Consider the following 72089-nt stretch of genomic DNA (forward strand, 5'->3'; position numbering starts at 1 on the left):
TTGTTCCTTCATGACGGGAAGCCTGTGGATACTGAAATATCCCTTAGTAAAAATGTGGGGATAGAATTTCATCCCTAGAAGTCATATCAGCTACAGCATCTTGAAGAAATCAATATCTGTAGGATAAACAACTGCTCTCTTTTTATCCACCATGTCAGGGGACACTCCACAGTAGATGGTTGGTGGACTTCAGGAAGAGAGTATTCTTCAGAGTTAGGACTACTAAAAGCATCTGCTGAACAGAGAGTTAAGCACTGCTCTCCAATCCTCCAACCAAACCCAGTACAGAAACCTCTGCAAATACGAGTAAATTGTTCTTGTGGGCTGGGTATTCCATCATTTCAGAAACAGGACAAAGGTGTTGTTTGGACTCTGGTAAACTGAGCTGTGCTGAACACTGTTCAACATAACCACTAGCAACTACCACAGCACATTGTACTATGGTTACATGCAAACTCGAGGCTTGGAAAACAGCCGATTTGTCCATCCCAATATATACTCTGGTCTCTTTCTGATTGAATGGCAAGACCAGAGTTGGATGGGTATCATTCATCCTTGCAACCTCCCTAACCATAAAACGAAAGAGAGACACACCATCCAAGTATTCACAGTACACTCCAGCAGGTCTCCGTGATCTGGACAACTGAATAACTTTCAAGATCACACGTCAGTAACTCCTCAAAATCAGACCTAGTGTTTTCAGTGCAATCCCAGATAAATCAGACCTGCCTTAGCACACATGTCAAAAAAAAAAAGTGAGTTAAGACCAAAAAAAATCTTTGAATTGCTGCTGTCCTCTGATCTTCTTGGAAACTTAGTGGCTGCAAAACTTCACAAGAGTTTCAAGGGGTCTCACATTTCTATTAACATCTGTTAACATCCAGAGGGTCGTCTGAAGCCAAAGGGGGCTTGCCAAGGATCACAGAACTCCAGCAGCATCAGTTTTTCCCAAGTTATGTTATCCATGTACCAGTTTTTTCTAGCTGAGAGTTCCCTCATGCCAGTGAGATCTTCAGATGCTCATTTTAGACTCCTTTAAAACTGTAGTATATTGAAAGAATAGTAGAAAGAAGCTTTCACATAAGTCAGTAAATGGGCATTTACTTTTTAGCAGCTACAACTATATTTTACAGGCTCTGATCCGGCTTTAACAGCATCAGTGTAACTTCTATTTTGGGCTTGTCTTTCTTGCCAAAACTTTTCTTAGTAAAACAGAGTATCTTTTGCATGGTAATTATCCTGCTGTAAAAGCCTAATGGAAATAAAACTGTCATTTTACTGCAAAGTAAACCAGCAAAAACACTAATAGACAAAAGCAGTTTTAGGCTTTCCGTTAAAATCTGTCATTCCTTCTCTCCATCAGTATTTCAGACCAGGGTGGTAGTCAGATGAACAAGGCCCACTTTCCTTCCAGTGAAACAAAGGCTACACTCTAGCTTTGTCTACCTGCTTGTCTCCATAGCTCCTTCTGGGCAAAAATATCTCACACACAACCGTATAACTCCAGCTCCTTCACTGGCACTTCTTGAACAGATTTCCAACAGTCTGAAGCCACCTGGCTCCACTCCTATGCTGCACTGCTTGCTTCTTGTTTTTCCTGTATCTAGACAGCTTTCAGAGTGCACAGGTTTTTTTTTTAAAAAAAGCATCATAACGAGTTACAGAGCTACTCATGCTGTCATTTCAATAAATAACTGAATTTCAATTCAATAATTTTTTTTAAATTTGGAGGTATCCACCAGAATATTGCTTTTGCCCTCAGCTGGTCTGCCAATCAGTCTACTGAATGAACTGGCCAGTTAGTGATTTTACTATATACTAGCTTTGGTATCCCTAAAATCCCAGTCTGTACTAATATACTACGAATGAAACAGTTACACAGAAACTGCTTTTCACAAATTAATCTTTAGAGTCAGATCATGTGAATGAAAAAATGCACCTGAATCCTGTGCTTTCATGGTACTCAGTGAAATAAAAATGGCTCCATAGTGGTGTAAGTGTCCCCATGGACCTAAGTCTTGAGTCGTTCACTTACTTGCTGATTAGTAATATTGAATAACCACAAAAGTTCTCCCTGTAATTTGTATAAAGCACAAAGGATATATGGTGCTTAAAAGAAACCAACAGTCACTTTAGTAACTGTTAAGCATAAGAAGGTTCAATTAGAAATTCAAAATATGTACTTTGATCCAATATTAAAGTATTAATACTTAGTTGTGGTTGTGCTCCAAGATTAGAATATATGACTTCTCAATCACAGAATAACACCTAGTACATTTTGTGGTATTGAAGATAGGGAAGATCTCTTAAGGAGATGGTTATGTCAATGTACTTTCTCAATATCAAAGTAATTAATGTAATTTTCTGTAGATCTTGCAAGTTTGCAAGGTTTTTCTTTTCTGTAGAGAACTGATTCCCTTATGATCAAGTACTTCTGTGAGTAAAACCTGAAGAAACTTTGAGTTTCTTGACTCAATATCCTCAGTTCTCTTATTTTTTTATTTCTGTGCCTGAAGTAGGTTAAGAAAGCTTGTACCTATTACTCTATGTCCTTAAAAAAGACCAGAGGGAGAGGAGTTAACTGGGCTAATGCTACAGACTGGGCCTCTGTGGCAGCAAAGGCCTTCACACACTCAAAGTCTGTAACAGATTAGATGGGATTAGTGTGTTATCTTTCTAATACCTGCACACTGGTGTTTGCCTTCATGGCTTAGATGGTTTCATAGGAGAAATTTTTTAATATTCCAAGCTGGTATAGAGCACTTTTTAACCCAGCAACTTCAGTGGCTGAGGCTGGATCTCATTCTGCATGTTCTTGAATTCCAGCTGTTCCAGGCAGCAGCCAAGCTATCGACATGCTGAGTGGGGTCACTCTTCTCATGGCTGGAACTATAGAAAGCATAGCAGATACTCTATAAATTTCCAGAATAAAGAGCACTTAACAGCCATTTCTCACCTGCAGAAGATGGTGAGACTCTTCCACCCAAACTAGACTGGAAAGGGTTAATTTATGCTTCAGTTGTTGCTATTTCCATATACACAGAACAGTATTCGTGGTGAAGGACAATCCTGCTCAGTGGGTGGAACCAAATCCTGTGAAGAGCTGGGATGACCAACACTGTTTTCCATAGCTTCCTTGTGAAGAAACAGGTTTTCACAGGGCTATGACAGGAGCCTGTGTTCACCCTCAAGCATTTAGAAATGCAAATGAGGTAGGCCATAAAAGACTACATGCGGTTTTCAGCTGTGCTTTGGAAACATACCACTTAATGCGCTAACGGTCCATGGCTAACCAGTTCTCATGGTAAATCAAAAGTTGGTGCTACATTGGAAATGGGCAAGACTAATAAATCCATGCTTTCTTATGGGTAATGAACATAAGTTATTAATGAGTCTAAACTATTAAATTCTGAATTTCGTAGAAAAGATTTCCCAAACCATACTGAGGTCAATGTCAGCAGTTGCACTTGCAAATTGTCACATTGAGTAAGATGTGAAAAGGGCATTATTCAACCATAGCTGGACTTGGTTAAACACAAAGGCAGGTTCAAGAAGTCAGATCAGGGATGGAGAGAAATGGTGCATGATGCCAGGGTGGCAAAGACACTTAATTAGGCCCAAGAGTCTTATCCGCTCTGCACAACTATCAGTAAGGTAACTAGACGCAGGGCATCGACTAAAGCTTTCCTGTCATGTCTAATGGTGGACTGTGATGGAGCTTAAGACAGAGAAGACCAGAAGTGTTTTCCATAAGGTAGGTAACTGCTATGACAGACTGCTCTTTCACACTTTCCAGGGCTTCTCCCTAGGAGACTAAACTTGTCATCTGTTCTAAGGAGGACATATGCCATAACATTTTAATTTCCTGGCCCTATTTGCTAAATGTGCAGGCTGCAGAAGCAGTATTGGTTGATCACCGCTAGGTAATACATGAAATATCCTTTCAGTGAGTGTGGTCCTTGATTTTCCTGTTGTCCCTTTCACTGCTTGTCTGTTGCTTGAATCATAGCCTTTTAGAGGAAGAGACTATTACAACATGCATATAAAACAGTCTGACAAAGCTCAGAGGTTAACACAAGAACTCCAGGGTAATTCAAGACGGTAATAATCAAGAAATGCAAAAAACTGTAATGAATCCATCAGCAGTGTCATGCTGTAAAAGAAAATTATCAGCCCATTTTTCTGGATTGGATGCAGAGGCACAAAGAGATAAGATGTTTATCTGCCCTATACTGAAACCCAAATATATAGTGGAGCTGGGGATGGGTTCAAAATCTTTCTGTACCTGAACAGCTCATCTTTACTTTGGCAGAAACCTAGTCTTTTGAAAACTTACCATTTAATTCTAGGTTAAAACTAGACAAGCTTTTCTAATGAAATATCTGACTGTGTACTCTGAGTGTATCTAACCTCCCTTAGGAAGTGACCATTGACTCTGGCAGACTGTTCTTTCTTCATTCTGTGTTAACGTGCTTTTTAAACGTCACCAAAGATTGCTGTCTCAGGAAATGCTAGTTCCATAAACTGCTCTTCTTTCCGTTTAACACAGGCTCAAGATTTAGTTTGTGTTAACCTGGCAGCTGTCTCCTCTGAAGAGGACTCAAATTCTGTTGCTACTGCTGGGATGGATTTGCCAGCAAGACTCCACGCAGTAAAAATTGTCGTTTTTCCACACCCAACACTCGTATTTTATTTACACAGTATGCAAATTGCAACAGCATGTTAAAAGACCTGCAGGATCACCTTTACAAAAGCATTAGGAGGCACTGCTTAACAACTTTTCTGTGGCTGGAGCAGGTAAAAGGAGTTTTCAAGCTCTGGTTGAAATGCTTATTCCAGTGCCTAACTTGCGTTCGCCGATTATGGAAAGGCAGCAGTGAAATGGAAATCGCAAATCCGGAGTCGCCTCCCAGGCGTGCACGCCGCTGCCGCAGCTAGGGGCTGCCCTGAAAATACCGGGCACTTGCCGGGAGCTCTGCCAGCCCTCCGAGCCCGCTGCCCCCGGGCCCCGCCGGGAGGGACCCCGCCTTCTCACCGGCCTGGCTGGGGGGACCCAACCCAAGGGCTTGGCTCAGCGCCGGCAGCCGAATTGACCCCGAGCGCGGCGGCGGCGGCGGGGGGCTCCCCTGTGCGTTGCCAGAGCCCACCGCGGAGGAGGCCGGAGACCCCCCGCCCCGCCCCGCCCCTGGAGTCGGCTGGGGTCGCTCCTCCCGCTCACTGCCGAGACCCCTGGCATCGGGCGGGAGAAGCCCTCCGCCACCCTCAGCGCCGGGGGCCCGTACCGGGCGCCCCCCGACCCGCATCCGCCGCGGCTCCCCGCGGCCCCCCGCATCCGCCTGCCGCTCCCCCGCGGCGGCCAGCCCGCGGCCCCGCTTCCCTCCTGCACTGGGACGGGGCAGGCTCGCCTTGTTCCTGCCTCCAACTTCCCCTAAGTTTACTCGGGTTTCCCCCTCCCCGCGGGGTCTGCCTGGGCTCCCGGTCCTGCGGGAGGGAGGCAGGGAGGGAGCGAGGGAGGGAGGCAGGGAGGGAGTGAGGGAGGGGAAAGGCGTGTCTTGCCTGGGCTGCCGCTGCCGCCGCCGCTGCTGGAGGCAGATCGGAGATATAAAAGACCTGGCCGGGCGCCTGCCGTGGCTCCAGTCAGTGCGGGCGCTCAGGCTGCGGGGAGCGGGGCGCAGCGGGGCGCGCAGAGGGGCGGGGGACGCGGGGCAGGCGGAGGCAGCGCGGGGCTCGCCGTGGGCAACCCCAATGCGTGGACTATCCGCTGCTGCATTATGCTGGAGCTACAGTTCCGCTGAAGGGAGTTTGGACGCGGCCGGCTGGGCTGGACTGCAGCGCTGCCGTTCCTTATGAAGAAGGCACAAGTGAGTGAGGCCGGGCGGCGGGGGCGAGGAGCGAGGGGCGGCCGGACCCACCTGCCGGCCAGGGCTGGACGGCGGCTCCCCGGCGGGGCAGGTCCGCTGCGGGGCGGGGGGCTGCTGGGGCGGAGGGGGGGAGGCGCAGGTCGGGGGCAGTCGCCGAGCGGGGGGCTCACCTCCGTGAGGGTATTCCGCGGGGGGCGGTGGCTCCCGGGCGACCCGAGAGGTGAGCGGCGCCGGCGGCGGGAGCTGCTGCCGGTGATGAGAGATTTGGGGGAGCGGGGTTCGGGGAGATAGAAATTGCTGCCTGGTCTTGCCCTCGGCGCCCGCGACCCGCGGAAAAGTTGCAGCAAGGGGCCGGATCGGCGGCTGAGCCGTGGGAGGTCTCAGAAGGCGCTTGGAAAAATTGCCTTAATAAATCAGTTGCCTGCGTTACGCTGACGAGCCGAGTGCGAAAACATGAAATAATCGGAGGCAGCAGTGCCGTGGCCGCCGTGCTCAGTGGCTCCATTCAGCCGCTCCAGCCTGCGGGCCGGGGGAGTGTTGCGGGTAGCCCCCGGCATCCCGCCCCTCGCCCTCCCTTAGCCACCGCTGTGGCGGTCCCTGCCTCTATTTCGCCAAGTTCTGTAGCGATTGCAATCTCTGTGCTACGCATTTTTTAAAAGGAAGGATGGGGACAGACACGAGTGGAAAAATCATCTCGCAACAAGAAGCAGCTCAGGGGAACTCTAAAGAGAAAAAGTTTAAGCCTTGACTTTGCAAGGTGCCGGTACCCTCCATCCTGGCTGACCTCAGCGAGAGCCAGGGCTACTCAGAGCCGAGGCTGAGCTCTGAGAGGGAGCAATGCACACGCACACACCGCTGGTCCTGTGCTGGGGCTTTTGCCTTCCCCTCCACTGCTTGGGTAGAAGCGAGATACTTTTTGCCTTCCTCTATTTCTCGGCAATTGCTGGGTCGCCACGGCACCAGTAGCCTGAAGACGCTTCAGCGTACAGTCATTAGAAAAGACATAAAATATGTTTTTTTAAAAAAAGGGGGTGGGAGAGGGCAAAGGACCTGGCTGAAGTTTTTTGGGCAGTTAAATAGTTTTTCAAGAGATGACAGGAATTAGAAATACTCGCTTTCTGAAATAGTTAAATCTCAGCTGGCCAAAGCACTAGAGAATGTACCCATGCTTCAGGAGTTCTAACTTGGAGACTTAATTTTCATGATGCTGAAGTACAGTGAGGTTTTATCTTAAATGATCAGTTCTGTGTTCTAACAGCGTGTATCCATTGCTGTTATTCCCTTTAGATGACTAAAGATGCCTTGCACCTCACAGCTGTTGTTTCAGACCTTATATGCAAACTTGGTCAAATATGCTGAATAGATTATTAGTTGGGAAGGGTCTCTCAAAGTGTGAGAGCCACATTTATGTGTGCTTCGTTCTATGCATTCATTTAATATCAAGGTGGATAGCAATAAAGTAATGAAATGTTATCCTAGCCCACAGAGGCATACATGTAGGGCTGTTTCTTCAGAGAAGAAAAAACTGTTCAGCAAACAAATGAGGATTTATGAGTGCAAGCGGTCAAGTATTTTATTTCATATGAACTGTAAACTTCTAAAACCAACAGAGCACTTCACATGAGCTAGGCAGGAATAATCCCTCTCTCCCAATAAACTGGGAAAGACAGACAGTCTTGGCATTCAGGACCATATGGCTTGACTCAGGGGCTCATGAGCTGTAGCCTGTGGAACAGCTTCTTGTCATGGTGGTGAAGCATCTGTCAGCCTTCAAGCAGTTATGCTTCCTGATTTTTGGAGACAGTGACAGACTCTTAGCTCTCCAAAGGATTGTTTCCTTCATTTTAAGGATTAGCAAACAAATGTGATACCAAACCATTAATAATTCTGAGGGGATCAGAGCAGGAGATAGTTCGAGAAAGGCTTTCCACTAAAACTGTGAAGACTTTTGTGCAAAGAGAGTAAATGAAGTGGATACAAGAAGGAGAAATTAAGGACATTGGGGGACTCAGCACATTAAAGTAAATTTTAATCTTTATGCTCTCCTGTGGCTACTTTTGCCATTGTCTAGACTGGTAACTGGCATAGTAGAAAGAACAGGATTGGGAAGCCAGGAAAGAAGTTAACGTTTCTTATAATAAACTATTCTGCAATAGACGTAGTACAGAAAGTGAGAATCACTACGTCACGGAGCCCTGAAAACACTTAGTAATACCTGGATAGTTGCTAAAATAAATCAGGGATTTTGATGTTTGAGGTAATGTTACACAGGGATAATATATAACTAGTGCAGCTGAAGGAGTAGCTGCATCACATGTCAGTGCAATGAAAGTGCTGAAAGAGAAGAGTCGTGCTGAATGCTAGACTGGAAGTGAGCAGGCTGGCCAGTTTATTTAAATCAGTCTTAAACTGAGAAACCACAAGAACTGCAGAAGCATGTTCCCCAACACTGTCAGTCCTAGAAGGATTGCTTCTGAAACTATACAGTTTGATAAATATATAACATACCAACACCTCCTGGATATTTTTGTTAAGTAATGATGCCTGTAAAAATGTGATTAAACATTTAGGATCCAGGCATACAAATCCTTTTTCAATGGGATTATTTCCATGAATTAATCTTATTGAAGGATTACTTGTATGAGAGGATTTGTATACTTAGTAATTAAAACTATTATCAGGAGTGAGTTTATGTCATTTTGCATGCTAATATTACAACAAATATCACGATTGTCTGGACAGCCTTTTACATTTTGAATAAAACAGGATGAGTGCTGCTAGTGTGATACAATCTTGCAAAAACATATAGCAGATTTCTGATGTGCTTGTTCTTTGATTTTAAGACAATCTAAATAGGATTAAGTTATGAAGAAATATGCTGCAAGGAGTGGTCCACCCAGAGGGCTAGCTCAGAAGGCTGCTGATGTTAGGGCACCACAGATAATTGGTTCAGGTGCCTGATCTTCAGCAGTGGGTTAGATGCACAACGTCTCAGAAACCTTAGTCTTAGATCTGAGGGTCTTAGATCTGAGCTCAGCTTTTTACTTCTGAACATGTGCATTATTGCTGGTAGTTAAATGACCTTTTTAGGTTGTCCTATCTGTAGTATGTTTGTGTCACTGAAGTGGGAGCCTCTGTAGAAATTATTATGGAATAGTAGCTGGGAAAGAAGTAGTACACAAATTGCCTGCTCCAGTCTCATATTAGCAGGCTAAATCAGAAACACAAGGCAGATATCTGATACCTAGGTGCGAGCTTGCAGAGTCATTAGTTTAGGGGAAATAGTGAGCTCTGATCTCCAATCTTTCTTGCTCATTCTGCAAAAAAATTAACACTGGGCACTGGAAGACATCTGGAGCTCACAGTAGGTATAGATCTGCTGCTCATCAGCTAGAAAAAGAGAACGTGGTGGAGCCAGAAAGATGTTGTGCTGTTCACAGTGAGTAATGGACTAAGGTCCTTTCCCTTTTCCCCTGGTTTTGACTCTGCTTAGGGGAGGCGAGTTTGCGAGTACTGCAGCTGGAAAGAACATCCTGGAATAAAGCGTCACATGGAGAATAAACAGCAGATGACCTGGAAGACTCCAGGGCGGGGGAGCATTTTGTAAAGTGCATTTAGTGATATTCTTTTTTTATTATTTTTTTTCCTTCGCCTGCTTCTATCGTGCGCCTGTGAATTTTTATCTCCATGAACTATGTGGCACTTGGCTTTGTAGTTTAAACTGAGGCCGCTAACCCAGTCTGCTTCTGACCCAGTTCTGCCGTCGCACTGAAATCTAGTTTCTCCTTTTGTGTGCTGCATGTCAGTTTTTCAGGTACAGTTCTGCAAGCTGACAGTGCCATTCTCCAAGTTTTGTTATGTGACTTAATGGTATGCTGGCTCATGTAATCGCCATATTGTACGAAAGTTAAGAGTTGGCAAGATGCAGTTGGCTTCGGGTGGGCAATGCTCAGTATGCAGTATGTAAACATAACACCCATTTATTTGAAGGAAGGCAGGAAAAATCTTCCTACGCAATTCCATTTGAGTGGTGTGGGAGCTGACAGATGAAAACGAAAGCGTTTGTTCTCACCCCAGTCTTTGGTAAGCCAAACCTGAGGTTAGTCAACCTTTTAAACTCACTGCAGATCTGCTCGGGTTTTTTTTTTTTTTGTTTTGGTTTGGTTTTTTTTCCCTCCTGTGCATTTGTGGGAAAAAGGAGATGGACGAATGTAAGGTGAGTGGAGGGGGTAGTGGTTCTCTTTATTGTTGTTGATGGCCTGTGTTTGGATTGTGTACTGAGTCATACGTAAACCTGCAAAATGGACATTTGTAAATATTGCTGATGCTGAAGTAACTGGCTGCAGGGAGCATGTAAAATATAGATTTCTTTGCTGGGTGCTTTTAGTTATTGACAAATGTAAATAGTATCAGACATTTGTTCGTATGAGAATGAAAATTGGAAATACAGTTACAAGCAGAGAAAATAAAAATAGTGTTATTTTATTTGATTAAAGCTGGTAGCATGCATAATATCTGAGGTCAATGAAAGCAGATACACTAATGAAGATGTAATTCTACTCTATGTCTAAGTAAAAGTCCGTTTAGGAGTTCAGATTAATGAACACTGGATCACAATAACGTAGGAAATAAATTATCCTCTAATTTCCTATTGTTATCTAATAATCACTGGGTGAATGATTGGTTGTTGTTTCTGTTTAAACAATGTTTAAATTAGACAAGGTAGATGCATGCAATAACCATTTCAAATCTGATTAGGAATTTTCTGCTTTATACATATTTTTGAGTTGTCGTTGCTGCATGGAGCAGACTGAAGTTTAGGTGCACAGCAAAAATAACATCAGGTCTAAGATGTCACTGCAGGTGTTGCCTGAAGGAGACCCTTGTGGTACTCACTGCTCTGGAGCCATGCTTTGGAGCACACTGTTTTGCAAAGTGGGAAAGTCCTGAGCCTCCCGCTATCCTATCACCACTTGAACCAGTGCTGAAAGTGAGACCAGGTGGTGCAGGCTGGGGTGGCTGAGTGCAGGCTCCTTCCTGCAGAGGCAATAGCACTTGCTGACAGTGGTCAGGGCTCCTGGAAGGCTCTCTCAGGCAGGTCTGCTGCAGACCCACCTTTCAGATACCTGCTAGACCCAAACCTTCACTGCTGTTAGAGAGCACTTACAAGCATGTAGGAACTGCAGCATTTGGTTATTTTTCTTTTTTCTTCATTTTTGCTGCAAAACCTACTAGATGGAAAAGATCAGGTTCAGGAATGACCCTCAAGGTCATATTTAGCCCACGCCTCAAGAGCTACCTCTTCTCCCATCTGTGATTTGGTGCCTGTTTATAACAGTCATTCACATGGTATTTCTTACTGTTCTGGTGAAGAGTTTCTAGGCATGAGGCTGGGTATCTTGGTACTCCTCCACCTTCACTGGCTTCTCACTGATTTTGGGCAGCAGAGCTGGGAAGTCAGAGAGGGGTGTGTACTGGCAGCCTTCAGGCTGGGGCAGAGGTGGGTTGCACACCTCAGCTCAGACTGATGTCCTGCAAAGCCTGCAGGTTTAGGCTGGGCTGTCACAAGAGGATGAGTGTATGGTCTACAGAGATTACCTCTGGGTTTGCGAACAACCTTGATTCAGTCCAGACAGAAAAAGGCTAATCTAAAGGAATCTCCCTTAGCATACTCACTGGAGTGAGAGAGGCACAGGTTCACATCTTTTTTTTGGGTAGGAACTTAGGTCTCCAGGAAGGGTCTAACCATCCAGTCTTTCTTGTTGAAGCTGTCCTACTTTGTATAAGTAATTATGCATTGTGCCAGAAGGAAGAAAAGAAAAATAAAATCAAATCCAGACTCTGAATCTGAAGTGTAACTTCAGTGTTGCTGCAAATCTGAACTGAGTCTACGCAAATTAAGATTTTAATGCCCTTGAGTTAAATCGTACTTTAAGACCAAATAAACTGAGCTGCTAGGTTTATTTGTTCAGTCTTGAGGGTGGCTGACACATGAACTAGGAATGTAGGGGGGACTGTATTTCAGGCCACAGGTCCAAATTCACAGATTGTGAATCATGTCAACCTCTGAAGCTCCAATCAGAAGGATTTAGGCATCTGCAATTCAGAGTCTGAAAACATCAGTCTGCCAGTCCTATCTGTTCGTGTAGCTTGGTATTTCCAAGCGTAGCCATCCCATGTGACGGAACCCGGCTTCAACACAATCACATTAACCGTCTCACTGACGGTAAACCCTCATCCAGTGTCTTATTCAGCCGGTCTTCTGCCTTTCATTTGTTCTGCTGCTAACAGCTCCAGGGACATCAGTTTGCTGACAACTGAGACCAAGGAAAAGTGTAGTCCAGTTCACTCTACCATCTCTTTTTTAGAAGTACCTTAAGAAGTTTTTAGAAGCACCCTAAATATAGCTTTAGGAATACATTATGTATATGCAGTCTATGCAGTGTGATACCACCTACATTCTGCATTTGCTTTGGTTGGCCTCTCTCTACTTGATGTAGGCAGGATCACTTGTACTGTCAGCCTTCCAGTGTCTTTCCTCCTAATTGAACGACACTGTTTTTTTTCTTTTTTTTTCCTTCCAAGTAATGAAAGTTGGGAAGAAATACAAATATCTCACCCCATTGAACCAGCGGTCACATACATACAGAGGAACACACACTATGCAAAACCAGCGGTTCATGTCCAGTATTCTTTAATTAGATGCCAACCTCTGTGTAGAAACTTCTGTGCAGTGAAGGTCCTAAGTGTGGTGTACAAGTTTGCCTGAGAGGTTTGAAAATCTGTATGTAATGTGGGCACAGCTGAGCCCTGGGAATGTCAAATTTCAGCCTAGAATAACACATGTGCAGAAGTACCTGCCAACGGTGTATTTCCTTTACAGTAGAGGCATAATCTCTGTGTGAATTCACCCCATGCTTTATCATGAAGGAAGTAAGGCAGAGGAAAGTACAATAGAACATCCTCAGAATAAAGGTGTATCTGAGTCCTGTACAGGATAATCTTAAGCCCTTCTTGTCAACTGGATCTATAGCTCTTTCTTCATGTGTACTTGTTCTTTATTGTGAAACTCAGAATTCTGTGACAGGTAAAGTTAATTCCTCATTTTTTTTGGAGGAAGGATAATAATAATGCTCAATCATTTGTTTGTAAAGAGTTTTATGATGATATGTGATAGGTATATACATTTCATCTTAATTTGAAAGTATAAGGAAAAAATAAAGTTTTCCTTGCTACCTTGTGATTGCTTGGTAGCAGCAGACCAATATATGATTCTATTTATGTTTGCAGTATGATACGTCACTGCTGGATGGATTTTTTGGTCTGTTTAGTAACACATGACCTCTAATTACTTTTGGAAAAAAGTCATTCTGGCAATGTAAGTCAAGTTGTAAAACTAAATTGTGCGTGTCCTGACAATCTATTTCTGTTTAGAACAGAAAACGAACTACATGAATCATACAGCAACTCTTTTTGTAAGAGCTGCTCCTGGACAAAAGAATGAACTTAATGTCTACAGCACATGCTGAAAACTCAGAGTAATACACTGATGTACAAGGTTAATTATTTTGAAGTGTAATTTTGGACAGTGCCTGTAAATGTGGAGGTTTTAAAGTGTGTGGGGAAGTTTGTTCCTCCATTTCATGTTGACCCAATATTTCCTTTCTGTTTATGGAGATTTCATAATTCTATAAAATGGGAGTAGGATATCAAGGTGCCAACTTTTGTGGTCTACCTGAAGTAATGGACTGAAGTAAGGCAATAAGGAGTCAGGCATGACACATTTAAATTAATAATATGCTGCATATATGCAAAATAATTCATTAAACAAAAAGAAGTGCTTGGAAATTTAGGGAGGTTGAAATTTAAACATGCAAATGGTTTACTCTAAAGAAGACATAATCCTCCTAATTTCCAGCCTCCACTTGCTTGTTATTCAGTGAACTCAGCAAAATTTATCATTTGCATTCAATGGCAAGCAGACAATATTATGCATTATGTCTTTAAACTGATATAGATGTGAATGTTGGTTCTTCTTGAGATTTGTTTTTCTTTTACCACTTTGAAGCATGCAGGAATAGGAACATTAGTCAGCCAAATGAATTTAGGAAGCTTGTATAACACTGCTTGGCACCCTCTTTCGTTTGGATCAAAAAATATGTTCCTGAATAAACAGAGCTTTTTGGTGTTTTTTTTTTTTTTAAAGGAGAAAAAAAGATATATCTCCAATATTCGTAATTGCTGTCTTTTTCAAATTACTGTGTTTCTGCAACATGTGGATTGCATTTCTATTATAATAGCAGAAACTATCAGCGCTGTATCTGACACCAGTGTAATGGTTCTGATGGGTATTGTGGTCTTTATTTTCAAGGAAATATGAACCTAATTTATAAACTGTAAATTTAAATACTGTCACTGAAGCTGCTTTGATCTTCTATAATATAATCCCTGGCAAAGAATGTGCCCTAGATTTGCCATGCATTCTCTAAATCCACATCCCTTAAAAATTCTCGCCATAATTATAGTCTGTTCCAAATTGTTTTGATAAATTTCTTCAGTATTTGTTCCTTTAATAGTGTAAAGCTGGGTAGTGAAAACCCTCTTTTCAGGCTACTAAATCCAGTGAAAATCATGCTATTTTTAAAAATTAGACTCCATTCCTAAGTATGGTGGTGTTCATAATCCCCCATCAATTTTCTTCTGCCATGGATGGGGGAAGATTTTGTTCCCCACCATGTCTGTGACCAAAATTTCTGGATTTTCTTTTCTATCATCAAATATCAAGCCCACATCTCAAAATGATTGTTCATCCTTCAAGTTTTTCTCTATCTTCTCCTTATTCAGACAGAAAACTAATAGTGCTACCCTCATTTTTTTTTGTGCACCTTTTCCTGGCCTCTGCTGTGTTTAAGTCAGCATGCTCACCTCTGACAATAAAACTTCAGCACTTTTGGCATCCAAAATACTGCAGGAGTCTCTGTCACCATCCTGTTTCCTTCCACACAATCTAAGATTCATCTTTGTGGAATGTTTTCTGCAATTTTTGTAGTAGTCTGTCCAGCGGCCATTTTTATTTCCCACAATCTTTTTAAGGCCCACTTAAATTTTAATGCTCTGAATAACCTGTTTTTACTGTATTTTGTCTGGTCTGTAAAAAGTAAGCATTTCAGGATTAGAATGAATCCACTGTTCTGTGGAATATGTTGTTTATTTATATGATGACACACATAGCTATTAATACAGTTATGAAGAGCCCTCTGAAATATTGGTCTGCCATTTCTAAAGTGACAATATGTTTTCCTGCATAACTTCAGTAATTTTCTTAATATATTAAGAAAATCCTTGGGGATTTTTTTTCCGTTTTGAAGAGTCAGATACTTATTGAGACCAAAGGGAATCCTCTTAGAAGTAATCGTTATTGCTTTCTCCTGTATATCTCAGCTTTGTTACCTAACCATGTTAGAAAAATCAAATTCGGTGTTTTCATTTGGCCTTTAAAGAATGTTTTAGGCCAGATTTTTTTAAATCAACTGGAGTGAATTTCCTGCCTTTCTTCTCTTTCTCCTCAGCACATTTTAGAAAAATCTCTTCTTACACACAGGTTTTAGGGATCAACTGGATGTTTGCCAGTAATAGATTGTCTACAGTAGTTTAGGTTATTTCCTATTGAAACAGAACGTTGTTGTCAATTACAAATGGTCTGAGACATATGTGAAGTCATCTGATTTTAGCCTACTGGTTTATTTCTGTTGAGACAATTCCCTCTTGCTTTGCCTCCAACAACATCATTTCAGTTACTGTTGAATTTGTACCTGTTTAAAGTGCTAATTGTCAAATGATGATGTGCTTTTTGGCTTTATTCACTATGATAGATTCATGTTCTTAACATACACACTCCATTACTTCTTTCAGAGCAAATGGCACAATTCCTACAAAACTGGGAAGAATTTTTTTCCTATACAAGTTGACAAGTATCACTTAAGTAAAACTGCATCACTTATGCAAATACCTAACGTCTTACTGGAATTTTAGAGTGTAGACATTGAAAAGTATATACTCTGAGAAGATTTGCAATAATCTTCTCAACAATGGAATATATTTTCATTGAGACTAATTATGGAAGCCAAAGAAATTTCATGATAGGCCAGGCAACGTAATGTGTCCTCCTTAAGAAGAGCAATCCTAGGGAAGTTGTGAGAACTAGGTGTATAAATCATCTAAGAAATCATATTATGTTGTGTCACTATTTGCATTAGTTTCTCTATCAGCATATCTGTAACAAGGGTGGTGTTGAACATGTATCAGAAGAATTGTTTCACTGCTGACAATGGTGGTTCTTTCTAATTCACACGAATATGTTTCACCAAACATAAAGCTCTACAGGAAGTAAATGCACTGCACACAATTTAGAACTGCATTTTTAATAAGTAACCCCTGTGAGAACCATCAGTAAATTTAAGATAAAATAGCTGCTTTTCCAAAGGGTTGCATTCTGCTGCATTGTTGCTAATGTTGTGAGGATACCTAACATTTCTTATCAGTTATTTACTGAATCCAAAGCACAGTATTACTGGTGTCTTTAGAATTATATTTTATAAGCACCTGTGTTTAATAGGTTTCTCTGAAGTTGTACAGCCTTAGGGAACTTATTTCTCAGATTATTTTTCTTCCAGTTGTATCTGCATCTCCATACTCATACCGAGCCACAAACTGACTGACAGCTTCTTCTTTCAGTATGTTTACCCAGCAATTTCTGCAATTTTTAAGGAAAGCTGCAAGTGGTGCTTCAGGTTTAAGTTTAGATATTTACAGTTCTCTCTAGTTAGCATAACTCAAGCAAAAGCGTTGAGGCAGCATTTGAATGACATTCATATTAATTCTGTGGTCACAATTCTGTGACAATGATGTTAGCTGGGATATATCCTGTGTCTCCTTGCTCTAAGCTGAGAGCACTTGCATGTTAATATGTATCATGGGAATGTTCCTCTTCTTCCTGGAAATACAGAGGAACCACTGAAGTACTAGAATCACTTTGATGGAGTTTGTAGTTGTTAGCCTATACAAATCCCAGTCAAAACCAAAACCAAACAAAATATCAAAACAACAAACCTAAACCCTCCCACAAACCACCAGGATATTAGAATTACAGTTTGTGTGGACAGGTCTAAAGTTCGGGGCAGGATAATTATAACTTGGGTTAACTTTACAGTAAAGTCAAAGTGTTCACAAGTTGGTAAAAATAGGTGATCGTGTTGTTTCCTTCATTCTGTTAAATATATAGTAACTCTTAACACATTAACTCTTAATTCTTGTCTTTAGAATTAATGAATATGTCCAGACTTTAAAAAAGAATTTTTCTTAACAGCTTGCCTCTATTATTATGTTGTCAGCAGATCTTGCTGTATTTAAATCAGTCACTAGAAGGAAGGTGGGAACTCTGTATTAATAGAGCTCAATGAAAGGAATAGAAAAGCCCAGCTCCTGTAGAAGATATGCTTGCAGTGTACTAAAATTCTTTGTGTTTCAAAATGGATGAATAAAGAGAAAGCATTGAAATAACTTACTTAGATTAAAAAAAAAAAAGTCTAAGAACAGAACTAAGTGGCCTTGTATTGTATCTCTCTTATCATAACAGTTTGAGGGAAAAAATTAGGGACAGAAAGCAAAGTGTAGGACTAAGTCATTAATTTGTAACATGGCAAAAACCTAAGGCATAATGTTCTCTAATTGTCAGCAACCTCATATAGTTCAATCTGGTAAGAGGGTTCACAGATTGATGACAACATGTGCAAGCTACATAAATTACTCAGGTTAATTGAAATTAAAAGAGATTCTGAGGAACTTTGTAAAGGTTTAGAGAAGATAGGAGAACAGATGGCGTGATGGCAAGCGGAGTTCGTGGGGTGGAAGAGCAAGGGGGATGCATTTTGGAAGGCAAGTTTTGAACTAACTGTAACCACATTAATAACAGCACTATTCATTAGTTATAAAAACTACTTACAAGCTCTTTTTTACTGTTCTTGTAGCAATACTTGGTCAGGAAAAATGGATGAAAAATCCCTGTATTGCACCCATAGTAGAACAAATCAACCAATGTATTGGGATGCAGTAGGAGCTGAAAGAGAAACATAAAAACTGTAATGCTTCTATGAAGGTGATAGTCAGCCATCTTGACAAAAGTCCTGGTTACCCCATCAGAAAAAAACAATATAAGAGATATAGTGGTCCTAAAATAGGTAAAAGTGTTATATGGAAACAGTGTATGTATGAAGGGGGGCTGAAAGCTGAGGGCAAGAAACTACTGAGTAATGTTGCAAGAAGTAGTAGAGAGAATGATTACTGGACATAATTGATCTTTTCTTGGTACAAAAGCAAAGAAACATTTAACACAATTGAAAGTCAGAAGGTGCTAAAACAGGCAATGCTACCTTCACACAGAGTTACCAGTCTGGAAAGCTTTTTGACACTAGATATAATATGCCTTGAAATGCAGCTTGATAAATGTCAGAGTGAGCCCAAGAGGCCACTTCCACCCAAAGGGTTGGTCGTAGTCTTATCCTTGCACATCTCTCCTCCTTCCCCACTCATTCCTCAGGGATTAGTTTTCAGTCTCTGAGCTGAATTGGCTAGTCACTGTCTGTGAATTTACTGACTTGCGGAGGGGTCGGGTAAATGTCAGAGGGAGGGAAGCTGCAGAGAAGGAGATGCTGAGAGCTGTTAGATTGCTTCAGACTGTCTCATTAACCTCGACTGAAGAAAAAAGGATTATACACTTAAGTAGGTAAAAAGCCATGGTTACTTTAGTTTACACTCTGAGCATGAAAGGTTGCTTATCTTTTAATTCAAGCAATTAAGAATAAATTTTCACATAGGCAATATATTCTGTAAGTGTGAATGATCAGGTTTCTTCAGTTTCCTGTGGCTACCAGACTGATCCTGTACTGATCTGACACTTCTTATTTTGCAAATCTTCATTGCCTTAATTGCACAAGTCAGATTTGGCCTAATTATAAACTTAGTTTCATATACAACCATCTGCCAAAATTACCATCTGTAACAATTCAGCCTTTAGTTTTGAGAAAAGGAAAATCCTTTGAAATGTATTGTAGCTAAGCTCCAATTACATGTGAAAGTAATGACAGCTGAGACATACTGAAAGATCTTTCTTTTAGCGCATGAGTATGAACGGTTAGAACTCTCAAAACTTTATGCAATGCTGACGTGTTGCATAGCCCTAGCCATTGAGTTTCCATGGACCATCCCTTAAAGGTACTCTTGTCTAATACTTCAGTACCAACAGGAAAAGGCACTTAAAAGTATGTCCTCCCTTTTAGGATGCATAGGAATTCAAAGTATATTTGAGTTTCTGATGCAATAATGCAGTCACTGGCTTTTTATGTTATAGGAAGCATTTTGATCATTCCCATCCCATCTCATTTTTGCCATCTTCAACTTATATTGTCCTGGAACAACCTTATATATTGCTTCATGTTCCTAAAATGACCATTCTGGCAATTTGCTTTCTTTGAAAAAAAAAAAATGCATACATAATTTCAGAAAGATCTTTTAAAATTAACCATGGCATGATGCATTTCAGTAAATTGTGGAAAATAAATCGATGTTCATTTACTGTGGTAAAAAGATGTGCAGTTGGAATACTAATCACTTAAGTATTTTTGACATACAGAAATGTTTTCGATTTAGATCGAAAAATTAAAAAGAAATACTTGATTTGTAGTTAGTAATATACCAACTTAATTGCTTTAAGAGAAGTTCTAATGTATTTGTAATTCCAGCTTGCTGAAGTAAATGGCTTATTGCCTGCCCAGTGCTTATATTGTCTTGCAAGCACACTTAAATGTTTTGAAGATTAGTTTCTAATTTGGTGTGTCAGTTACCTGATTTGTCTGCAGTCCCACAAGCTGTAACTTCAAGGCATTTGAGATTAATCTCATCTATCAGTCTACCACTTCAGATAAATACTCTTTTCACAAAAAATATAGATTTGTTCTTAATGTCCTTAGATTTTAATAACAGTGTAAATGTAAGATTGCATCATTCTTTCACAGATCATTACCTTAAAGCTAAATTGTTCAATTGTGCTTTGAGTATGTATAGGAAAACATCCAATTCAGTTTATGTAGGAAATAAAATGCTGTCTAAGAGCTTAGAGCACTTTTTGGAAGTAAAATTACTTACTGCATATCTTTTCTAAATTAGTGAGAAAATTGTGTTGAAATCAGGATCTGGAAAAAGTTAGGGTTTTTTTCCAGTAAGAAAATGATTTAAAACTGTTTTTGTTTTACTGTGTGTTATTTGGAAACAGCTGAGATACACTTCCATGATTCTCACAAACATTTCTTGGCGTGCTACTAGGACATACAGCTCAGCTTGTCAGGTGCAGTGATAAGAAATACAAAATCAAGATCTACTGAAATAGGTCTAGGAAGACTGTAAGCCTAGCAATGTTGCTTCTGAGGGGCTCAATGAAACTTCATTTGAGTATTGACAAATGTGGAGTCATACACTCCAAGTTTTTCAATGGTAAGTTTTAAATTTATGCATTTCCCAGAGTAATATTGCGACAGACCTTCTGGTTAGCTAACTACTGTAACAAGAAAGGCTATGTAAACGAACAAAGAACAATAGGATTTTTACTGTGACAAGTAAATTCAACATGCTCAAAGTCCTCAGAGTTTTTGTGCATCTCCTGATAAAGGAAGTTGAAAACTTAGCACCAAAGCCAGGAGATGTATGTTTCATTTTTCACTTTTGGTTTTTTCAATATGCTGGCTTTTAAACAGCTTGCCGCTAGGTGCTTTTAATCTTTTCCCCTGAAAAATTCTCTTTCAGAAAGCTCCTGCAGTTTTTGTAAAAATTTACTATAGTTTATTGTTAAAATGTCTGCAGTGGCTGTTTATGGGCCCAGAATCCGACCTTGTTGCCTGACAGCATGTGTTTTGTTGGAAACAGAACATGGTATTGAAAGGGTTATCTGTTTGTTTTAAAACTCAAACAGTTTCTAACAAAATAGGCACTGTTATGTTAAATTTTCCTCTGTATATTCACTTATGGCACATACTAGATCTTCTATTGCCTTAGCATAGGGTTTTGTACTCAAGATGCTTGTAAATACTGCCTTAAATCTGTAAAGCTATGTTTCTCAATCATGAACAGTATCCAGACACATCATTAATAGACATTATGTCCAATAGCATAAATTTCTTGATGAAATGAAAAATAGTGAGAAGGAGCAGAAACTCAAGCTTCAACTATGGAAGACCATGACCTGTGTCTGTTTCTACAGCTGAGTTGTGTAATGGCACTCTTTCGTCCTATGGTAGAGCAGTGCGTGAATACTTTTCAATCCTGTTACATACTCCAAGGTAACCACTTAGGTTTAGAATAGCACTTATAAAAGTATCTTCTGAATTCTGAAAGAATGAGTAACAGCTTTTATTACTTACGTTCAAAATTTTAAGTGGCACTACTGGTGAGGGAAAGAAACCTAAAATATCCCTTAAGCATTTCCCAAAAGATCCAAGATCTAAAGCAGCTGAAAAGCAGGATGACCTTTCATCAATGTTGTAGTTGGTGTTGAAAACTTTGACCACAGGCTTGGCTAAATACCTCACTGGTTTGGGCTTTTTTAATCTCTTCAAAATACAAGATCACTTTCCTCACCAACATTTTACAGGAGAAAAATACATGTTACATCATAATTAGAAAAGTTAACAGCTAAGGTTCTGGGGGATCAAAGTGAAAACTTCTCAGTTCTAGTGCATTGAGATTTTCTGTTCCAAGCCTTTTTAAATTGATGCAGGTGTTACTGTTGTGAATATATCCAAAGACAACAGCTTTTGTGTGTGTAAATTGGGAATACCTTTTAGGTTGGCTATTTATCAATGGGAGAAACTGCTCTGACTAATGAGGATCTATTTCTTTTAGAAGTTACATGACTTAAAGTGTTGATTTTAAGTTGTTCACTCCTCTTCACTTCAGAAGCAACCGCCTGGCTGGATACTGCATCCATTGTAACAGCTGCAACAATGCTCAGTAAGAGGTAGGGTAATCCTCTATTTGCTGGAGAGAAGAGCCTGTGGAACTAAGATACTATAGAAAGTAAATAAATACAATTTGTAATCTGAGAGGAGGTGACAGGAGGGGAATGCTTTGTTTATTTTCCATGAATTTTGTGGGGTTTTATATTGCTTTTATGTCATGGACACCAGAAGTCAAATGGGCTTTTGAATTAGGCATAACAAAGACTCGGAAGTAAGATCGATCTTTCTAAATACATCAAGAGAAGAAACCAGAAAGGTGGGAGTATAACTACATAAGCAAAGGAGCAGTGTTGCCATGAGAACACATTGATATAAACTGCTATCTGTATACTTAAACTAGACAGTACAAGAAGGCTTTTAACCATCAGAACAGTGAAGATCTGGAACAATTTCCCAAGATTACCTCAAATATAGTGTTCAGTTTTGTGCCCCTCGCTACAAGAAGAACACTGAAGTGCTGAAGCATGTCCAAAGAAGAGCAACAAAGCTGGTGAAGGGTCTAGAGAACAAGTCCTATGAGGAGTGACTGAGGGAACTGGGGCTAAATAAGCCTGGGGAAAAGGAGGCTGAGGGGAGACCTTATCACTTTCTACAACAAATTGAAAGGAGGTTGTAGCCAGGTGGATGTCGATCCCTCTTCCCAGGTAAAAAATGATAGAACAAGAGGAAATGGCCTCAAGTTGCACCAGGGGAGGTTTAGATTGGATTTGGAAAAAATTCCCCACTGAAAGGGTTATAAAACAATGGAACAGGCTACCCAGAGACATGGCTGAGTCACCATCCCTTGACGTATTTAAAAGACATGTAGACACAATGCTTAGGGACATAGTTTAGCGGTGGACTTATCAGTGCTAGGTTAACAGTTGGACTTGATCTTAAGGGTCTTTTCCAACCTAAATGACTCTATGATTCTATGATTATTCCTTCCACTCCCACTTTACTCCTCCAGTCTTTCTATTTGGTTTTATCCAGTTCTACTACAAATATAAGCTGTAGGTGGCATCAAAGGAGTGGGGTATAACAGAACTGTTATGTGGAGCCTGCCTATCCCAAAAGTTACCTGAAGCCCACATCTGATACCTACCATTGAGTGGGGCAAATAAAATCAGTCAAGAGATTTGTGCTCCAGCAATACCAGTTTTTTGATTGCCTCTTGAGGAGGACTGCCTAGACCTGTCCCGATGTGTTGGAATTCAGGTTACTGATATCATTTGCCATAGTAGCAGGTGATGCTAGAGATTTTCTGGATGGACTGCAGAGCACCACACTTGCCTGATGATTGTGAGATCTTCACAATGGCAGAGGGACAGAGGAAGGCTGCTGGAGCTCAATCCCGTGATCTTCATGATGCAAACCATATAATTTATGCAACCTCTGTTTCTCACCTTATCCTGAGTGCTTTTGTAGACCACAAATGTAGACAGCAGCTGTAAAAAGTCAGGAAATTAATAACCTCACAATATATAGAACAGTACTGATGTGAAAAAATATCATCCTTCAGCGCTGTCAAGGCTTATGCTGGTGTTGGCATGTCAGAGAGATCCAAACAGTGTTCTTTAATCACATCTAAACTTGTAATTGTAAGGATGTTATTCAATTAAGGTAGGTGGATGAAACACACTTAATCTCAACTGTACTGGCATCTGGTTTTAGTCTGTGTTCAGCAATTATCCTTTTGTAATGAGGTCTCTCATATCAAGCAGGAGAGAGAAATTAGTTCTGAATTTATATCCCTATAAAGATACAGGGCCTATCAGGGATGTTTTCAAAGAAATTAAAAGTTCAGAAACAGAACAGTGTTTTTCTGGGGACATGTCATTGCTTTAAGACCAGGTTGACTAGTCTGTGATTTATATTTCAAGAATTATCCTCTGCTTATACAAGAAAGTATGAAAGGATTGAAAAGAAAAAAAGAAAGAGAAAAATAAAAACTGCCCAAAAATCTTTTAATTTTGTATAAGGATATTTGGTTCCTGATGTTCTCTTTCCACAGGCTCAATCATGAACTGAAAACTCTTCAGATATATAATACAATTTACTTTCTAGTGAAGTTTATGTGCATGAAAGAGTGAATGCACTTAACCTGTTTTACTTCATACTATGAATGAAATACTAGGGAGGACAGAGGCAATTTCATTATGTACATGAGTTTCATCATACAACAAGTATCAAAATAGCTGCTGTTTTCACTGTTCTTTATTTTTTTTTTAATTTGTCAGTGTAATAGTTCTCCCAACCCAAATTCCATGCACTTTGTAGCAGATATTAAGACTTAAAGATCCTGTACAGAATTCCTGTAACAACTCTTATTCCATTTCCTTTACTGATGCTTGAAGGTGTAGTATTAAAAAGGGTGGCTTTGTATACATTTTCATTATAATTCAAAAGAATATTCAAGGTAGTGGTTGTTTTTGCACAAACTTGGCAAACGACTAGACATCTGAAATAGATCTTTAGAAACAATCTTTAATTAAATATTTTACTTAAGAGAATGTCTTTTCATTCCCTGAGGAAGTCAAATCATCCACCTCCATACAGTATGAGAACGTTGTCCTCCCTGCCAAGATAATCTTGTATCTTACTTTGTCTTCCCCTTTCAGTTACTTAAAAATGCCTTCAGATTTATGCTAGAAACTCTTTCATAAGTTCCAAGGGGCGGGGGGAAGACAACTTCCTCTTTGGAGTTTGTGGGAGGTTTTGTTGAGTCAACTGAAGTCTGATCTTCTGCTTATTTCTATTTTGATTGTGTAGGTATTTTGGATCTCAGTGTGTCCATTAACAGAACAAGTAAATATTGGTCTTAGCACTCTGAAGGGGGATAGAAAAATGTAAAATTTCAGTTACAGTCCTGGATGATTGTAATGGAAATTTACAAGGAGGGAAAAAAGTATATCTTGCCAGTACATATGTCGTAAAAAGACTGTACTAAGTGCAGGACCTCTGAAAGTCCTCGTAATCTCTGATTATGACTTAACAGGAAGATTTCTTTCAAAATATATGGGGTTTTATTTTTAACCTTTCTTCCAACTGAAATGATTTTGTCCACAAAACTCATGGTTCTTTGTAGAACTAGGATGCCACCTGATGGATGATTATCAGTAAATATTTATTTAGACACTCTTAACACAATCTCCAGAGGCATATACAATCACCTGCCTCTTGGTAACTTCACTTCCCAGTGTTTGGGAACTAAATAAAACTGACTGTCATCCAGGACAGATTTAGGATGCCTGGAAACTGCCTGAATCCCTGATTGTCAAGTGAGATAAAAGAGTGGACAAAATTTATTATGGAACAGATAACATTTTTAAAGAGCCAAAGCCAACATTGATAGGACAGCCAAATATTTTACATTGATATCCTTACAGGGATGGAAAATAAATACATTAATTTACACATTAGAAACACTGGTTTATAGCTGTAATTGCAAAATACCTGGATTACATTGATTTGAAAGGCAAACTCTGTATCAGTTTACACTTTTTCTTGCTTATCATGTTCATTTTGGTTTCAGCTGAAACACACAAACCCAACACAGCAGGAGTTTGGTTGCACCTTCCAAAGCGCAACAGTAGTACATTGGCTGGAGCAGCCTGCTGCTTCTGTGTCTGTCAAGGAGAGCTGGAAGGGGTAGCAGATGATAGCAATTGGACTGAAGTTGCATGAAATGAAGTTGGCATATAGTCTAAGCAGCTTCCTAGTTTTCCCAGGATCGGATGGTGGGAAAGAATAGTGTGATTCATCATTTTCTCAGCACAGTAAGACCATGTATTTTAAATTTGTCTGTCTCAAGAAAAAAGATGTACATAACTTGGCAGAACTAGAGAATGGTTTCTCCTTCCAGCTGAAAAAGTAGTGAAGAACAAGTAGTTCTGCATTAGCATTTAACAGGTTTGAAACTGTTTTTTATCATTGACCTCAACAGAGTTATTTCTGATTCATTAACAGTGTATGTTAGAAGGGAGCAAGGTCTGTAGGCACCTGGATGCAGCAGTTGGCTTTTCCTTTGCACATGTTGCTAGTGGAGTCCAGCAAGTGCCACTTTAGCATTCTGCCGCCAAAGGGACATTTACCTGAAAAATCCTGTTCTTGTCAGTTGTCATTAGGCATCCCAGAAGTCCCTCACAGGAAAGCAAGTGAGTGTGCAAAGGTTAAGGGGAAGAGATTTTTCAGTTGGGAACATCATGGAAAGGCAAATACAGAATGTCACAAAAAGATTTAACTGTGAAAGCAGGTTGCCCATTGAACTCATTTGAATATGGGGGGCAATGGCACTTTTCCCTGCTTATGTTTGTAACAATAATTCATTAATTTCCTTCCCCTTTACCCCATGAAGTACCTTCGTAATATGTGTTTTGGATACTATGTGCAGAACTGGGTAGAAGAGTATTCTGAATTTTGTAAATAACTGAATACGTGTTCAAACATTTCATGCCTAAAGCACTCCAAAAGTTACTCTGAAAAAGAGTAACCAGCATTTCTGTAGTCTGTGTTTAGATCAGAATCCAAATAAATCACTTTGATACTCCCTGATGAATTTGGTTTACTTTTATCATTGTTCTCCCTATACACATCAATGTTAAAAAAAAAAAAAAAAAAAAAAGAATAGTATCAGTCACTAGAAAAGTATGCATCTGCTTTTTGTAATCATAACAAAGCATGTAGGGTGTGATCCAGAGATTTTTAGGTGTCTCACCCCAGCAGGGTGACTCACTGAGCTGGAGTTAGCCTCCATTTTGTTCAAAGGGCTGCCAAAGGGTTGTTCAAGAAAACTCACATGTTGACTGGGGAGCTTCCCAGAAGTTAGGGTGCCCAGATGGAGGAGCATGTGCGAGACGAGGACACACATAAACGTTCTGATGCCTGTGCAGCAAATGTCTTTTTTTTTCCTACATAATGGCTTGCCAGTGTAAAATGCATAAATGTTCTGAAAGATAAGGGTCAGGAATACCAGTGTACCCCCATTTTGCCCCTTCTGGCTAGGAAGCCATCATAGGTGGGAACGTGCCTCTGGTGGTGATTACGAGGTAGGTATCAGAGAAATATAGATATCTATGAGTTGGAATTACCTTGGTTAGAAGAAATTTAACCCAGGTCTGTCACTCGTTAGTGAGCACCTTAGCTGATAGGGTTTTATAGTTGGTTAGACTAGTGACAGTCTTTTCAAGGGCAATGATGGGCGTACATGGGACTTCATGTTTCAACTACATGTTATTCAGGGATCACACAGTGTTTCCTCCAACTACACTGAAGTAATCTCCAGGGTACCTGAGAGTGTGTAGGGACTTATCCAGTTCCAAATGTGCTTGCCAAAATACTACACTGCTTCCAGAACTGGGTGGTCATGGGTGAGTGACATTTTTACCACACCTAACTCACTCTTTTGGGGCTTGAGCATTTAGGCAGTATTTAGGCACAGATATTTAGAGTACTAAGTTAGCACTGTCATTTGCACAGGTGAAGGTATTGCTGAACACCATGAAAATGGATTGCATTCTGTAGAAACGCTCGTCTTTCACTTTAAGATTTTTCCACACTGACAGTGAATTTCTTAATTCATTAAAGACAATTATTCCATTACTTTATTTACCTCTGTCACAGCTAAATAACTAAATAGATTAGTAAACAGATGGAATAATTATTGTGCTTTTATGCTTCTGGATGCTTTGTGATCAAAACAAATAAAGGCAAGAAAGATCTTTTCTTGCTATCTTTCATTTTCCCTGAATCTTCTTACAAACGGCTTTCTAAGGCTGAAGTACGAACATTAAGTTAGCTGTCCATGACTGACCAACCAATGTTGGCTGTGGCAGAAGCTGACAAGTTGTGCCTCTGCAAAGCAGCATACAAACACTGCCTGAGGAGCCAATATTGAGAGATGTTCCTACCCCAGCATTAGCAAAAGTGAAAAATAAATTTAGGAAGCCTGGCCCAGGGTGAATATTGTTCCATGTTGTCAGCGAACCCTACTGCAGCCATGGCTTAGTTGTGGTTAATTGGATGATTTGCTCAAGAAACTGGACCAAAAAATTCCATGGCTAACATGATTTGAATGCAAGAAATTTTATAATGAATAACCCATTCATCTGTGTGGTTACTACATCTCCATGTGCTTAATGGTTTTTTGCATTTTATTATTTGTTTTTTTTTTTTTTTTTTAATTATTTCCCCCTACTTATGAATAGAATTGTTATCAGTATAAACTAGATATTTGGAAATGTCCAGACTTTCCAGTGTTTGGCTTATTTAGCAATGTGGTATTCCCCTTGCTGCTTTCTGCTTAAGGAATTAGCTGCACATTAACCAGCATGACTGAGTATCTTTGATAGCATGCTGTGAAAAAGATGCTAAAACATTCATTCAGCAGCCTTTGTCAACAATCCAGATCGTAAATGAAGAACATAAATGAAAAAGTTGTTGATATACAACTGAAAGTATGGTCTTCAACAAACTGGATCGGTAGCAAAGCCTCTAAAATGTTGCTAACTGAAATTATAGGTTGCGGCTTATAAGCAATAGTAAAAATCTTTTGCAGAATAATCAAACGTGCAACTCAAAATCTTTAATTAGAATTATCCTTTCCAGTCTAACCATTACTTCTTCCCTTTCACAAAAGCAACTTCAATATTCAGTATTCAAGAGATTTCAGAATATAAAAACAAATGAATAATTCTTGAGCCAAAAATAGGAAGAGACTCTTTGGTGTACAGGTCTGCCTCCTGTCTGCCATATATCTTCAATTTAATGCTGGTAGGTGATGTGTGATTAAATCCTGTGGCCAGCTTTGAAAATCCTATTTTAGCTTAGAAGTAATTATATATGGAAATCTGTTATGAGTAGTGTGTGGGTAACTTTCATTTATGCTTAGTAAAGTGTAAAACTGGAATCTCTATTTATAAAGCTGTTGTTTAAGCTTCCCTTTTGTTCTGTCCTTGATTTAATTCAGTCTATTCAAGTTTTGCTCAAACAGCAGGTTTGGTCATTAGTAAATAACACAAAAATGTCTTAGCTCTTTGATCTATACAGTCCTAACATACAATGTGCCTGTAGGCATGTGTAATATAAATATTTTGTAAGTACAAATAATTAAAAGATTTCAGATAATAGGCATGTTGAAACTAGCAGTATTTTGCCGATTTTCAGTTCCTGTTGGATGGCACAAGGAACAAATAAGCAAGAAAAACCTCAAATCATCTCAAAATTTACAAAGCGTTTGTTTTTAATAGCAGTTATAAAAATTATTATGCTTTTAAATCCCATTATTTACATAGGGAAAAGAAGTGTGTTCTTATTGATTTGCATAATTTTAAAATGTGTAGTGATTTTAAGGTTCATGTATGGGTTGTCTTTAGATCCAGAAGTATGAAAATTGGCAAGATGTATCAGAGTTCTGGTTTTATTTGGAGTGTGCTAATGCTTTCATTAATATTACTCAGTTGATCTGGCAAAAAAGTATTTCCAGTTAAAGAGTTTGGTTACTTTTTGATTATTAGACTGTTAGGTTAAACATTGTCTTGTGACAGCGACACAAGTCAATGAACAAATTTCATCCTCCTTTACATACTACTCAGTATTGAGGAACCTAGTCGGCAATTTCTGGCATGGACTCCATCTCCAACAAACAGCATTCAGGGACCTGAATGCTGGCGAGTATAACTGCTAGTGTACTGTTTAACTCTGAAGGTAGAACTACTCTTTTTTTTTGATTCTTGAAAGCAGTATAGTTAGTCCATTTTGGAGCTGGCTGTCATTAATTTCTTGCCTTTTTTTATAACAATTTTGATCCAAAAATCATAGCTGGGAAGTAGGCTGTTAACTTGAGGTCCCCTTTGGTTTCCTCTGTGATTCTGGAGCTTATGTAAGAAGAGAGATGTTTCTCTGACCACTTAAAGCTAGCTGTTAAACAACTTTGAGCTTTTACACATTGCAAGGAGCTCTCAAACGTTCTTTCAGAGACTAACAGCATCGCTGTCACTGCTGCGTACAAAAGACAGAAGCAGAGGTACAAGCACACCAAGGTTGGCCAAATTACTCCAGAGGAGGAAAGTCAGCAGAACCAGGTTCCCACATTCCAGGTCTCACTACAGTTTCACTGGAAAGCAAGGAATAGACACAGGGTCGCTGTATGTTGTATCTTGAGTGTGGCTCTGAGCCCAATTTCATTGCATCTCCCTAGAGCTTGGCTTGTTCATAGACATATAACTGCAAAGCTTTGTATAGCATGAGACACAGAGGTTTTGTAAGACAGTTAAGTACCTAAATTCAAGTTAGGTACTTATTCTTAATGCTTCAAATCATAGGCAATTATTCTCAATAATCTCTTGTACAAATATTAAATTAAAAGTATTTCTAAATCCTAGTTATGTTGAAGCATAAGGCATTCTCAGAAGACATGCTGCATATTGAATGTGTCCTTTGCTTAGAGTATTTATGATTTCTTTTGTGTAAGTCTACCCATTGTCATGATCCTGTGGTTTGTGAAGGTAGAGTTTAGGGAAAGCCAAGTGGAGGCTCCACTGAAACAGGCAGTCCCAGCTTGTCCCATCTGTAATGGAGCATTTCTGCTGTATCAGTTACAAGGGTTGGAAAGCTGGCCCACCAGAAAAACAGCACAGGAAACAAAAATGGAAGTTGACTGCCGAGTACAGCTGGCTAAACCATCTCTTCAGTACCGGTGAAAGAGGCAAGGGGAGGAGGCTAGTTTGTCTTTGCCACCAGCAGCCTGCACAGATTTTGCCTAAATTAGTCAGGAAGCTATATTCTAACAAAGTGAATGACCGGTTTTACTTGAGATGTAAGATACATATAAGATTTAAGAGATATAAGATACAAGAGAGAGATTTACCTGCCATTTAACAGCTCTAGGGAATGTGCCTGTCACTGTTCTGTCATATTTATGTAGCTCCCGAGTGACCTTTATCATCATGCTTTCTTAGCCCCTCTAGGTTACTATAATGATACTTAATCTTTTAAATCTATGATTTTTTTCTCCCTGCTTTCCTAGAGAGCTTCATCTATGTTGCTTGATTTCCCTTGGTCTTGAACTGAGAAGTTGGATAGCATTTGAAGGCAAGGCTGGAGACGGGAGCTCTCTATCTGTCACAGGGAACAGACAGGCCTGAGACACATCTTAGTTCATGGAAAAGCAAATTTTTGTCTCAGTCCTGCCCTCATGGAGGCTCGGGAGCCTGCACAGGCAAATTCCATACTTGCAGTAAATGTACACCATCATCGGCTCTTGCTGACAGTTTCAGTCAACTGGCACAAGAAGCTTCACAACCCAAGGCAACTTTTGATTATCCGTAACTTAAATACTTTAACATTCTGGAAATAAAGATCTGCAGCTTAAACTTGGCATGGGGTTCTGTGGGAAACCAGCAAAGCACAAGGAACAACAGAAGGCAAGGAAGTTCAGGCAGTGCAGTCAAGGAGACACCCAGGTGCTTCGCAGCCAGTTATCTGGTGCTTTTCTGGCTAAGCCTCACAAGCCTGTGTAAGTACATTGCATTGCTGTTCCTAGTATGATTTAGGATGGGAACATAGTGCCAAAGCTAAGCTGCCACTCCTGAGAGGCCAAGGCACATCCCTTAGAGAGAATGATTTGTATTGCTGCTTGAGATCTCAGTAGCTGGGCAGAGTCCAGTTGTGGTTTTGCTTGCAGTTTAAGTACCCAAATGTAATGGCTGTGATTATGAACTTTCTCCTTTTATCTTGCTGTGGTCTGGTATAGTTTTGTTCCTTATCAACCATTATCACATTAGAAGCATAGGTTTATCAAATACCTTATCAGGTGAATGACAAGCCTTATGTCGATGATGAATAATATTGCAAAGTTTGTCTCTCTCTTCTTTGGTATCTGTAAACATTGCAGAGACTCACCTAATCAGGATCCTGCACACGAAAATCTGATGGCTCAATACCAGGTTTTCCATTATTAGTCTAAAGGTACTTGCATCAAGAAAAGATCGATTAAGTGCATTTCTGTGGATCCCTGCCATGAAGATTATACTATAGTGATACGAGTATGTCCCCATGAAAGATGAAGAGTATTGTTTCATCTAGACTTTGTATATGAAAAACATTACTACAGTCACTTGTTAGTTCATGTTTGGAGATGGCTTACTTGGGCTTTCTTGTTTCTTTTTTTTTTTTACTAAATAGACTTGGATTATCACTTGCTTTTGTCTTCAACTACTCCTACTTAATCCTCTTGTCAAAGCCCAGAGTTCCTGCGGGAATCCAGTGACAGATGATGTGAATGACATTGCAAAATTGGTAAGTAGCTTTTATTTTAAATTAAACAATAATCAGTGGCTAATGACACTTACATTTTAAGCAAAATTAGCAAATCTGTATTAGAACCTGGGGAATATTAAAAAAAATCCATCAATGTCTGTCACTTGATCAAAATTAAAACCTTTATTGCAGAGACTGGAGAATAGTTTCAGTGTTTATTGAAGAGATGACCTTCTTGACCAAGCTAGAGTGTGTGTACATATATGTGTTCCTCCTTCCAAACCTCCATGGAAATTGTCAGAACTCTTGATTTCCTCAAACGTTGTCTGGGATCAGATTGCTCCTCGTGGAGATGAAAGACTATTATCTTGTGTTACTGATTTGCGTGGAGCAGACCAGATGCAAACACAACTGAAATGAAACAGAAATATTTGTTAGGTATAGGGGAAACTTGCCATATATAAAAATAGTACAGCATGAGACATCGTTGTGGCAATCAAAGCAATAACGACTGAAAACCTCTTACAGTCTTTATGTGTGAGTGGGGCTACACTCATTACAGGTTTCTCCCTCTTCTTCTTATACCTGGAAGTTTAGCTCTGAAGGACTCATAGCTTTATAGAACAGAATTGATTTAAGTATATTTTAACTGTTACTTCATTGAACACTGCATTAACCTGAAAAACTGCATCTCTTTGCTTGAGGTTGGTATTTAACTCCACTGAAGTCCGTGATTATGCTAACTTGCAGTAGTGAAGGATCTAACACCAAAGTTCTTATGAAATAATATATACTGAACACTTAACAGGCATACCTTCATCTACATACCGACTTACGCTGAAAATTATGGCTTCATTATGGAAAAACAGTTGCTATAACAGCATTAATAATATCAAACACTTGATTTGGAATCCCTTGCATTTGCAGTGTTCTTAACTTGTTTTCTTTGGGCATTATTACATACATTGGCTCACAATGTAAATCTCTGGGGGTACCTTACAGTCCTATTCAAATGCTTAGTGCTTCACATTAGTCCCTTTAGGCACAATTCTGAAGTACTGGCATATTTATTTGAGATAATATTTAATCTTTTGAAAGAGTAATAACCTTTGATCCAAACCTGTTGAAAGCATGACAGAATAATAGAACTCATGTGAGGGCTGGTGAAATTGTCTAGTACAGGGTTAGCAATAACTTTTTGTCAGAACAAACAGTTTAACTTTCCCTTTAGTAAAATTTAAACTTCAAGAATGTACAAATACATGTTACAAAAATTTGCATGTAGCTTAAGCAATCACACTTTGCTTTTGAGATAAATTATGAAAGAAACATAGTATCATAAAAAAAAGGTTAGTCTTTAATATGACTGTGACTTTGTGTACCGTGTTCCTACATCTTCCTCCAGACTCATCAGCAACTGCAGTTCTTGCACGTATCCCTGCAGCACTGTTTCCATACTCCCACCCTCCTCCACATCCCCTCTTAGTTCTCCACATACAGCGTGGTTGCTAGTTCCCTCACATGCCCCCTACGCATAAAGCCTAGCTGAGCAACGTTTTGAGCACTTGGCAGATTTATACCCCCTTTTGCTTGGGCTGCCGGCTGGCTAGGAAGGACTTCGTGTGGCAACCGTTCTGGTGTATATGCTGCTTTTCGTGAAAGAAAACCTCTGCCAACTGTCCAGGTTGCACTGTGCTTCTGCCTCTGCCAAGCCTGAGCAAAGCAGGGTAGGGCTGAGCTCCTCCAGCCACTCCTCAGTGAGGATGCTGTACGATCCTTCTCCTGACTTACACCCATACCTTTCAGATCTCTCTACCAAATGGAAAATCTGGGTGAAGTTAAACATTAAGTTCAAAGATATTTTGGGTTGGAGAAATAACAGAGAAATGCAGAAAATACAAAGCCCAGACACCTGGATTCTCTGTTTTAAGTTGTGTGTGTGAGAATGTTTTGAGGAAACTCTGTATCCCTGTTTTGTCTGTCTGTGTTAATATTTGCATAGATTCTTCATGCGGAAAAAATTTCTATAAAGCCACTTGAGAACTGAAAGGATAACATGGAAATAAGTTTAGTATCTTAAGTTTAGTGTAAGAACTCTTGGTTTCAATTAAACTGACTGTATCGCAAGTTGTTTATTCTCTTTTGAAATGCTACACCATGACAACTTGACACTGAAAAAATGAAAAAAAAAAAAAAAAAAAGGTTTAAAGTACTTTTGAAACAAAATACTATTAGCTGAAACTGTGAATACAAGAAGGGAGACATTAACAGGCGATATTAACTGATCACATTATTTTGCTAAAAAGTACAGTTTTTTAATGCCATATGGAGTATATCCTTGGTACATAGAATACGAACTCCCACGTGAGAGCTTGTGTCCTTAAAATTCTCAAAACAGTCACAATAAAGAGAATTTCCAAGAGCAGTAGCCCTCATTTCAAAGCACTTGGCTATAGAGGTAGGTCATGTCTCTTATATTCTGCTGTTGTCATGAAAGAGTAGTTTATGGAACCCAAATTGCTTTTACAACATCCCTTTTTCATCTCCCCATCTGTGTGACCATGACATATTTTAACAGTATATTTGGGTTATGCAATGTTAACAGTGCTGTATTAAATATTCAGACCTCTGTATGTCAAAAGTGATCTTACATTCCCCAGTTTGAGGTTTTGTTACAACTGGGAATATAGCACTTAATGTTGGTTTTATATGGATTTAAAGACATAAGTCCAGATTCCCTGTTCTTCACCTCTTCTCAGAGCCCGATAGGATTTCTACAACCACACACACCCAATAAATCAGAGAAACTTTTTATGGCATTTTCACTGCAATGCAGGGTTCTTTTAATTCTATATGTTACTTTTCAAGATTATCAGGTGACGTTGTCTGTAATCATCAAAACTGTTGCTTTTGTCTGAACCAAGGTAAGTCATGCAGGCAGGTGTTTTGTTGCTGGCAAATTTGTCACTGTACTTAAGTTGAGTAGAGGAACCAAAAAAGCCATTCCGGGACTTAGAGAGTTTCAAGGGACACTCCCTTTCCATCCCCCTCTGCTCAGGCAACTCAGAGCCCTCTTCTCTGCTCCTTGTTGGGAGCCACAGTAGTCAGGCACCTCGCACAAAGCAGGGAAGCAGAGTCCTTTCATTCCTTTCAGGATCATTTAAGCAGTTGAAAATTAGGCGGTTGTTTTTGGATCATAGTCTTGGTGGTTAGTCTTCAACGAAATTTCAAGACTAATTTCTGGAAAGCAAAAGAGTACAAAATGCACAGATTTAGTACAAACATACCCTTCACTCTTACATCCGGGGCTATACCCTATTTTCTGTGTGTGAGCTGGGAGGTCCAACTGGGACATAAATATACCTCCCTCGCTTTGACTGAGCTCCATCGTTTACCATCAACAGAGCATCTGGTATGTGGAGTTTAATCAATAAAACTTTAACAAGTTGTTTTGTCTTTGAGGCAGGGCATATATTTTGTGTTTGACACCCTCCCCGCCAGTGATCTTCATTTTTAGTAGTAAATTCAAAAATATCTTTTCTGATTCACAGTCTGTCAAGGAGGAAAATACTGAGGCTGAGCTGTATTCTCCAGCTTTGTTTGAGAAGCTGTAAGAGCTCTTGGGCAGTTACATTTTTTTAACTGTGCCTGAGAAGTGCTTGACAGGCTCTGATGCCAGTAAAGTAGATTGTATACATAATGCATATAAATTCTTGTGTTCATTGATTTGGAACACATTTAATCTTCCAGTGACCTTTCTTAAAGAACGGTGCTTTTGCTGACATTGCCAAGTCTTGAAGCCCTCTAGAGTGAGTGTGGGAAACTTTGCACATACAGTAACATCTTTACTATCTTTGCTGCTTGAAGTGCTGCTAATCCTACCTCTCTAGGCATGCAAGGGAAGCTGGAAAAGAAATTGGATTACCTATTAATGTGTTATGATGTCAGGATGTTTTCAGAGGAAGGAAACATATAAAAAAATTTTTGGATGAAGATTTAGAATAAATCAGATGCCAAGTAAATAGAAATTGATATAGAGAATTTTAGTGGCGCTTCTGCAAATGCTGCTTTGAGAATGTGTAGGTATAAAAATAAAAAAAGAAAATTGATCTAAGGAAAGGAATTTACCAGGATCATTTGTATAAAACTTGTTTTTTAAAGCTGTAGGAGAAAGCTAGATGTCATTGAACTGAAAGATCATGGCTCAGCCCATGCTGTAAATAAAAAAAATATTTGGAATTCACTAGTGACTCTGCCTAAGCATTGTCCTTGATCATTTCTAGATAACATTTTGAAGTTGCTGTCTGAATCTTTAACTGAAACTAAATTTTAGCTAACAAATAAAAATTTCTGTTGTGTCAAACAAAATACTACCAAAAAACTGTACAGGAAAAAAAATAATCCCTGTGCTGGTTGCTATAGCAGAATCAAAAGCAGCCATAACAGAATGATCTTTAACCTGAAGAAGTAGAAAGGCTTTGCTGAACAAAGTATAGATTCTGCTTCACCAAAGGATCTATATATGTGCTTGTTGTCTTTTGTCTAAATGGATTTCAAAGCAGGATGAGAAACATCGACTGAATCTTTCAATGTTACAAAAGAAAATAAATTTGTTGTATCACTAAACATCATAGTATCGGTAAACCTTTTGAAAAAAAAAATACTTGAAGAGATTGTGGATCATGGCAGCATCTCCCTCTTCATCTCTGCCCTCAGCGCATTCCCCAGATGGTCAACCATATCTCATGGTGGTGCTGGGTTTCAGCTGTAGCAGCTTGCATTGTATAATTCAGTGAGAACCCTTCTTCTGCTCCCTGTCCTTGCTTCAGCACAGCCCGTACTCACCCACATCTGCAAAGCCATGCTCAGCTTACATGTGCAGAAGCTCCCCTTTGCCCCAGGACATTGCTATGATATAATTAGATTGCTCATCATTAGTAAGAGGCACAGCTTCAAAGTTAAAGTTGTGATCACGTGTTTTTCTGGCCTGGTACGTAACTAAGCGCAAGGCAGGCAGGTGTTTCTTTAGGTTCAGATGCTTGCTGGAGTTGGAAGTGATTTAAAGGAAAAAGGCTTAGAGACTACTGGATCCTCTACTGTTTGGAGTGGTTGGGGTTACACAGAAAGTGTCACTTCAAGACGTGCCATTAAAAGATGAAAATGCAGTGGAGTTTCTGAAGTAAAAAATGATCTCAGATCACTTCTCCTAATCACATTACTGACGTTAATTCTGCTGAGAAGTGGTAGCATTGAACATGATCAGATCAGACCTGGGAATGTTACAGAGGTGTGGAAAGATGCTTCACTTATGAGCAAATAAGAATCAGTAGCAGTTCTACAGGAAACTGAGTACATAAGCTTTTGCACGTGGTAGCTTACTGAAAATTTGTGTTGATTATTTGATAGTGTAGTCAGTAATAACATTTTTATTATCTGTTTATTGTAGGTCGGAAATCTCCCAAATGATTATATGATAACCCTTAAATATGTCCCGAAGATGGATAGTCTGGTATGTACAACCACTTCAAGTTAATTCAAATAAAGTAGCCCACTAGAACCAGTGGTGGCTGTAATGTTTTGTACCTAGTCCTATGGCTCAGTAAGTTACAGCTAAATAATGGTTATTTCACTTTTCATACGCTTTGCAACTATTCATTTAGAAGGAATGTAGAGAGTCACTTAAAAACTTTTTAATTACAGAAATCTTAGAAAAATGTTTCTTCATATTAAATTTTTCTAACATTTTCTCTGGAAAAAAGTCAAACTACGGTATTTTTTCATTATGGCAATTGAAAATTGTTGCTTTCTTAAAGAAGTCGTTTCTTTCTAATTGTACTTTGGAATATGCTGTAGAATGTTCTTCTCATTTCAGCCAGTGGAAATGCCATTAAAGCACAACAAATACTGAGTAGCCAAAAAAGAGAACCCTAAGTTCAGCAAATGGTAGCATCAGTAACTAAACAAACTGGTAGAAAGCAAGGACATTATTTCATTCAGACATGCTTTATATTATTCTTTCTATATAATCCCATATTTAATACATAGTGATACTCTCAAATAAGCATCATCAACCTTCTTTAAAATTTTATAGCATTTGTATTAAAAACTTTTTCATACTATCTTATTGCTTATTCTACTAAATATTTTCAACATTTTTCCTGCTCTCTTGGTTGTTGCATAGACTGCAAGAAAAAGGAGAGAAAGAAACAAGGTGAAAGTAGAAATTATGCTAAATGCTATACTGTACTATATTGTTTTAAGGAAAGAAAAAAAGCAAGAAAAGGACTAGTTTGCCAGCTAAACTGAACAATATTGTGCCTGTCTTAAGAATGAATCACTGTACACTCACAACAGTAGTTGGAAATCATTTGGTAGATGTAAGAAGCTGGTTTTGTGTCTGTACAAAGTTTTCATTATGAGAATTCAATTTGTGCATGATACACATATAAAAATGCATCCTATCCTACAACTTCATAGGAAATCTAGCAATATTCCCTATTGGTATTGGAGAACGATGGCAAAAGCAACGTTCTCTCAGTCCTGAAAAACAAGGAGATGGCTGGAGGAAAAGGAGGCTGTGGGATAGTGAAGGGCCCTGAGACATAAGGTTACAAGGTACTATGGTAGATCTGGGAGTATTCTTAGGAGTTTTGTTGGAAGCTTAAGGCTTTTACTAAAAGTTGATGTACTTTAGAAACCCCAGTTTAAACTTGATTCCTTAGGCAGAAAAACTGCAGAACAAATGTTATGGAAGTCAGGTACTAGATCCTATATAATATCATTAAAACTAATGGGAACATTTCCATTTCTGAAAACAGCCAATATCCAGATAAAAAGGAAGTAAGACTGGTTGCCACCATCCCCTGGCTGTGGTACTTCTAGAAATTTAATGATTTTGGTACCTGATGTGATGAGAGTCACATCTGTGGAGGATAGCCATAGCCCAAGTACTGTTCTGCAGCCTCCAGGATAAGCAAGGCAATTGATAGGCAAAAGCCAGGTAGGATTGGGGCTGTTCCCTCCACTGCGCTCCTGGGTAGGCTGGCACTACAGATGAAGAAGGCCAGGGAGCCTGCTTGAGCAAAGAGTCCTGGTTGTTCTCACTGCTTAACTCTTACCTCGCTCTGTGGTTCAGTTTTGGCTGCCAGGACACACTTTCTTTTCTATAGTTTAAATGCCGTGACATCTTGCTGATTCATATCCAGAAACTTAGATCCAGTTTATATTTATGACAAGCAGCCAAGAAATAAATAGGAAGAAGAGAAGTTCAGAGCTGGGATTTCCATATTCCCTTTGCTCATATGCCACTTTAAGTCATGGTGATGGAAGGTGCAGCTCTTGGCCACATGCCTTTGCAGGAAGTATTCAGTGGTATTCACATCTCACTTTGCCAAATTCCTCTCTGGGGATTTCAGGTTCTGTTACACATACCACCGCAAAGGCTGGCTGAATAAGTAGGTTTTCTCTGGGTTCTGCAAGGTCCCTGCAAGCTGGGAAACCTGTGGCTTTGTATAAGGTGAATGCCCTTTGTTCAGCTCTGAAAGGATTGAAATGGTGCTCTGCAGTTTTTTTTTTCAATAGATTTCAATCTTCAGTGTGTGCATAAAGTGGGAAATGTACCCAAGGTAGCAAGTCTTAAATGTAGATGACTAAAGGTAGAAAGGCAGGGTGCATGCAAAGCAGATGGGAAGCCAGTGTAGTGCATGTAACAGGAACAGACTGACTGAATCCATTAAACAGAAGGGCTGTTGCATTATGCACTAGCTCAAGGCATCTGAGTGGCTTTAAAAGTAGTCTCGCATGGAATGAACCGTGTAGTCTAACCTGAAGGTTAAAAGGCAAAAATGACAGCAGCAGAAGCTGAACTTAGGACATAAACTTCAAACTTTTAGGTAGGTGTAGAAAGAAAAAGCTAAATGAGGACTACCTGGAAGTACAAGGGAAGTCATGTTTGCAGTTGCCCTAAAATGTAAATCTTGGTCAAAGTTTGCACAAAAAAAGCAGAATTAAACCTCCATTTTTCCTTGCAAACATCACATTTTCTCAATTTCAGCAGTTTCATCCTTGTGTTTGGTAGGCATTGAGATAACAAGTGATTGCACAGCTTGATATTACTGAAAAGAAAACTTAAAGGTCTCATAAAATACAGCTTTGTAGGTCAGAACAGTTCGGTCAGAGGAGACTCTCACACATGCGCTAAACCACAGAAGCAACAAAATAGGTTCCCTGCTGGAATCGCCAAATGCTCACTAGGAGATGCAGCAAGCTTTTGCTACTCCCTGCCAGAGGAGAACACCCACAAAAGCTCAGAGGAAAAGAGCTTCCAGTTTTGCAGTACAGGGAAGCACAGAAGTTCTGCATCCATGTTCCTACACCAAAGCAGAGAAAAATGCATTGTCTGTCTTGTAAGGCCAATGGCACGTGGCACAATGCATGCTGCTTGAATGGAGTACATTTCAACAAGCTTTCTCTGATTTATTTGCTTCTGCCTGTCCCTTTCCATTGTTGTGCTTGAAGGAAAAAATGGAAGCAGAATCAAGCCAGATGCCATCCATTTAACATTTTATTTCATTCTTTTTTAAGTAATTGTTGAGATAATTACAGAAGGTGATAATACTGACTTGCCACTTGTTATCAGCATGTGAGAGTTGTACACAAAAGTGAAAAGTCAGGTGGAGCTGAAGAATGTATTTACATTTGGTTCTCTAAGCCTGGAAGCCTAATAGTCTGGTTAGTCTTTGAAGGCGCAACGTGTGTTTTTCCTCATCAAAAACATTTACACGTCAAGGCAGAACAACACTGGTGTCACCAAGAGAGTAATTTGTCACCAAGTGATGATATTGATAGTAGTAGATATTTTTTTTTTTAATAAAGAACCTGTATGCGGGTTTATTGCAGAAACTGAGTAAAATAAGATTAAGTCCATAAGCAGATACATTGCTAAACATTTACTGTGCACTGCAGAAGGTAGAGTGGATGGATTCAGCGGATGCTGCCCATCCACTGGGAAGCAATTGGAAACTGATTTAGTGATACTGAGAGTACTTAGGAGTTGCTAGGCCAAGATCTTCATATCTGGCAGGCTTTAGTGATCCTGAGACATTTTTAACCACTGAAAAAAAATAGCTTAACATATGGAATAAATTCCCATAACATTTGCCATTGAAAATTCAGTATTTATTGGAAAGGAATTCCTGGGTACATGTTGCAGTGTGACTAATGCCTTACCTATATTTTTGCTGACCATATCGAGTTAGGGTTTTTCCTTGGCTGGGTGGCTTTTTTATTTACATGACTACTGTTATGTAAATCTAAGTAAATAGTTAATGACTCCCTCTAAAGCAGCAAGATGAATGTCCAGGTTTCAATCACATGAACAGCTGTACAAACTTTGTCTGCAAACTAATTGCATAGGTGTCAGTGAAAGGATTTGAACTCTATTCCAGTGGCACAGATGTGGCAGATACCACAGCAGGCTGCACAGAACCATTTTGTCAGTGAAAACTCAGGAAAAGAGAGAATTTTAGATCTAGAAACTGTTCTCAAGAATGGCCTTTAGTGAAAAAGCAGAAGAGGAGTTAACTAAGCTAACTAGTTTAAAGGTGGATGAAAGCACACATGGATTTCATGCAAAACATTTAAGGAAACCTTCCTTAGAAGAGATTTAAATCAAGGATCTTTGGGGTTAACTGAGTCATGTAAGGTAACAATAATAAAATAAAAACTGAGATTGGTTTAAAGAAAGTCTGGAGAGAATTGTTAAAGCAGTAGTTATTTAAAAAAAATAAATAGGTTAATGAAAGCATGGAAGAAGGTTCACAGTGGTATGTCCCAAGGCTCAAATTCTCAACAGACTGATGCTTAGCATTCATTAAGAATTTAATGAAGGGATGGAATTTAATAGACAACCATAAATATATCAGTATCAGTGAGAATAGAAATGTTACCAAAAGCACTAAAGAGAAAGTTGGACACACTAAAGAAGACAAATTTTAATTTAGACTTCCAAGATAATTTATATTGGAAAGAACTGTCTAATTTACTTTTGCACTTTGAGCTGCTTGACCAGTTTTTGCAAAAGTCTGATATTTAATCTACCTCTCTGTTTCTCTTTTTATCCCCTGACAGCCTAATCACTGTTGGTTGCATTTGATGGTGCCTGAATTTTCAAGGAGTCTACATAATCTTCTCCAGAAATTTTCAGATATTTCAGATATGTCTGATGTTTTAAGCAACTATTCAATCATCAATAATCTCACCAGGATAATTAATGATCTTATGGCATGCCTAGCTTTTGATAAAAACAAGGTAATCTTATACAGATTTTCTGCTTTTATGCTGGACATTTTTATTGAACTTTCTGCTGCACAGTACTCAGTAATAATTTTTAAATGTCCAAAGCTTCGTTAGATTTGTTCTTATTTATATTCTTGTACATCTGAAATCCTACTTTGTTTAGAAATGCGCTGAGTACACTGTGCTAACTTTGGCTAGTCATTATTTCCTGCTTCAAAGGAAAATGGCTTGCAAGGAATTACAGTATATACAATGACCTGTATACAGTTATTTAAGTAGTCAAAAATGTAGCCATCATCTTTAAGATAATTAATTCATTCTGGTCTGTTTGAAACTGGCAGAAATCTTCCTTGTGCATCCAGCTTAAATTATTAATTTTGCTAGTGATCCTAATGTAAATTTAAAGATGGTGTGGTTGAAGCTATTAATATACTCTTAGTATGTATCACAGTGTGTGAAGCTCTGAAAGCTTCGCCATGGTTTAATGAACTTTTTTATACAAAGACACAGCAAAGACTAGAGGATATCAGCCCATTTCCATGCGTTTCTGGATTCCAACAGTGGCTAGAAGGATTCCAGGAGTCTCACTCAGGAGATGTCTGATTCTCTTGTGTGGATATGATGGGGGGGAGAAATTACGTTCCTAATCCCCTACCCAGCTCTAACCAGTCTATCGATAATTAAAAATAAGTTCTGTAGTTGAAGGTTTTGTCCCACTGAACAAAATGGGCAAAATCCATCATGCTCTTTAGGGCAAGGATTTAATCTTCCATATACGTTTATTTTTGTCAAGTAAGTCCTTAGCTGTTGTAATTGCAGCTTTTTAATAATCAGAATGAATCAAATGGACTGAACCACTCAATCTCATTTAGAGTGGCATAACCTTATAACCTTGTCATATATTGGCTTTATATTGCTGAGAGTATTTAGACATTCCCTACCTTTCCATTTCAAACTGAATTCTGTCCAATCTTCAATTTATGTTTTTTTTTTTTTCTTTTCTATTCTTGTCCTGGTGATTAAAAGCACTCAGCTGGGATGTGGTTAGGGAAGAGGAATTTTACTTTGTGGAATGTAGTAAATATCCTGTAATTCAGAGAAACAAGTAGCTATTGATTTCTTCAGAGAAGTATTATCTTAGGTCTAGTACATTCAGCATTAAAAATAAAATAATTTTGTAGCCAAAATTAGGAAGTATTCCTTAGTACATACTTAACCCATGTTCTTACCACTGTCCTCCTCCTTGGGAGTACAGAGTAACCTCAGGCCAACATGCTGGTATGAGAAACAGTTGTTATGAAAGCCAGAGTCAGGTAAAAAGGGAAAAAGAAGATAACCATCAATGATCTTAGCATGGACCTCAATCTTGTTGTTTAGTCTGGCATAACACATTTGTCTGTTAGACCTCAGAGTAATTTGGCTTCCTTGTTTATAGCCCTGCTCTTATTTTTAGGTACATTATCAGGGATCTCAGCCTGCTTCTGCGCAGTAGTGTATCCCAGCTATTGTATTCTGTTCCCTGTACTCTTATGACAATAGCTATGATTGTGTTGTGTTCCTGTGTTCAGATTAAAAAGGATCATGTGGAACGTTGAAAAGTAATGAGAAATCAAGGTAGCTTTTTTAATGAGGGAAATAAAAAAAACAATTCTCTTCTTTTTCAGTGTAGGATGGGAGACTGCCTTTCATTCGTTGGCAATTTTACAACACTGGATTAATAATTTATTTCTATTTGCAAAGCTAATTTGAAATCCTCAGAACAGAGGGCTTGTATGTTTTATGAGGATTGTATACAGTAAATTTGGTCTTCTTCAGGTTAAAATTTTAAACTATTTTGTGTCATCTTTGGATATTTTTGTCATCTGTTGGGGTGCTGAAATGAGCATCTCTCAACCCTCTTTCAAGCTGAATTCTATATTTTACCCTAGGATTTTGTAAAAGAAAATGGTCACCTTTATGAAGAAGGTCGCTTCATTCCTGAGGAATTTTTTAGGCACTTTAATAATACCATTGAGGTCTACAAGGAGTTTGCAGACACATTGGATGAAAATGACTGCATTCTGCCTTCAACAGTAGAAACACCAGAGAATGGTAAGATAGCTCTCATTTTGGGGAAAAGAATCTAAGTAGATATAAATTAGTGATTTTCCTTTGATTTCAGAGATGCTAAGGATCTGATGCTGTACTTCCATATCTCCTTTTTACTGACAGTTGAAATTACTACCAAAACTGAAGCTTGTATTTCTGTGCTAAGTCATGTTCTATCTGGCAGTAAAACTAGTGCCATCGCTCCTAGTGACATGGTTCCTTAATATAAACCAAATAACCTCACAATACTCTGCTCTATTTCTTTTCATCCCAAATATATCCTGGACCATCTTCTTACATTGTTTTTCTTATCTTCTATCAATGCTCTATTTGAATTTTATAAGGCAGGAAAGGAGCCTATGATTGGGCAAGTGAAAAGATAGGAAGCTAGGACAAGTCGTAAATTGCAGCAGCCTCAAGTCACATCCATATTCATCCCACCCTTCCTGAAAAGGGCCATGTTTACTTCATCTGAAAATTTTAACAAGCTCAGGTCAGGCTCCTGCAGTTCATTCTCATCCTTCCAGTAAAAGGAGGTTTTGTATTCTCTTTTCTTTTACTCTGTCTAGTGACAGCTATTAGCTTTTTAATTAGGGCAACGTATCCAGTTGCACAGTTACACCAGTAATAACTAGATCAATGTCATAACCTACGAAATTGTTTAAAGCAATTGCTTTTCCAGAATAGCTATTCAGCAGCAGCTCAGTGTGTAGACACATCTGACTCTTAATAAGACTGCCTCTTTTGGCTTAATCCACTTTGTAAAGAGCCCTGTAGCCAGATTTTTAAAACAGCCTTATAGCCACATCAGAATAGCCCTATAGCCCATCATCTTATATACAGGGAATTGTATTTTAAGTTACATGATGCTGACACACTCATCTTTTATTTAGATTCCAGAGTCGCTGTCACAAAAACAATTTTGTTTCCTCCTGTTGCTGCCAGCTCCCTTAGGAATGACAGCATTGGCAGTAACACTAGCAGTAACAGTAAGTACAAGTGATTGAATTAATATGCGTGTCTCCATTTTGTTCTGGTAGCTGGTTGTTACAAGAGTCTAGAGGAAAAGAATGTCATTAATTGTACAAATTAATGGGAAGTTACTTGTGCCTGGTGGTGTACCATGTGTTCCTCAGCTGTAATACCAAAAATGCAATGAACTTATCTAATCAAAATTTAGAGGCACTATCAAGCTACAATGCTGTAACAGCTCTCTGCAACTTGGAGAGGGCAGGTATCTTCATTTTGGCTGTTGTGAGGTGTTCACTAGTCATATGGCCTCAGTAAACTTGGCTGTTCCAGACACCTCATTTTACCTCTCAGAAAAGGAAGCTGCTCCAAACAAACAGAATAGCTGTCCTAAATTGGGCCCAGGGTACTCACACGGACAAAGAGGTTGTCTGTCCATTGCGTTTTGAGAGTACTGTCAGTCCCAAGCTTGACACCAAACTTGAAAACAGTCCCCTTGTTTGCTTGCTGTAGTCCCAGTAGGGCCTTCTCCACAGTCAGCATGCTTTCGATTGAGATCAAGGACAAAGTCACTACACTTTTGGCAGTCTGTAATCTTCTCTCTGGCATGGCCAACTGGTCACTGACAGATAGGAGAGCCTGGAACTGTTGGTGTTAAGAGCCTCAACATTACCCATCACAAGGTCAGAAGGGCTACAGGAATCAAGGTAAAGAGAAACAGCAGAGTTTCAGGGGCTTTTAGTGACATCATGATACAAGAAGGTGAATACTGTCTGGAGCTTTCCATGTGAGCAAGAGAAGGGGATTTTCCTTAAAGGTTCCTGAAATGGTGATTAGACTTAACCATGCTGTTATTTCCCTTGTTGCTGTTTCCCAGATGCATCAGGATGGCAATGTGTATCTCTTTCACAATTTCCCCCTTTCACTTCACAAGCATCCATATGCGATGATGAAATGTGTGATGATGAAGTGTGTGGCCAGCGCTCCTTGTGCCTAAGAAAACATGGGCAAGGAGGTAGCCTGTTGGGCACAACAGTAGCTCCTGATGTTGGGACAGATACTACTAAGACAGTTTCTTCTCATGCTCCTTCTCTTGGAAACGTGTAATCTAGTTATTCTCTGTGTTTTTATCACCATGCCTGCTACCTCTTAGTTGGCTTACAGCTGCTGTTGGATTAGAAGCCCTTCCTGACTGCTTTCTAATTAAGAGAAGGTCTTAAGTCATCATTCCTCAAAACCCTCCGAGTAGAAGGTTGGAACAAAAACCACCTTCGACTCCTGGCTGCCAGCCTGCCTTTCTGGAAAAGAGAAGTCTCACTGTCATAAATTCCTTGCCAAGAGGTCACAGAGCTGGCTGCAAATAGACTTATGAGCCCAGGGCCAATTATGAGGCACCAGGAGGGGACTAAAGAGCACATAACTGTCTCTCTCAGGTCTGAACATGTGATAATTTTTGCTGTCGTTGCTAGAGGAAGAATATTCAGCTGCAGCCTGAAGCAATGGGAATAGATCGAGGAGCCAAAAGAAAGATAGATGGATTACAGGAGCAGTTCAGATGAAAGGAGTTTGACCCAGTACAGTAACAGGAGGGATGCCAGGCAGTGCAACGGACGGTGGCACCTGTGTCTGTACTGTGGAGGGGAGTACAGAAGCCGGTTTATTAAAAGTGTTTTATAATTGGGTAATTGATAATCAAGTAGGAAAAAAGCCTATTTAAAATAATGCAGTAAGTCAAAGAAATTGCTTGGCTGGCCATATGCTGTACAGGTGTGTCTTAACTGATTATCATTCTCTTAACCAATTTATTGGAAAATTGGATATCAGTTAACAGCCTTATGTACAAATGACGTGAGAACTGCATGTCTGGTGCTGTGAACAGTTTGAACTTGTAATCAGATTAAGTTACATTAACTTGGACATGGGATGCTGAGTGGTTACACTTTAGTTATTTGTTTGGGGTTTTTTTGCAGGGAGGGACCTGGGGCATCTTTATTGGCATCTCTCTTACTCCCTGAAAGTGTACTTCAGTACTGATCTTAGTTTTGTCTTGGTTTTACTGCTTAGTAAGTTTTAGTTTTTACTTAATTCTGACCTTCTTGGAAGGAACAGCAATGAATAAACCTTACTACTTCCCATATGAAGACTGCTCAGCACAGGAGACCCTGCTTGCTGGCTTCAGTACTGTTCTCAGAACAGCACCACTAGATTCAAGTTTCAAAAAGGAAAACATTTGGAGAAGAGGGGAAACCTGAAAAAACATCTCCAGACACAAACTACCCCATTTTTTTAGTGTTGGTTTTTTTTTAATGACCCACTTTAATTTGTAAATTTTTAAATTGAGTGGCTTAAAATTAATGGGTTTTGGACCATTTAGAAGCATTCACCCCTTGTGAAAGAACCCTTCCAGATTAATAATAAATTTTGACTCTAATGAAGCCTGTGTAGTCAGATGACTTGAACTGCTCTTAATTCTAAATTCAACTTAGACAAATGTGAAGTGCATCATCTAATAAAATCATTTGTGAAATAATTATCATAGAAATTGTATGTAATATAAATTAGCTAAATTATGTTTTTTTCATGTTGTTGCTACATTAGTTGAGAGTCCTATTTCATGAATTCATTGTTATTACATAAAAATAAAATTAAACTACTATAATAGAGTAGAATCTTGACTAAATCTACACCAAAAGTCTTACCCCAACTAAGCGTAAAATAGAACAATTATCCCATTCTAATATTTTGAATGGCAATGGACTATTTTCATCCTTGTCATATTGAATATAGATCTGTGGCACGTTCCTACTCCGTCTTTTCCCCCATAAAATTTACAAAACAGCACCACCACCACCCCCCCCAATTTATTTAGGCTGGTTTGTTTTCTTCTCTTTGTGTTACATGACTGTGCCCAAGTTAAATTGCAATTAACTGTTTAAGTCCCAGTCTTATTGATATCTCTCTGGATCATTATACCATGCATAGTCTAGAGAATTCAGATGAGATGGTTCCTATGTAAAGAACAAGTGTCAGGATAACACATTTCGAGTCTTGATCTCTTTCAGTGGTTGAGCCAAACAACAAATAGTAGTCTGTTTTTTTACCCCCATCAGATAAATCTCATGTTGCTCTTATTAAAGCTTGAACTTACTAGCTGTTACTACCACTTCTCACTCAATTTAGTTCCATGGTATTATTTATATTTTCATGGAAAGTTCAGTGTTGCTTTCTTCCATTTTTGCCTATCATTTCCTCACAATAATTTAGATTTATTACTCAGTACTGAGCAGCTCAAAGAATGTGTAAGCACAGATCTCTATAACTGTTTTTAGGAATAAGGTCTACTTTTATAATTGAGCAAAGAATACCATAGTTTAATTCAGTAATTGCACAACAATTTGAAAATTCTCACCCATGGCTTAATGCAATTGGTGTTGCCTTCTGTGTCTTTGTTCCTTTGTTCCAACTTTATAGTTAATGGGAGACTCTAATGAACAGGTGAGAGCTGCTCTGCATTTTTATAGATAAGATCTTGTGGTAATTGTGTTGGAGCTGAGCAGAGGTAAACTGAAAATTCCTTTGAGACATATATGGCAAAAAAATCAAGGAGTGCTTTGAATCATAATTAGTTGTTAACCTATACACATGGCTCAAGGTGGAGAGCAGCTCAATAACTTCATTGTGTAGCTGAGTGGCTTTTAATGTAAATATATTTTGTTCACAGCTTAATATACCAATGTCCATGAAGACTACACATAAATCTACATCAGATGAGCTCAGTTCCTAAGGGTTTCTTCCATAAGGTGCAGAGTGAGAGCTCTGAGAGGTGCTGGCCGTCTTCCACTGCCTTTTTGCACCTTGCTGAAGAGAGTCTATTTAAAGTAAATAATATACTAACTGCAAAGCCAGCAGTTCTTCTGGCATTGCCCAAGGAGTTCACAAAGTTACTGATCCACCTGGTTTCTCCTATTCCTTCTCCTGTTCTGCCTCTACAACTGCTGGGAGTGGGAATATTTCTGTGTAGACTTCTAAAGTTTCTAACAGAGGAAAAGATCCCTATGGAAGGAATAAAATCCTATTCTCAGCCAGCTTGCTTTCCTTATGTTCCTTTTCTTCATTAGGACACATGTCCCCGGGAGGTTCTCCAGACTGACAATTCTCCAACCTGTCCTGGTTTAAATGTTAGTATAAATAAAAGACACATGAAGAAACCTGCCATGACTCATTTCATTCTTTCCAGATCTTTCAAGGGACTTTTTTCTGGACTTGAAAGTGAAATTGAATAATCTGTTGTTGTTTGCTTTTTAAAGCAGTTATGGACTACTTAACTTTCAAATTAATTCGTACACTATCAAGTTATGAAAAAAATAATCTGTAGTCATTTTTAAAAGGTAGGCAGGGGATGATGCCATAATTTGACTGTATTTAGGCTCTGCCCCTGGGTTGCAGGTCCCCACACGGCAAGCTAATTATGAAGTCCTTTCAGTTTTCCATAGATGCTGAGGAAAGCATCTGCATTGGAGATATCTTCTCAGATATCAGGTTTTTTTCACTTTTAGATACCTTATTGTAAAGGGAGCTCTTCTGTTGTCTAAGACACTCTAAAGTTTTTGAAGAAAAATGGTAAAAATTAGGCTGCTAGACCATCACTGATTGCCCTGCATACAGAACATTTCTCTAGAAGTTTATATAAGAATTAGCACGCTTGCCATGATATGCTGCCCAGCATTGCAGAGTAGGCAGAGGATTTTTGAGGTTATATACTCTACCATAACATGTTATCAAATAAATTATGTTCTCTATGACCTGAAGAGTTTTTCCTTTGATTTTTATTTCACTTTTACATTTTTTTCTGAAGTTTGCAGGGCAGAATTCAGAAAACATGACCATCCCCATAGGATTTACATAATTCAGTTGTATAACTCAGTGGTTTCTCACTGGGAAGAATGGCTAATGGTATTAAGCACATCAGCATTACATTTTTCTTGACTGGAGCACAAGAGCAATATAGGAATTTTCTCCTGAGAATGTGCTGAGTATACAATTCAGATAAAGCAATGACAGGAATTTTTTTTTAGATGTTCAGGCTGGCTCTATTCCACTTGAGTTTGTCCAGATTTCTTGAAGGTCAGTTCTGCAAGCAAACCTCCTGTATGTCTAAACTGGAATGGACAGTTTAAGAAAGATATGCCTCTCCAGTTAACTTCTGCTCTTGGTTTTAATCTCCAAGGAGACAGAGGCAGACTAAACCTCTCTTTTTCAGCTGATGTTCACCTCTCCTCTGTAGACAGATTTCTTTCACAGTAAGCAAGCACCTGCTAGTTCTGCTTGTCCAATGTTTCCTTTTAGTGTGCCCAGTCTACCAGATGTAAGCAAAATTCAAGTCCCAATAGTCAGAACCTAGAGTTTGTAAACAGAGATATATGTAGTATATAAGATACAGGCTTTTATTTTTTGCTTTTTAGTTCTGTCTACCATGACTCTAGAAAACACAGCTGAATTTCAGAGACAAAAAAGACCTGCAAAATGTCAACCAGAAAATCTCAGAGTTGGAAATTAGTTGCTAGTTAATGATGAGAGTGCTCCTTTCTAAAGTAAAGTGTTTTCTTAGAAGCTGTGTAATAATGTACTAAATGCACATTGCTTGGCCCAGCATATTATACCATACATGCTTAGACATTTGCTGTTTGCATGAGTCACAAATTTCTAGTGCTAGCAGTCCATTTTCATTTCTGTATCTAATCATCTCCACTTTTCCAACGCTTACAGTTTGGTTCTTTTCCTGTAATCTGACAATACACCCACCATTCGAGCTGCAGACACCAAATCCTGAAATGAACCAAAACTGGGTGGATGCTGTCTAAACTAGCAGTCTTCTGTGGCTCACTTTGCATTTCAGAAGGGATACACTCCGCAGGACTTTTCACATCCTGCTCTTGATTAAATAACTGGAGGGCCACATTTTAGTCTCAGCATGTGTACAGCTCCCCGTGAGGGGAACGGAATTGCTTGTGTACATAAAAGACTAGGTTTGGGCCTCTTCTATGTAAAGTGTAAAAAGCTGTCAAGAAATGGTAGCAACAAAATAACACACAGCTACACTTCAATGTACGAGGGTTTGATCTTACTGAAGTCAGTGGTACTTTCCAGACAGACATTAGAAGTGAAGTCAGGCTTATTTTGTTAAAACAACCTCCCTTGAGAGGCCTCGTGTTGGTCATTCATGAGTGGCAAGGCACAGTGTCTATCTGCAGTCAGAGGGATGTGCCTTACAGAACTTAAGCAAAACACAAAGTGACAGATATTCTTTTCCAAAGAATTACTTCGTATTACAAAATAAGACCTCTAAAAATAGATAAATCCAAAATTTGAAGTGCAGGAAAGAGAAAATTCTCTACAAATGACAAAAAGAAAATTAGTGTCGGGATAATTCAACACAGCTGTTTCAGAAATGGGAGGAGCTTCCTTGTGGTCAAAAATTTCCTATGAGGTTTTGGATGAAGTGCACCTCATGTACACAGCACTTTGAAGTATCTGTTCTGCTATTTAAGATGCTGTTATGTAGGGGGTGCATAAAAGTGCTCTTGCTAATAGTGTTGCCCTGAAGATAGTTTTCTGTTATAAATCTGTCATCACTAACGAGAACATCTGTAATTACAGAAGAGGTACTTGGCTTCATTAGCAGCTCCAGCCTGCAAGGAATCAGTATAGCACTGACATCATTGCTGTCTCTTCTTATTGGCTTTATTTTGGGAACCATATACTGGAAGGTAAGAAATGTTACATTTAGTTGTTTACATAGCGATACTACACTTCTTAGCGGTGAGGAGGTAGGAAGAACAGAACCATTCTGCAGTTGAAAGCAAGAGACAGCTCTTTTGATCTTCACTGACTGTGTGACATACAAATGTAAATCTATGTTGTCAAATTCTTGAATTCCGCCACCAAAGTGCAAATCCTGTCTTATCAGCATGATAGCTGTCTAATTGGAAATTAAAAACATGGAGTTCCCCCAGTTTCCCAGCTCTGTATTTCGAGAAAAGGATTCTTTTGCTTTTGCCCCTTATGTCCCTGCTTACAATACAAAGGCTTTGAGAGTAAAGTTATATCAGTATACCAGATGTATGTTAGAGGACAAGATTTGGCCTACATTTTGCAAGATGACTTTGATATTGAAAACAGGAAGCAAACTGAAACATACAACAATTGTTTACGGAGTTATTAAAGAAAGCTTTAGGATATTTATATTTAATGCATTTTCTTCCTAGAAAACACATCCCAAATCGAGACCAGAAAGTGATGAAACTACACAGTGTCAAGGCTGTCAAGAGGAAAATGAGATAAGGTATATTGGGTTTTTGTTTATATATATGTATACAAATGTAATTCTATTTTTAAGAGCTACTTTGTGAAGGTTTCCCTTCAGCTCTAAGACAAACACAAAAAACCCCCAAACACAGGGTCTTGCAGTAGAGGCAAAATGTGTGCTTAGGGTATATCCTTTTAAGGAGCTCCTGGTTTAAATATAAAAATTGATATAGAGGAGATTTCTGTTTAAAATTTTTTTTTAACAGGGCATTACCATTACTTTTCTTTCCTTATGCCTACTGTGAGAAAGGGAAGCAACAACAACAACAAAAGTTAATTTTGTGTTTGCTGTGTTGTGTGAAGCTAGGTTGACATTATGTGATAGAAAACAGTGTCTTCCTGGTTGTGCTTCTAAATCCTTTTGAACATTTTTTACATTAACTTTTTCACGTTCTTTCACTTTTTTACATTTCCCAGGGTATGTGTATATAAGCATCTATGTTTTCTGTTTTTTGTTTTTTTTAATGTTCATAGAAAGCTAATGAGAATTCATTCAAATCATGATAACTTCATAAGGTCATCCTGAAATGACTCACAGCTCTATTCATACTTCAACACTGCTTTATCTGATTTTTAAACAGAAAAAAATCTGTATAACTTAGTCAAATATACCTTAGAAAGAACAGTTGAAGACATTCAAAGTTGCTTGGACATGACTTGGGCAAAGAAATCTGTGAAATTCAGAAAAGGACTTAGGGATACTTTAAGTTAGAATAGTTCATGCTAAAGCATTTTGAGAGTATTATTCAATCTCATATTTCAGGGTGTTTGGTCAAGTTTTAATTTAGGGATTAAGGGAGAGATCTGATGCAGATAGCAGGACACATTTTACTCTGTAGGCTTCTCACATTGTGTTAAATGCCTGGTGCTGCCTGCTGTTGAAAGCAGGAATAGGCAAGGTTCCGATCTAGCAGTTTTGGTCACAGGAGCTGAAATTTTCAGTGTTTAAACTTTCTAGAACTGTTCTTATTACAATTTTTCTTCATGTACAGTACATAGAATGGAAGACTCTGTATTCACCAAGTATATTAGCTGCTACAAATAACTCTTCCTGCACCTCATCCTCCCAGGCATTGAAACTTGTGAAATGCATCTTCCTTTTAACTTCACAGGGAATATAAAACATTGCTTTATAGGAGGAAAAAGAGGAAACAGGAAACAGAACAATTAGTTAAATGCAAGAGATGGCCTTAACAGTAAATTTAAACAGGTTACATTCTCCATCAGATGTCTTCTTAAATATTTGGCATATATTTTTTCTCCCTCTTCCGTGAGAAATTTGCAGTATTCCTCTATGACTAGGAAGACCTATTAGCAAAGACAAATTCTACTACTTTGGGTTCCCTTTTATTACGTGTAAATATTTTTATTGTAATTAACTGATAAAACCTTCCATTCTGGTTCCTTGAAACACTAGCACTGAGTAAAAAAGTATCTCTTTTTTTCAGTATGTTGCAGCAAAAAGAAAAAGAACATCTACAAGTGTAGCTGTTGCTTTTTCTCCCTCAACACTGTTACTGTTTCGTGTACTGGTAAGTTGTTACAGTTGAGAGTCATACCATAGGTTTAGTAACAGTTGGCTGCTGAAATATAGTGATTCATAGTCCATTTTGGAAAAAAAAAAAAAAAAATTTAAAAAAAGCTTGTTATCAGTAGGCTTCATCTGTACCTAAGATGTTTAGCTGCTAATGTAAATAATCCTGTATCGTTAATTTAGGCATTTGATTTTGATCTAATATGTTACAAAATGAAATATGCCAGAAGTCCAAAATGAAGGACAGCTACAGCTTCTCCTTTTTGGTGTGAGAGCCAATATGGAGAAGTCTTCAGCTGTTGTCCTACAGCTGTTCCAAAGCAGCATGACCAAAAAAACCACAATCCTTAAACTAGCAGGTGAGTGTAGGAGAACAGGCCAAGTAGACCTGAGCTTCTGTTAACTGCTGTTTACTCAGCACAGGTTGCAGTCTCTGTAGCCTTGTCAGACACATCATTCTTGCTTTAGTATGTAAGAGTGAGCAGCAGGGGCAAGTGAACTTTCTCAGTCCCAGCTGTCCTCTACAGAATGGTGTGTGTCTCCCGCAAGGAGCTTCTTACCACAGGAGTTGTGCCATACTTAACGGCTTCTCTGGCAAGGGTCTGGAAGATTCAGGCAGCACTGAATGCTTCATTTTATCATGTGGGTAGAAGGAGCAGTGTAGGAGTTTAACAGGCAATCCAGGTTTTACAGTTTATCCTGCAGGAGTCACTCTCAGGTATATTCCAGAGTGTTCGTGGTGATGTAGTTAGCTACAACCTGAGAGATTTCCAGTCTCCTTAACTGCTTTGTTCTAACATCTGCTCAGTGAGAAGGGAAATCATCATTGCATTGGGCAAGTCATTTGAGTTTTGAGAAGGTGTAAACTCTGTTTGATGTTGACTTGTCCGGATGACTTCAAAGGGAAGTTTGCTGCCAGAGATTACCAGATACCAAAATGCACAAACATAACAGTTCAGTAAACCATGAGAGTTGTTTCATTACCATAGAAGACATCAATGAGCATTTGCAGGCAAGCGTATTCTTGGACCAGGAAAGTACTTATAGCAGTAATTTTTGTTTCAGAATAAAGGAATGTCTATGCAAATGTCATTGAATTTGTCTATTTCCAAAATTATAAGAAAAAATGTGTATGTTATCTGACTGTGAAAAACTCTACTGTTTAGTAATACAGAGAGGAAAACTAAACAGCAAAATTATAATTTGTTTTTCTCTTCAGGCAGGTAACAGTTCCATGTTCGCTTCATAAATGAAGCAGCTTTAAGCACATTCGTATTCCTTCTGGAGTGACAGACTGAGTCTGCATCTGTTGTTGCTGCCCATGACTCCATAGACATGATATAGAAATGAGGACAATTTGTGTTTGTTACTGTGAAACCAACACTGAATTGAACAACAACAAGAAGAGTGTGCACTTAGCAGGACACTATCTCATGTGAATATCTACCTTTTGTGGCATTTGGGGATTTTTAATTGCATTAATACTTGCAGCTGACTCTGGCAAACAAAGTATAAGACCTGAACAAAAAGCATCTTTCAAATGCCTCCAACTATGTGTAGTCAATGAAAGTCATAACAACTTTTGCATCTTTAATTTAAGTTCTGTGTCCTCTACCTTACCTTAGTGTCTTCAGATGGAGTTCTCTGAACTGACAGAAAACGCAGAAATGGATACAGGTAACATACTCTTCAATATTGTATATAAAACTTGAAAGCAAAGTCATGCTATGGACCCATGTTCTAGCCTTTTACTTATAAGGAGCTGTGTTTGTGCCTGGCAAAGGTCGTGTGTACAGCAACATGTGGTCTCTGTTGGGTGCCAAGTGGCTGGTTACCCACCCCAGAAAGCATCAAGAATTCATCAGCATTGGTGGTTTTTGTTCAGCAGTAAATACTGGATGAAGAGAAAGTAAACAGGAGGTGAATGTACCTCATGGAGCTTCGAAGCATTAAGAGTAACTGCTGGGCAAGTGAACGCTGGAGAAATTTCCAGCCAGGCTGAGGGTAGGGAAAGTAAAGAGTCTGAATCGCGTTCAAATATCAGAATAAAGACAAACCCATGAAAAGCATTTTAAATGATGAAGATGCATGCCATTGATACCTTGTCTTTAAATGTATAGCATAGAAGATCTGAAAGATCCTGAGAGTGTATTTAGCTTGTACTTACATCAGCTGTAATTAATGTTTGCATTGTGTTTTACATGATTAGTAAGCTTTAATATCCTGGCATTCTCCACTCTTAATTCTCTCAAAACAAAACAGAAAGGCTTTATTTTGCACTTGTCTTCCACATCTATTGCTGTTATAGCATCCATGGAATCTGTACAGGACTGATGTACAGACATGCATTTTCAAGTAAATCCTGAAAATACCATGGTAAAAGTTACAAGTGTAGTTGTGCATCCTTTCATCCTGGCTCTTTCCAGATAATGGGTATGAATTATTTATCTGTATTAGGGGTTTGTACTTCAGAAGGTAAAGGCGGCTCACTTCAGATGACAAACTGTCATCTGTCATCAAACTGACCAAGTCAGCACGAGTTTTAGCTTAAGTAGCTTGAAAACTTTAAAACAAAAAAACCACCACCCTTTTAATGTTTTGCATAAAGTTGGAGCTCTCTTTAAAGATTATCATTACTTAATTTTTAAAGAATTCCTATGGAAATTTTAATCATCTGCTGAATTTTCTGAGAACCATGCATAAAAACAATATGACATACACATAATATATACCTCTGTGGGGGGTGTGTGTGTGTGTATTATTGGTAAAACTGATTTATCTTTCATACTTACCAAAAAGAAAAAACCTCAAAACCTTACTATGTTTGATGACAAAGCTTATGTGTGCATGTCGCCACTCTGCATGTAATTTTGACCCTACTCATTACAACTTTTGACATTGATCTCAGTTCACTGATACAAGCATTTGATCATGGGGAACTAGTTTTTATTTATACTGAGGCCTTTTTGCACTTCCTGGGTGTCAGAAAAGGCTCCTCAAGACCTTCTCAGCTGGTATAAATTAGCATAACCCCATTAATGTTAAAGAGCTTTGGAGTTTGCATCATCTGAGGAACTCCTCTTAGACTACATCAAAAGAAGCTTAATGTGAGAATTAGGCCTTCATTTTTATTCAGAAGGTGCTGGAGTGGCTTATTCACCACTCAATAAGAAATAATCCAGGTTGCTAAAAAGCAAGTGCGTTGCAAATTTTAGCTCTGGAAAAATCAAACAACAGAATTCCCCATCTGCAGCTCCGTTGCATTTGACATTGTGTAGTTCTTTACTCACAAGGCCCTCAGGCTTTGTTTTTCAAACTTATTTAAGAGTTACCTTAAAAGAAACATCAGTGTGACCTAAGTGATGGGAAATCTGCACCTTATTGTAATGCAGAGAATAACTGCATATTGATTTTGACAGAGCAGAAAAGTATCTACAGTAAATGAAAGCAATTATCCTTATGCATTTCACAAAAACCTTAAATGCTTCATGTTGCTATACAATATCTTCTCAAAGCAAGCTCATGCATTTGAAGTTTTACAGTATTTTTCTTAGATTCAGTTAAACAAAAATCTTGTATTTATTAATGTTCTTTTCATAAGAATGTTAATTTTCCTAAAGGCGTTTTTCCAGAAAATCAAACACACAATAATATTGCACACTGTTGTGCCCCAGATTGTACTTTCATATTCAAAATGCACAATGTTTTAGGCTCCTTAGTCTACTATTCAATACTAAAGAAAATATCTGTTGTAAAATGAAACATATTTTAGACAGATAGACTACCACAAAATGTTCACCTTCTAAGAGTAACATCTTAAAATAGCGCCTAAGTCACTTCCAAATAATGTCAGATACTTTAATCTCTTCTGTGGAGCAAGATAAATTTAAGGCTACATGAGAACAGAAAGAAAATTCATGTATAAACCTTCCAAGTTCACATCGCAAATATAGTTCTTTGAATATGCACCAAAGTAGTACGACACGTGGAGTAGCAGAACTGTTGTTCCCACCCCCTTTTCTGAATGAAACATTGGGTGTTCTCAATCATTTTGCAAAACAGAAGGCCACTTTGTGCATACAGTGGATGGCGTGGCACTTGTGATTTAATGTGATCATTAAATTATTTGAAAAATTCTCTACCCATTTTGTCTACCCATTGAGGAGGCCCTTACTTCACACATAGTGAAATTTTGAAAGACTACTGGCTTGTGAGACATCTTTGAAATCAATGGAAATAGAGTAGGTTACTGTTCAGTGGGAGTAGCAATGGCAGAAATAATAGTCCTTTAATTGCTTCTTTATCCAATTTTAAGCTATTTAACTTCTGAAGAATGATCAGTTTTCTGGTCTTCACTGGGGGTAGACACAGCCCATGCATTGACACAGTTAGAAAATTAATGCCCTTTCTCTTAAAATGAAACTGGGGAGAAGCAAGTGTTGGTTTTTTTATACAGAAGTCAACCAAGTTTGGTTTTCAGATATCTGTGGTTTTGTGAGAAACTAATATTTTTAGGTTTCCTTTGGAGTAGTTGAACTTTGCATGCAATTAATAGTGGCCTTGTGAGAATAAAAAGCAGATAATGATATACTGAGTAACTCAATGTGTTACTTTAGATGTGTGTTTACTTGAATAAATTAATGGTACTTATTTCATCACAAGGTCATTTTATAAATAAGCTTATAAAATGTGCTATACTATGGAGTATGTGTACAACCTGCACATTTTTTAGATTCTGATCTTCACCAGCTATTTTCTCTGTTGCTCTCTCTTTGTAATACGCTGAAACTGTTCAGTGCACACAATACAACTATTAAATTGAAAAGCTAACTGTATATATGAAACACAGATATTTTGAGTTAGATCTACATCTAAGAATTATCCAACATTCTTCAATTCGGGAATCTGATTCAACTGTCTGTTAAATGCAAATCTACAGTAATGGTGGCATGTTGCTATTATGTTATCAAATTGATGGAACGCGGAAACCTCAGACTCTTCAGTGACAGAGACACAGGCATTTGCTGGTTGTATCATGGGCAAATTCATTTATTTCAATGTAAATGTCAGCACAGTCTTGCATAGCTAAATTCTGACTGAAGGTAATCAACAGTTTATAAAATGTGATGTGTATGTATATATGTGTCCTTTTAAAGATAGATGTTTTCCCAGGTCCTTTTTTTATACCAGTTCAAATTTGGAATTTGCATTATATACATATACTTTATTGTTCTAAATAAAGATATTATGCACTGCCAAATAATTAATATATTGCTTTGTGTCAGTACCATCCAAGAACTTTTTTAAGTCCTGTCATCTCCTGGAAGAATTTTCTGTCAGAATGTATGCTACTAGATGCAGACTCCATAATACATTTCATTTCTTAATCACACATTTTGATATGTCCTCATTATCAGCCTCTGGTGCTGACCTGTAGTGTATCTGTGATTATGAAAATTATTCCAACTTCAAAATTGAGTTTCTTGTAGCTCCTTAATGAGCTTAAATTTTTTTTGTGCCCTGCTTTAGGCAGTTTTTCACATCCCATTCTTGCCATTAACCACATATTGGGATTTTAATTTCATTTACCTCTAAAAAGTCTGAATGTTGTTGATGCACTTCTTTTGCAGTAAGCGGCATTTACCAATTCAAAATTTATTACAAATATCAGGGTTTTCCAGCTGAGACCAGGGCTTATTCTGTAAGGATGGCATCCTGCCTTTCAGGTTTCAGCATTTTATTGTGGCTTTTCAGTAGAAGCCCAGGACAGGGGATGAGGCTGGGGGAAAAACTGAGCTGCGCAGGGAGCTCTGGCACCTCTCCTCTCCTGGGAGTCAATGAAAGGACTCCAGCATAAAAGGAAGAGGTAAACCCGCTGAGGCTTTCAACCTACCTCAGAGAGAGGTGAGGAGGCTTAGAAGAGACTAGAGAGGTGACCCTGCAGTAGGCAGATACAGGGGGTTTACAAATAGGAGTGAGGTACAGACAGAACTGATGAGAAGGAGCAGAGAGCAGGGTTAATGGGCTGGGAGACAGGGGAACAGGATTTAGGGATGGCACAATTTAGGGCATGGACAAGAAAGAGAGCTCTGGCTGTTGGTCTGTACATAACAAGGAGTACAGGTCTCATGGCCTTGAAGAAATCCATGGAGCAGCGGGGCTCTGCATTCATGGTGTAGCAGAAATCATGGCCTGAGGAGCAGCACTGGTGGCTCAGGTGGGTCTGAGGTACGATGAGCACTCGGTCCTGGTAGGGCTAGTTGAGCACCATGTAGCTGCAGAGGCTGGAGATGAGCATACTTCATGTGGAAAACAGCATTAATGTAACAAAAAGGAGGCAGACTTGACCTGGAAGTTCAGGAAGCCAGAATTAACAGCGGGGTACCTGGGAATGACATATGAGAGCTCTCAGCTAACAAAACAGCTCTCATTGATGCCATGAGCTGGTAATTGTAACATACATAGATGGAGTAAAGGGAAAGAAAGAATGAAAGTCTAGGAAAACAGATGTAACTCTTCAGCCAAAGAGATACCAACATAATGTTCTCGGTAGTCTGACTTAAAAATTTTTGGTGCCTTACACAATGCTGACTAACTACTCACCACCGCCACTACTACTTAATCTGACCCTGGAGACTTAAATGTGCTAAAGGATCGAGGGAAATATTTACTTTCTGTTTTCTAATTTCAGTGTCTCCAAAACAATGAATAAAAACATCTCATTCAGTGGACAAAAACACAGTTTTTGTCCAAGGCATGGAGAGCATTAATAATGAAATTTTCCTACTTCTGTCAAGCAGAAGAACAATACTTATTATAATAATTTATTGTTTCTTGATAGTAATACATTTGAACAGCCTAACACTTCCATGAAATGACACAGTGTTTTAGATCAGCTGGATATGTGCCCACTACACATATACTCCATGTTACACTCCCGTGTAATTTTATTCCATGTTAACAAATATGTGTTACTAAACATAGTTTTTCCCAAAGTTTCTGAATGGTAATATGTAAGAATTTTTTTTCTGGTTTTAACAAGAGGGGTTATTTCAAGATTTCACACTTCATTAACAACTTACAGAACCACTTCCTTACTACTCATGGGCATTGGTAAATTTTCTCCCAAAGTTCAAAATTTTCTAAAAGGGATTAAGTTTCCCAATAACTACACTGAAGCATGTGCTAACACAAGCAAGTTTTGTGTTGTTATATGCTTATAGGGAATTACTATGTGCTGGTGCATGGTAGAAAATAAGGCTAAATTAAAGCAGACTGCTAAAATTGTGAAGAGTGAAGGAATGGAAGTTTAGGCCTCTTTTTCCTCCGCCATATCCTGAGGAAAGTTATTTCAACACATAACAGGAAAAATCCCAAACGTGATTACAGTTCCCCTGACTTGTGGCCCTTTCTGCAAGATCCCATGATAAGCAAGCAGGAACCAAAAATACAGATTAGACTTTTTCCAGACATGAGCCTTGGGCTTCTGGCCAGTCACAAAATACAGGGACAATTTTCATTCTTTTTTGGCAAAGAAGACATTTTCTTGAGCTCATGGAAAAATATTCGACTGAGATCACAAAAGCCTCTCTGTTTGTCACCAGTTCTGCTGTGCAGGATAATAGCATGATAGTAAAATTGGCCCAATTAGAGTAAAGAAGCTGCAGAGCAGAATGTATAGCTTTTGTCAGTTTAAGTGACTACCCCGAGTGACAAAATGTCATCTTAGAAATTTCACCTTGTCATCTCCTACATTGTGATTGATGATTATTAGGACTCCACAGGTTATTTAATCTGTCATGTTCTTAAAGTTAAATATTTTAGACCATCCTTTTTCTCAGCAATGCTGTCATTATTAACAAAACACAGAACAGCCTTCACCTTTAGAAATGACAAAATGGGATGTGTCTCAAAACCCATTAATAGCATCAGTGAAGGCAGAAATACAGCATCCAAATCTTTTGAATTGCATCCCTGAGAATAATGCAATAAGTTCTTTGGGGCAATTATTTCTTTGCCAGAAGTCGAGAAGAAAGTATGCCATCGACATGGTGGTACTGCTCAGCAGTTTGCTGTTAAGTTTTGTTTCATACTCTTCCAGAGGAATCCAATTGCCTTAGTCAGTAAGCGCTGCGTTTTCTTGATTTTGTTTTAAAATGCTTTAACCTTTGGATCAAACAAGGAGCTGTGCAAATGAACAATGCTGTTACATACTATAATTGGGTACTTACTACATTTCAAATAGAATTACTGATACACAGCAAAGTTTTAAGCAGGCAAACTGCTGTATCTGTAATACAGTGTGTGCATGTATGTGGGATGGAGGGTGCTGGAGGGTGGGGTGGAGGAGGAGGCAGTGTTTGGATTTAGCACACTTTCCAGGTAACTACCATGAACTTCAATCATAGACCCTGAAGGAATGGTTGCACATTACAGAATCTCTTCACAAATCCATCCCTTGACAAAAGTGAGCCTCAGGATTGGCAAGTCCCACATGCTGATCAACATGCTTGCTGGGTGCCCTACCCTGTACTGTGCTTCACAGCCATCAGCAGTTCAGCACCATCACCCTTCCTGCTCTGCGGCTGTATGTGCCAGAACCACACACACCTACTGCATCCGTGGGGGCATCTGTAATGAATCCATTTACACTTCCATATAGGCCACCAAGGTTATTTCATTGAGAGTCAAAATCTGGCTCTGCATGACTCAAAGAGGTCTTCTGCATGTCAGCTTGGACCATAACTGGAAACTGCCCAAAGCCCAGGTTTTATCTCTTGCACAAATAAACCTTTGTGTCCAGTCCCTCCTTCAGCCCGCCATGACTCCACGTGCCCTCCTGTTGAGTCATACTCTGCAGTTAAAGCCTCCTGTATCCCAGCTGCACTTATCAACCCTCTCGTTAGCAGATCTTATGTAGGCAGTAAACATTTGAGTTAGTATTTAGGAAGAAAACACTTCAAATCTTTTAGCAAAAGATTAGTCTTCTGAAATTGTCCCAGATGGCTTTATCTCAAAAGTTGCTGTATTGTAACTCAGATGAAGGATGAGGTCACCACAGCCACCAGATTTGGATATGGTATAGCTATAACTGGGGTACTGCTAGTCTGACTGCAAAGTGTACTGCACCGCTGTATGTATGCAGGCCGCAAGCACTGAAGCCCCCTGCGAGAGTTTTCCCAGGGTTATGCTGCATAGATATGGGAACCCTGTTTCCCCTAAAAATATCTGTCTATCAGAATTAAGATAGCAGCAACTCATAAAGTAAATCAGCTGCTTGTTTTTTCTCATAGGGTTCCTGTTGATAAAACTGCCTGAACAGACTGACTGAAGTCTAATCTCTCCTTCTGGTGAACCTCTTGTTGGTCTTGCTCACACTGATTATAACCTGAACTCATTTTGCTGGGTTTCTTCTTGCTGCATCCCCACCACCTCCTGCAACCCTTGCCCCTCCAACCAGGAGTCAACTCAACCCCTCACACTCTTCCCACCCCTTACTCCATGTGCATTACCAAACCTTGCTGTGTTGGCCAAGGCTGAGGAGCAGTGCATATCTCCTGACCCAAGACATGCAGTGCACCCGGCCCAGCACTGCCTGCACCTTGTCATGACCATCCAGTAGCCAGGCTTGCATGCTCTGACCAGTCAGACACCAAGAGGGAAGCATACAGCCTCAGAGGGCAAATAGCATTCACCACCTCTTCACCCTTCACCAGGAGTGCTGCTCCTCCACAGGCTGTGCGAAGCCATGCTGTGCCTGTCTTTAGCTTCCCTCTGCCCTGGTCTCAGAAAGCTTGCACTGTATTTTGCACAACCACCCTGATTTAAAGGGAGAGAGGAGCGCAGCATTTCTCCCAGCCTGGCAAGCAGGATGTTAAGAAGCCCTTTAATTTTTCTTCATTCCCAGGGAAATGTGTAAATGATTAAGCTATAGAGTAATGAGAGGAATATCCTACAGGAGGGAAAAAAAAAAAGGGCAAGAAAAAAGCAGCATTTCTAAAGAACACATAAAGATATACAACAATGCAGGAAGTCGGTCTGACTGAATGCAGCCCGAGATTGGTGCCAAATTTCCTGATGGTTTTGCAAATGCCGTGTCTAAATATCATGACAGTGACTTAAAAAATTAAACTGCAAAATTTTACTTTTCTACATTCTTAAGACTAGAAAAATGTAATAACTCCGAGAAACTATACAGCAGCAAAAAAAGTTAAATAGCCTTCACAAAATAGCTAATGTTTTACATTCTACTAAATCTGCCTATCTCTGTATATAGTGACAGCGAGCAGCCCAAAAAATTGAGAAAGTAACATCAAAGAAAAATTCATGCTGTACAGCAGCCCTGCACTCAAGAGATCAGGTTTTGGAAGTTTGCAGGTCATTTATTTTTCAGATGCATGCAGCCTTGTGGATGATGTAATTAAGAAATACTTATTTACAGGTTCTGGAATTCTATAACTTCTCTGGAAGGACAGAATAAGCATGAAAGAAGAGGAGAAAGTAGCAAATTATTAATTCATATTAATCAGTTAATTATATGAAACTCTTGCATATAAACCATAGAATTTTACACAGGGATTCCTGAATTTAATCTGCCAATTTATAATGGATCTTGTACATTGCAAATATCCATTTAATCTGAAATGAAAGAGATATGAAAGAAAATTTACAATGCAGAAAACTATTAACTCTTTTCATGTAAAAAATTAATTTCTTTTCCACTACAAACTTTTCTGTTTCATTCTATGAAGTGATAACAATGCTCTAATAAGGGTAGGGTTCAACTGCAGGAGGCAGAGGCAGCCATCATACAATTTTGGCAATTAAATAAAGCATTTGAAATATCAAAACATGCCATCTACTTGATAAGATGTTCATCTTCTTGGAATTGTAAAAATCTGTTCAAGGAGGAAGCAGCAAAACAAGAGAACACACATTTTTTCCCCTTGAAGAATGTAAGATATCCTTTCTATTCACAACCATTTTTTCTGACCTTAAATACTTCTCCGCTGTATCAGTAAGGTATTTAACTTGCTTTCAAAGCCACCAAATACATTTCGGAACTGAACTTAATCTGTGGCTGATTCTTCGTGCATTGTTTCAAGTCTCATTACAAGTTTCTTTCTGTTTCAACATGTTTTGAAGCTTAACACTTCTGGAAATCAACCAAAGCTACAGCTCTAGTAAAGACTTATCTGCAGAGGAGTCTCTAGAGGCTGTGTGTGTTATAGTTTCCCAACATTTATCACAGCTCTACTGCCTGAGGTTACTGCTTTCAGAGCAAAGCTGGCAGAACAGCTCAAGTAAGCATTTCTTGCCCATTTTGATACGAAGTCACCAGGCCAAATTGAAACACTTTAGAAAACACTGTTATTTAATAAATGAAGCTGAGGTAGGTGCAAGGTTTGAGGACCTCTCTCATCATACATTCTGCCAGCTCTGGAGGGAGAGACAATGTCCAGAAAAGGACTGTAAATGGACAACTTAATATGTGAAAAATCACATCATAGCCTGTGGCAATCATCTGACTGCAGTCTGCTACTAAGAATAAACAAAAAACTATGCCAACAGAGCAAGTTGGCAAATCACCCATCCAAAAAACAAGCACGTTGACTGAGCATAGCAACACAAAAGCTGATACTTGGTTTTACCATATGATCTTCAGAAACATCAAAGCACCACCTCCAGTTTTGAAGTTATTCCGTAGAAACTAGATTTATGATAATCAGGAAGATTAAACCCTCCCTTCTTGAATAATTTCCAATTATCTGAGGCACACTTTGTCATTCCAGGCCATATTTCTCAATGACAGCAAGGACCTCAGAACATCAGTGGGGCAAAAATAACCAAATCTACCAGATGTTGCAGCTGGAAATAGATATGGAAGAGAAAGGGCTTTTAAAGTGCTTTTTCTAAAACATTACCTCCCTTGGTTCAAAATAAGCTTTTGAGTCTGTTGGTTTGTTTGCTGCAAGTACTAATGTGCAGAATTTACTTCCTGCTGTAACCTCGAGGACCAAGATTCAAGTTTTTGCCCTAGAAAAATAACACATCACATTTTATCCATCTATTGGGAATATATACTTTACCGTGTACAAAATTGATTAGAGTCTACAAAAATTTTCTGTTTGGAGTACAGCCAAACATAGTATCTGCATTGTTTATTCCAATGACTATTTTACTTCCCCTTTTTCTTTTTTCTTCACAATGTTTTGCAATCTTTTTCTCTTAAACTTGAGCCACTTCTAGTTGTTTCTCTCTTCAACTCTTGTTTGACATTTTCTGCCTACCTTTAAGAATATCAAACTAGAACATTTTGTCAGATAGAAGCTTTATGTAATACTAAAGCATTTTCAGAAAAAAAACCAAAACCCCAACCTGTTAACCAATTTTTTGAAGACCTAGTATTCAAGCCATTGTAGATCTAACTCAGGTTTAACATGTTAAGGTGGGTCTAGATAAACCTCATTATATTAAGTAGGTAGCATAATGAAGATACAAAAGTTGAATAAGCCTTATATTAATAAAAGACTGGCATTTCAGCTTGTGAGACATAACCTGTTTTCCTCCCCCTACTTACAACTTTCTATAAGTTCTCCTCTCCTATGTGCCTAGAAATATGATCTGAAATGTTTTATCAGAAGTTCCTACAAGGTTATAAAGCTTTAAAATTGATCAGTTTCTTTGGTATTTTAGGAAAACAGGCTAGAATAATAGCCCATCCTCATATCCAATACAGAGTCAGTGGTATCTTTGTCAGTCCTGAAGCAAGTCATTGATCTAGTTGAAGATGTCGACAATGTTGAAGATGTCCCTGCTCACTGCAGGGGGGTTTGACTAGATGACCTCTAAAGGTCCCTTCCAACCTAAACCATTCTATGATTCTATGATTTTACCTGGCAGTAATAAAGAACTCATGGTCTCCTTGGGTCTACTCTACTGAACATCAATCTTTACTCTTAAAATAATGTCCTTTAGTGTCTCACTTATAGCTACCTTTCTGCACTGTGTTTCCCTAAAGAATGGAGAACAGATTATTCCCTTTCTCTTTTCAGAAGCCTTCTATACATTTAAAGCCTATTCATTGTTTCTTTTCAGCCTTTTCCAGATTAAACAACCTTGCTTACTTCAGTCCTTCTTTACAGACCATATCTCCAGCAAGCTCCACTTGCTTCTGTCCTCTGGATTCTCCAACATATTCAAATATATCCCAAAGGTGTTGTCTATAAATTAGCAGTACATTCTTGAAATGGCTGCTATTTCAAAAGGGAGCACAGAATCACCAAATAGTAGAGGTTGGAAGGGACCTCTGGAGATCATCTTATGCAACCCCCCCTGCTTGAGTAGATAGACCTAGAGCAGGGGGCACAGGAACATGTCCAGACAGGTTTTGAATGTCTCCAGAGAAGGAGACTCCACAACATCTCTGGGCAGCCTGTGCCACTGCTCTGTCACCCCCACAGGAAAGAATTTTTTCCCCATATTCTTCCTGTGGAACTTCCTGTGTTCCATCCTGTGAACATTGTACCTTGTCCTATTTTGGGGCACCACTGAAAAGAGTCCAGTACCATCCTCTTGACACACACCCTTTAGATATTTGTAAGCATTGATAAGATCCCCCCTCAGTCTTCTCTTCTCCAGGTTGAACAAACCCAGGTCTCAGCCTTTTCTCATAAGAGAGGTGCTCCAGTCCCCTGATCATCTTCGTAGCTCTCTGCTGGATTCTCTCCAGTAGTTCCCTGTCATTCTTAAACTGGGGGGCCCAGAACTGGACACAGTACTCCAGATGTAGCCTCACTAGGGTGGAGTAGAGGAGGAGGATAACATCCCTTGACCTGCTGGCCACTCTCCTTTTGATGCACCCCAGGATACCGTTGGCCTTCTTGGCCACGAGGGCACAGTGCTGGCTCAGGGTCAGCCTGCTGTCCACCAGCACTCCAAAGTCCTTCTCAACAGAGCAGTTTTCCAGCAGGTCAACCCCCAACATGTACTGGTGCATGGGGTTGTTCCTCCCCAGGTACAGGACCCTACACTTGCTCTTGAGGAATTTCATGAGGTTCCCCTTTACCCAGCTCTCCAGCCTGTCCAGGTCTCGATGAATGGCCACACAGCTCTCTGGTGTATCAGCCACTCCTCCCAGTCTTGTATCATCAGCAAGCTTGCTGAGGGTACACTCTGTCCCTTCATCCAGGTCACTGATGAATATATGGAACAGGACTGGACCCAGCACAGACCCCTGGGGAACACCACTAGTTATTATTATATATAATATATATAAAATTATAATATTATTAATTTAATTATTATTTAATTTAATTAATTAATTAATAATTAAGGTATATAATTACCTTACTGAAGGTAAGATAAACAACATCCACTGCTCTCCCTTCATCTACCTAGACAGTCACGCCATCATAGAAGGCTATCAGGTTGGTCAAGCATGATCTTCCCTTCGTAAATCCATGTTGACTATTTCTGACAACCTATTTTTTCCTCTACATGCCTGGAGATGACCTCCAGGATGAACTGTTCTATCACCTTTCCAGGGATGGAGGTGAGGCTGACTGGCCTATGGTTTCCTGGGTCCTCCTTCTTGCCCTTTTTGAAGATTGGAGTGACATTTGCTTTTCTTCAGTCATCGGGCACCTCTCCTGTCCTCCATGACCTTTCAAAGATGATGGAGAGTGGCTTGGCAAGAATATCCTCCAGCTCCATCAGCACTCATGGGTGCATCCCATTGGGGCCCATGGATTTGCAAGGATCCAGTTTGCATAGGTGATCTCTGACCCAGCCCTCAGCCAAGGGGAAGTCTTCCTTTCTCCAGATTTTCTCTCTCACCTCTGGGTGCTGAGATGCCTGAGGGCCAGCCTTAGCAGTGAAGACAGAAGGAAAGAAGTAATTCAGTAACTCTATCTTCTCTGCATCCTGCATCACCAGGGCTCCCACCTTGTTCAGCAGTGGGCCCACAGTTTCCCCAATCTTTCTTTTACTACTGATGTATTTGAAGAACCCCTCTTGTTATCCTTGACATCCCTTGCCAGTTTCAGTTCCAAGTGGGCCTTGGCCTTCCTTGTTGCACCTCTGCATACCCTGACAACATGCCTATATTCCTCCCAAGTGGCAAGTCCCTTTTTCCACATATTGTAAATGTCCTTCTTCTATTTGAGTTTTTCTAGAAGCTCTTTGTTCATCCATGTGGGTCTTCTGACTCCATTGCTTGACTTCTTCCTCATAGGGATGCACTGATCTTGAGCTTGGAGGGAGTGGTACTTGATTATTGACCAGCTGTCTTCGAGTCCCCTACCTTCTAGAGCCCTAACCAATGGGATTCCTCCAAGCATATCTTTGAAGAAGCCAATGTTTGTTCTGCTGAAGTCCAGGGTTTTAATCCTACTTGTTGCCCTGCTTCTACCATGCAGGATCCCAAACTACACCATCTCATGGTCACTGTGGCCAAGGCTACCCCCAACACTCACGTCCTCAACCAGACCTTCTTTCTTTGTTGGTATAAGGTCCATCAGCATATTTTGGCTTGTTAGCTCCCCTACCACCTGTGTCAAAAAGTTATCTTCAGTGCTCTGCAGAAACCTTCTGGATTGTTCATGCCTCATCATGTTGCTTTTTCCAGCAAATATCAGGGTGGTTGAAGTCCCCCATGAGAATCAGGACCTGTGATTGTGAGGCTATTTTCAGCTGTCTGTAGAAAGCCTCATCATCTTCCTCTTCCTGATCAGGTGGCCCGTAGCAAATGTCCACAACAGTCTCACCCATATTTGCCTGCCCCTTGAATTTTACCCATAAGCTCTCGACTCGTTCAAATTGAAGTATTTACTTACTTCTCTGGACTTGATCAGTAGATGCTAAAACACTGTAACAGAATCCCACAAAGATTTTAGTTTTCTCTGATATAACGTAGACATGAGTTAGCTCTTGTTGCTCATGTATTTCCTAGGTCAAAGTTCTTTCTGTGAATTCTGTCATGTTTTGAAGAACACAGAACGTGTGCCTGTTTATTTTTATTATTGAAAATACTGTTATCCAAAATATTGAAATAGTTTTGTCTTAAAACTAGCAATGGTCAGAACAAAACAAGCTGGAATCTTTGCAAATGAAAAAAGGCTAAGACTAAATCAACAGTCAGCAAGTGAGTTCAGCCATATAGTGGCTACTATCAACAAAGTTATGTTGCATATTGAGTGTGTTACTATGAAATTTCAGATTTGTTTTTCAGCTAGGAAGTCACTGTGAGCCTCAGCAGCCATACTGCTTCTTCTTCAAACATTGAACAGCTGATGTGCTGCTGAAGTTTTCTGTTAAGAACCCATCACACATATTGAAAAGAAACATTCACAAGATGTTTTCCTTAGACTTTCTGAAAAGCAGTAATTGTATGTGAATTTAAAACATAAGCATTTTTCAGATAGTACAGCATTTCCTTAAAGAAGGAAATTCCGGTTCTGTCTCTGAAGGAAGATAAAAGTTTGCCTACATGAGAGTTGTTCTGGAACAGCTACTTCTGATTAAATACAGGAATGGACCTTCTAGATCTGAGCTAATACTGTCTGCTTCCAAATAAGTTAACCCTTTTTGAAAAGGGGTTGAGTTCATTTTGTACAAAGAGTCTAATTTTCAGTCAGCATGTCCAACATCATGTACAAATTAACTATATAATGTAGATAAAGAGGAAAGGGTTTTTTTTTTTGCTTTAATTTAAAGCTTGCTTTAATAGAAATTGATTTTGCTGATAAACAAGTCACCAGCCCAACTGTAGTTCTGGTGCAACGTAAATGCCAGCAATGGAAAAGTGTCAAAACCTATTAGAAAAATGGGTTTTACAAAGCTGGAAAATGTACATTATCTGAGGACTAATTATTCATCCAGCTTTTTAATATATTTCATTATTACAGGACTTTCTCAAAATATTATTCCACTACCTTCAGTAAATGCATATTATATAAGGTATATAGCAATTATGTCTCTAAATATCTGTTCATTTAAGTAAAAATGCTAATAACTTTTGGGATCCAGTCATTACAGCCTTATCAAGTCATCAAGTTTCATATTTTAGGGCAAAAAATTCAAAACAATAAAGAGAACTGAGTCTTACTGGAATGAGATCAGTAAACTCTGTAATTTCAGTTTCGGCAGTAGACAACTGCAGTGAAACCTATGTTTTTAGACATAAGCTTTACACTAGGTCACTGTCTGTCTTAGATGAAGAGTCACTCACTATCAAATGATAGCATCAGACTCTAGCACCCTTTAGAGCACTACCCTATTCAAAGCATATAACTATCTGTAAAAATGTGGTTTGTATTACCAATGGGCTTGCATACAATAAGGTTTGCTTTTCAGATAAAATCTCTCTAGCCAGTTCTGTGTCACAGGTCAAAAGCACAAAAGAAGCTCCTTTTGAGCAGAATTTAAATCACACCTAAGAATCGTTACATATTTGAATGGTCTCCTTTTTCTCTGGGAAGCCACTTAAGTTCAAGGGCAGGATGCAATGTTTCAGACTGACTATTTTGTACTTGCTTATCTGCCACCAAGCACCTGAAGATGATTCAGGACAGGGGTGGGAGTGGTGTGGCAACAACAGACTTGGCAGACAGGCAGGTGACCTTTCTAGCTGTATGAAGTTCTTCACTGCCCGTCGCAAGGGCTAGGCACCACACT

General features: G+C 39.2%; 1 protein-coding gene across 2 annotated transcripts; it reads left to right on the plus strand.

The window, feature by feature from the left end:
* The first annotated feature begins 5590 nt into the window (after positions 1–5590).
* KITLG (KIT ligand) lies at positions 5591–59670 on the plus strand. 2 transcript variants are annotated; one of them, XM_075080686.1, is made up of 10 exons: positions 5591–5861; positions 32087–32200; positions 37608–37670; positions 42290–42469; positions 44386–44548; positions 45439–45534; positions 52172–52281; positions 52780–52856; positions 54328–54411; positions 55633–59670. In XM_075080686.1, the coding sequence occupies exons 1-9, from the start codon at positions 5847–5849 to the stop codon at positions 54365–54367; spliced, it is 858 nt and encodes a 285-aa protein (XP_074936787.1). In that variant the 5' UTR covers positions 5591–5846; the 3' UTR covers positions 54368–54411; positions 55633–59670. The 2 variants fall into 2 exon arrangements, with proteins under 2 accessions (XP_074936787.1, XP_074936788.1); XM_075080687.1 differs by having other exon boundaries at positions 56039–59000.
* Positions 59671–72089: the final 12419 nt, after the last annotated feature.

This window comes from Phalacrocorax aristotelis, chromosome 1 (genome assembly GCF_949628215.1).
Source record: "Phalacrocorax aristotelis chromosome 1, bGulAri2.1, whole genome shotgun sequence".
Classification (NCBI taxonomy): domain Eukaryota; kingdom Metazoa; phylum Chordata; class Aves; order Suliformes; family Phalacrocoracidae; genus Phalacrocorax; species Phalacrocorax aristotelis.

Coding starts and splice junctions, on each gene's coding strand:
- KITLG (XM_075080686.1), top strand. Junction 44,549..45,438: donor AGTAGAAACACCAGAGAATG/GTAAGATAGCTC, acceptor TCTTTTATTTAG/ATTCCAGAGTCGCTGTCACA. Junction 52,857..54,327: donor CAAGAGGAAAATGAGATAAG/GTATATTGGGTT, acceptor TCTTTTTTTCAG/TATGTTGCAGCAAAAAGAAA.